This window comes from Glycine max, chromosome 19, assembly GCF_000004515.6.
Source record: "Glycine max cultivar Williams 82 chromosome 19, Glycine_max_v4.0, whole genome shotgun sequence".
NCBI classification, from domain to species: Eukaryota; Viridiplantae; Streptophyta; class Magnoliopsida; order Fabales; family Fabaceae; genus Glycine; species Glycine max.
Genome location: NC_038255.2, coordinates 32,000,576 through 32,072,664, shown reverse-complemented (window position 1 = coordinate 32,072,664; position 72,089 = coordinate 32,000,576). Strand labels below are relative to the sequence as shown.

At 39.0% G+C, this 72,089-nt stretch overlaps 1 pseudogene; it reads right to left on the bottom strand.

Annotated features, from left to right (window-relative positions):
• Positions 1 to 44,686: 44,686 nt before the first annotated feature.
• On the bottom strand, positions 44,687 to 48,924 carry LOC100816606 (pentatricopeptide repeat-containing protein At4g19440, chloroplastic-like; annotated as a pseudogene).
• Positions 48,925 to 72,089: the final 23,165 nt, after the last annotated feature.

Sequence of the window (72,089 nt, the reverse complement as noted above, 5' to 3'; positions counted from 1 at the left end):
TGAAGATATGACTGACCTGCTCGGTTTCTTGGGAGGGAGCGGGGCCACATGACCAAGGTCACCGCACTTTTTTGTTATTAACATTACTGCTTTCAGTTATTGTTTTTTTGTCATCTAACGTTACTGCTTTCAGTTATTGTTTATGTTTCTACTATAACCAGGTGTCGCAACCTACCCTTTTGCGGGCGAGCGAGGCGAGGCTCACGGGAGCGTCTTCCATGGGAGGAAAATGCGCGGAGTCGCCACCAACGTTTATTGAAAGGAAAACGTTAGAAAAACTTAAGGAAACCGGTCATAAAGAATATTCCAGATTCGGGAGTTATGTTTACGCTTGAGGAAGGTATTAGCACCTCTCACGTTTGTCCCAAAGGACAACGGCCTTAGATTAGAGTTGTGTGAAATCATGTATCCTAAATTTTTTGTCTCCTTTTTTATTTTTGAGGTCGACAAAAGCGGGGGCTTTTACTCCTACGTATCCTCCATCGAAGAGGAAATCAGACCTACGTAGTTCTCGCAAAGGCAATAAAGTGATGTGTTGATTTTTATGCTTTTGAACGGTTCGTGTTAACCGAATAAAAGCAAAGAGGACCTTTTAAGGCGTTGGACCTTAAAACGGTTTTCAGTGATTTTTGCGGACAAAGCTTGATTTGTGAGTTGATTTTAGCCTTAGTTTTACTTTGGTTATTAGTCAATTCAATCAAGGAAACTTCCAAAGAAAAAACGTCCGATCAATTTTTTGATTATTTTATTGAAAGATATTTTGATTATTTTATTATTATTATGCCTTTTTTTTGTTTAACCGAGGTTACATCGTGAACGATCGGTTAGATTTTGTTTTAATAGTGATTAAACGAGATTACAATGCAAATAATCGGTTGAAATTCATTTCATCATTTATTAGGCGAGAAAACGGCTTAAACGATCGGTTAAAGCTCGTTAAAAATGGAAGAAAAAGAAAACTGAAATTGAACGAAATAAAGATGAAAGCAAAAAAAAACAAGAAATGAATTAAAAGTCTTGGATTTGGAAACTTACCCGTTGAAGAACGAAGAACAGATGAAGAACGGACGAAGAACGGTGAAGAACGGAGGAAAACCTTCACGGATTTGCTTACGGAAACATCTCGCAAGCGTTACGGAAGCACTTCGACTTGGATTTTCTTCACGGAAACAATTTTTTTCACCCAAAACAGCTGAAATGCATAGCCAGGGGAATCAGGGACCCATATAATATCCCATTTTGCCTTTTTATAGGAAAAAGGGGGAGGAAGTTGCCGCCCGGCTCGCCCAGCCGAGCCGGGTTGCTTCCTCCAGAAGCAATCCTGCTTCGAAAAACAGTCTAGAAGGCACAATTCAAAATTTCAAAATTGCTATTTGCACCCCCTATTTTGATAAGTTCACCCCCCTTTTTTCGTAATTTATAGAAGCCTACGAAAGCCTATAGGACTTGATTTTCTTCTTTTTTTCTCTTCCTTCTCACCCATATTAAATGAAATATGTTTATTTAGGGTTATGAGAATTTTACAGAAGCATTACGGTGTCCCGAAAGCCCCAGAAGCCCATTTTTTAACAAAACGGGGGAGGTGGTTGCCACCTAGCTCGCCCAGGGGAGGTGGTTGCCACCTAGCTCGCCCAGGTGAGCTAGGTTGCTTCCACCTTAAGCAAGAAAATGCCCAGAAACCTCTAGAAGGGCCCAGATTTGAAAATGACTATTTGCACCCCCATTTACTAAATACACCCCCTTTGCCCCTTTTTTGCTGATTCTTTTTCCGTAACGTTACGGAACCTCACGAATTACGTAACGATACTCGTTTTCTTTCCGTAATGTCATGAAACTTTACGGATTACGCCACCATCCCCTCTTCGGCTTCTGGAATGTTGCGGAACTTTACGGATTGCGCAATAATGTTTCCTTTTGACTCCCGACATGTCGTGGAACTTCATGGATTGCTTAACGATGGGTGTCAAGTTCCTCGAAGCGGTCAAGCGAAGGTTGCATGTCATCAAACAATGGTCCCCGAACGAAATTAGGATATGATAGTTGCCCCTCTTTACTTACCTTTTATCAGAGATAGAAGGAAAGTAAAGATAAGACACTTATTTCGTCCGTCTTAGCCTTTTCCGTAATTAATCTATGATGATTCCCGAAGGCCATCCTTTGCCCATCATGGGGATTTAATTGATCTCAATCACAATAGTTCCAACCAAAACGATTTGAAATAATTGACTCTCGTCTCTCCTTCTTCTTTCCCTGCACAACACAAAACAAAACAAAAAAAAATAACATAATATACACGTATACACATGTTTGGCGAAGGAACCGATTGGGAAAATAACAAAAAACTGTATTTCCCCCTCACCGGAGGCTCCGTACTTGATAACGGAGGATGCATGAACAGCGCTAGGCAATCAATTCATGGGGCTCCGGACTCGATGGTGGAGGATGCATGAACGACAATCAATTCATGGGGCTCCGAATAAAATTTGATGGTGGAGGATGCATGAACAGTGCTAGGCAATCAATTCGTGGGGCTCCGGACTCGATGGTGGAGGATGCATGAATGACAATCAATTCATGGGGCTCCGAATAAGATTTGATGGTGGAGGATGCACAAACAGTGCTAGGCAATCAATTCGTGGGGCTCTGGACTCGATGGTGGAGGATGCATGAATGACAATCAATTCATAGGGCTCCAAATAAGATTTGATTTTAGGACCGAATGGTCCACCGGGTTCTTTCACCTAAAAGGCGAACATGCTTTAGCAAGGAAAAATAAATAAATCATTCGCGAGAGCACCATATTTTAGAGAAACAATATGCTTATGCCAAAATAGTTTTCCTTGTAACCGAAAACGAAGGGTAGGATGTCAACGTTTAGCTTTTAAATGAACATTCAAGGGAAACGTCGGGTCAAACTGAAACTGGGAATAAAATCACTCATGGTGTATAAAAACTCACACAGGTAAGTGTTTTACCCTAATTCCAAACCATAGCTGCACCATGACTTTATTTTGCACATGATTCCCTATCGAACCAAAAGATTACACGCGCGATCACGGGTCAATAGGATTTTCTTGAGGGTAGTGTTTTTGGAGAGGAAGTTGGGTGTTTCGGTCTTTTCCTCTTTGTTTATGTGGGACGGGACATCGCCAGTCGAGAGCGACCTTGAATGGAAATCCCAAAGGAAGAACCACTTCAAAATTGGTTTTCCCTTTGCCGGCGGTCATTTGCCTCGCCGAAAATTTATCTGGTCCGAAGATCTTCTGTTCTCTTTCTTGATTTCCTTTATTGATCAGGAATTATTCTGTTTTCCTCTGATATTTTCCTTTTTACTTTCTTCCGATCTTTGATCGGGAATCCTTCTTTTCCTTTTCTTTACTTTCTTTTCATCTCTTCCTTTTCTTTCTTTTCATTTCTTTTCCCCTCTTTTTTTTTTCTTCCGATCTTTGATTGGGAATTCGGGTTTTAGCATTCGTTATTCGCTCTCCCTTGAGGAGATTCTGTTGTCCTCTTCTTTGGGGGAAGGGTGAGGATTCTCTTCATGGGCCAAGGTTCAAAGTAGCTTAAGGTTGTGTCTCAACATGGTCTTTTCATTGTGCGTGCCCGATTTTGATATTTGGGGCAAAACAAATTCATGTGTCAGGGTGTCGGTTTCAGGTTAAACTTCCATATTATTTCCACGAGGCACGCGTAACAATGATGATTTGGAAACAACGTGCAAAATTAGTCATGCATACAGCTAGGTGGGTACTCAAGCATCCAGTTTATGGCATTGTGATACTGAGGCTTGGGATTTACGCAAGTAGACCCAACTTTTCCAAATTATGTTCTTTCATTGGTTCAACGAATCCATCCATTCTTATCTCGGTTATTTTGGAAAATAAACTCTTAGCGTCAATTTCTTGTTTCCAAAAGATATGTTTGCTCTCTACGAATGATTTGTGCTTCCTATGACCATAACATGCCGACCTTCGAGGTCTTTCTTTCTCTTTTCTTTTTGTTTCATTTTTTTCTTATGCATGTTTGCAAAAAACTATACATCCATCGCTATCTAGGAGAAAATCTTTTTCTCTGTACACCTAAGTTCCTATACACGAAAAAAACTTTTTTCTCTATATACACACACATTGAAAAACCCTTTCTCTCTATACCGACATGGTCTATATAAAATCTCTATTCCTTTTCAAAGATTTCTTTTCCCCTTTTCAATATACACTCATTGTTTCATATAAAAATTTCTTTTCACACATTGTTTATATACAAAAAAATTTCTTTTCTTTTCTTTATATACAGATATGACATTTTGTCCACAACGTCTCTTTCTTTCTCTATTCTTGGCATTATCACGACGTTTGTTTGTTTTATTTTAGGATGATGTTCCTAAATGAAAACTCTACACGGTTTCGGAATTTCAACAAACATTATCGACAATAACGAAATAAGCACTAACACAACAATCCAAACAAAATGTATGCACAAAACAAATGACAATCGAAACAACAAAAACAAACGTTAGTCCCTCAAATCATAGAAATAAAATAACATGCAAATGACAAATGATGAAACATAAAACTGAAAAGAATACGAATCTGGGAATCCCACGGTCATGTGGCTCCGCTCCCTCCCAAGAAATCGAACAGGTCAGTCATATCCTCGTCCATGCGGGGCTCATCCATCCTACCGGGGGATCCTGTAGGCTCCTCCCCTACCTGGGCATCGGACCAGTCTCCTGGCCATGCGTCCTCAGCCGCAAACTGCTCTGGGGTAGGGCACACAAAAGGGGTGGAACTTTGCCCCTGCTGACTGCGGCTGAAATGGTAGAGACACTCGTGTATCTGCACCAGTCCACGGTGGTTGGCTGCCTGCTGGCGAACCAAGTGCTGTAGATAACGCTTCATGCCTAGTGATCCAGCGGGACCGGCCTGATGAGGTGGTGGCGGTGCGGCCGTGCCCTGAGGTGCGTCACCCTGTGCCTGCCTAGGCGTGCACTAATTCTCAATGAAGGCTCGGGTGATCGGTGGTCGGATCACTTTGTTGGGGGTGACGGGAACCCTGAACGATTGGCAGAGGCCCGTGATCAATGCCGAAAACCCCAGGGCCCTGTTAGACTTATCCGGGTCTAGAAGGTGCCTGGTGGGTGGCATACCTGCAAACAAATAGATGGCGTCAGCAATCACCTAGGCCACGTGGACGCTCATCCGTGTCAGGATGACATACACCAACTAGCACTTCAACGGAGGGAGATCAGAGTTATGATTGCTAGGCAAGACATTGCTGAGCAACAATGTCATCCACGTCTGGGTCAAAGTGGTCATGCTGGTGTGCATGATTCACACCCGCATCCCTGCAGTGGTCTGGGCGAAATCCTGCCCCGGTGTGCATAACAGCTGGGCAATGACCTCCTCGTCGAACCCGTCAGCCCGGTTCCTCGTCTGGCTAAACTCGCACTGTTGGCCTTCCTCCAACACTAGCGGGTCACCCAGGAACTGGCTGAGGGCGTCTGCGTCAAAGGGAATCCACTGACCCCTTACCCATGAACTCATGTCTCGCACTCCCTCCTTTGTGGGCCAAGCATTAGCATAAAACTCCAGGACTACCTCAGGGTCAAACTTAGCCATGGGAGTCACCAGTGACGTCCAATGCCTGCGAGCTATCTCCTCCTAAAAATCTGTATACTCATCCTCCCTAAGCTGGACGCGCCTTTCTCTGTGGAACGACCATCCTTTGATGGCCTCGAAGCGCTGCTGGTGCTCGGTGCTCCGGAAACAGTGGCTATCAAACTCGGGGGCGGCACTGGACCCTTCCGCCGCGGCGTCTCTCCTAGACCTCTTCGTGGAAAGCTTTTTTGGAGCCATTTTCTGTTGGGAGCGAATCAAAATGCAAAATGGGAAGCAAAAACCCTGCAATGGAAGCTTGGGGGGCTGCCTCTCTTGCTATTTTCGTGAACAATGAAGTTCTTGAGTGAGGGGGGGGGGAGTTTTGGGTGAAGAAAACTCACCCCAACCCCCTTTTTATCTAATTCGTGCAGGGGGTGCTCACCCAGGCGAGCTAACTCCTTTTTTTTTAAATTTAGTTTTTTTTTAAAAAGGGATACTTACCTCTCTTCATGCCCTGGATTGTGTGCGCCATGCAACATTACTATAGGTCCTACAAGATAAAAAAGATGCAAATGCATGCGCATGTCCTTACTTTGGTTATTTCCTTAAATTCGCGCTCGTGGCACTCGTATGATCCAAGAAATAAACATTTTAAAGAAAACAAAGACTAACGCTATCAGTGGTGAAAAAGAACAGATACTCATTTTATTAGGCCCTTCTTGGTCAAGCGCTATCAACCTATACATGCGAATGAAATGGCTATTTTAGTGCCGCTCTAGGCATAATATCTTTTGACGACATCCGAGTTTACTGGCGAAAGCAGTTTCTCGTAGTCCATGTTAGCGAGTATCAAGGCCCCCCCGGAGAAAACCGTCTTAACAACGAAAGGCCCTTCATAATTCAGGGTCCACTTCCCTCGGTTGCCTTTAACAGTGTGGGGCACCTTTTTTAGCACAAGGTCCCCCTCGTTGAACTTGCGCAGACGCACCTTCTTGTCGAATGTGTTCTTTATCCTTTGTTGATACAAGCGTCCATGGCTCATGGCCGTCAAACACTTACCTTCAATAAGGTTGAGTTGGTCGTAGCGTGTTTGAGCCCACTCTGATTCTACTAGGCCCGATTTCGCTAGTATCCTCTGGGAAGGGACCTCTACCTCAAATGGGAGCACTGCTTCCATCCCATAAACCAAGGAGTACGGTGTTGCCCCAGTAGAAGTTCGTACCGAGGTTCGGTACCCATGTAGGGCAAAAGGCAACATCTCATGCCAATCTTTGTACGACACTGTCATTTTCTGAATAATTTTCTTAATATTTTTGTTTGCAGCCTCCACAGCCTCGTTCATCTTCGGCCGATAGGGGGTGGAGTTATGATGCTGGATTTTGAAATCCTCGCACATTTCCTGCATCATTTTTTTATTCAGATTGGTGCCATTGTTAGTAATGATCTTCCTAGGGAGTCCATACCGACAAACCAACTCCCTCTTTATGAATCTAACCACCATGCTCCTCATGACATTGGTGTAGGAAGCCGCTTCAACCCATTTGGTGAAATAATCTATCGCCACGAGAATGAAGCGATGACCGTTCGAAGCCTTGGGTTCGATGGCCCCTTTGACATCTATCCCCCACATGGAAAAAGGCCAAGGGGCGGACATGACATTCAGAGGATGTGGCGGAACATTGACATTGTCTGCGAACGCTTGACATTTATGGCATTTCCTTACTTGGGTGCAGCAATCGCTTTCCATAGTGAGCCAGTAATAACCTGCTCTGAGAATCTTCCTGGCCATAGCATGCCCATTGGCATGCGTCCCAAACGAACCCTCATGGACTTCCTCGATCATGTGGTTCGCCTCTTTGGCATCTACGCATCGCAAGAGGGTCATGTCATGGTTTCGTTTGTACAGGATGGTACCACTCACAAAGAAACCAGTAGCCAATCTCCTTAACGTTCTCTTGTCATTGTCGGAAATCCTTGGTGGATATTCTTTGTTCTCGACATACTGTTTGATGTCGAAATACCATGGTTTCCCATCTTGCTCTTCCTCTATCGCACAACAATGTGCTGGCTTGCCTCGAGATCTGAATTCAATGTACGGAAGATCCCCGTGTGGGGCAAGTTGAAACATGGATGCCAAGGTGGCCAATGCATCGGCCATCTGGTTCTCTTCCTGAGGTATGTGGTGGAAAGAAATGTCTGTGAATGTATGTATACATGATTTTGATGATGTCAAAAGAAGAATCAAACAAGGCTCATTTTGCTTCAAGATTAATACAAGATTGTTTCAACAAACAAAGCCTTGATTCAAGATTTCTTCAAGATCAAGCCTTGTCTCACAATGAAAGGTTTCAAGTCATTCAAGGCACATGTAATCGATTACCAATACATGTAATCGATTACCAATGGTTTGAAAGTGTGTAATCGATTACACATCATATGTAATCGATTACTAGAGACTCTGAACGTTGGGAATTCAAATTTTAAATGAAGGGTCACAACTGTTCAAGCAAAACAACTGTGTAATCGATTACACTAATTCTGTAATCGATTACCAGAGAGGATTTTCAAGGAATATCGCCAACAATCACATCTTTTCATTAGATTTGTGAATGGCCATCAAAGGCCTATAAATAGGTGACTTGGGCATGAATTTGATGCAGAGTGTTTTGCTTGGCAAAAATGTCTTATCCTCTCAAAAGACAATGAGAGAGATTCCAAAAGAACTTCATTGTCAAATGCTCTCTCAAAAGAAATCCTTGGCCAAACACTTGCAAAATCTATAAGGATTCCTTCATGATCTTTATTGTAATATTCTTCTCTTGAAGAGAGAATTCTTCTTATTCAATGAGATTGGTTAAGAGACTGTGAGTCTCTTGTTGTAAAGGATTCCTGAACACAAGGGATTGGTTGTCCCTGTGTGGTTCAGACTTTGTAATGGATTTTACAAAGATAGTGGAAATCTCAAGTGGGTTGCTTGAGTACTGGATGTAGGCACGGGAAGTGGCCGAACCAGTATAAAATTATGTTTGCATTCTCTCTTCCCTTATCTCATTTATGTTATTGCAATCAATTTTGCCTTACATGTTTATAGAACATTATTAAATTGATTGTTGTTGCTTCTTCTGCATTCTAAGCCTATCCCTCTTAAGATTATTGAGGCCACAAGGTCCAACAATGTCGTCAAAGAATTCAGCTAACTTCAAGATATAAGTTTGATAGAGTATTAATTTTTGATCCCTAGTTTCCCATTCCTCTCTCAACTAACGTATTACCAAAGCCGAATCTCCATACACTTTGAGTAGCTTCACGTCAAAATCAATGGCAGCTTGAATCCCAAGGGCGCACGCTTCATATTCAGCCATATTGTTGGTACAATCGAAACCCAGCCTGGCCGTGAAAGGGATACATTGATCATCTGGGGATACAAGGACTGCCCCTACTCCATTGCCCAATGCATTAAATGCCCCATCGAAACAAACAATCCATTTGTCTATATCCTCGTGTGTTCGCTTCTCTTCGAATAGGGCCATGATGTCTTCATCCGGGAACTCAGGGTGCATTGGCCGATAATCTTGGAGGGGTTGTTGGGCCAAATAATCTGCCCAGGTGCTTCCCTTTATCACCTTTTGGGTGACATACACAATATCGAATTCAGATAGTAGTACCTACCACCTAGCGATTCGTCCCGTAAGGGCCGGTTTCTCAACGATGTATTTCATGGGATCCATTTTGGAAATAAGCCAAGTGGTATGACTGAGCATGTACTGCCTAAGACGATGTGATGCCCATACTAAGGCGCAACACATCCTTTCAAACATTGAGTAATTCATCTCACAGGCGGAAAACTTCTTGCTTAAATAATAAATGGCTTGTTCCTTCTTCCCAGAGTCATCGTGCTGACCCAACACGCACCCCATAGATTCGTCTAACACAGTCATGTACAGGAAAAGAGGTCTTCCTGTTACAGGCGGCATGAGCACCGGGGGATTTGCGAGGCTCTGTTTGATTTTTTCGAAGGCTTCTTGGCAGTCGCTATTCCACAGGACCGCCTAGTTTTTACGCAAGAGTTTGAAGATGGGCTCGCATGTAGGGGTGAGTTGCGAGATAAATCTCGCGATGTAATTCAACCTGCCCAGGAAACCCTGAACCTGCTTCTCCGTGCGTGGCTCGAGAATTTCAAGAATGGCCTTCACTTTCTCGGGATCTATCTCTATCCCTTTCTGGCTCATGATAAAACCCAACAACTTCCCTGACTTTACCCCGAAGGTGCACTTGGCGGGGTTTAGTTTCAGTTGGTATTTCCGCAACCTTCCAAACAGCTTACGCAGATTGATGAGGTGTTCATCCTCGGTTCAAGATTTGACAATCATGTCATCTACATAGACTTCTATCTCTTTATGCATCATGTTGTGGAATAAGGCTACCATGGCACGTTGATAGGTTGCACCAGCATTTTTTAGCCCGAAGGCCATCACTTTGTAGCAGAATGTTCCCCATAGGGTGACGAAAGTGGTCTTCTCCACATCTTTGGGTGCCATTTTTATCTGGTTATACCCTGAGAAACCATCCATAAATGAGAAAAGGGCGAATTTAGCCGTATTATTTACTAGTATATCAATGTGTGGTAAGGGGAAATTGTCTTTAGGACTGGCTCGGTTTAAATCCCGATAGTCTACGCACATTCGCACTTTGCCATCCTTTTTTGGGACAGGGACAATGTTGGCTACCCACTCAGGGTATCGAGCCACAGCCAAGAAACCCGTATCGAACTGCTTTCTTACTTCTTCTTTAATTTTCAAAGACATTTCGGGTCTCATCCTTCGTAATTTTTCTTAACTGGGGAACATCCAGGATTCAATGGCAACCTATGCTGCACAATGTCGAGGTCCAGACCTGGCATGTCTTGGTATGACCATGCGAAGATGTCTTGATATTCTTCAAGAAGGGTTATCAAATCTTGGCGGATAGGTGCGGTCATACCGGCCCCTACTTTTACTTCTTTCTTTCCCTCTCCAATCTCTAAGTCTATCAGTTCGGTTTCCTCTTGGTAAGGCTTCATTTCACGTTCTTCCTGAGCGATCAACCTCTCCAACTCTGGTGAGAGGACATCCTCTTCCTCTTCTTTGTTTATTGTTTGACTTACTTCTCGGTCAAAATTGATTATCAAGCCCTCGTTGTTAGAATCCTCAAAGGATCGATCCTCACATCTATACCATTCAAGACAAAAAAAAAAACATGCAAAATGATATGAGAAAAGGTGGAATCGTAAGAACAGATGAAACAAGATCTCTTTGTTATTTAATAAGATAGGTTTCAACAAAACGAAAGAGAAAGGAAACTATAGCCTTCAATTACATTGAATCAGCGGTATAGACTTCCGACTGGCTCGTCACGTGCCAATTCCCCAGTTGGAAATTGGGATGGCACAGTCGCACGAAACTCGGCGGATCTTGTGGAGCTTCTCCTCCTATTGCCGCCACCTCTTCCTCGAACATTATCCTGGCACTTGTGAAACACTGGCTAACATGACCGGGCCATGCCCTATCTACCCAGAGTCTTGACGGTGCATTCCTTCTTCCAGGTTTCCCGAGCTCATACCTCAACCCACATTTGTGCGGGTTACCCCTAATGTCAACCACATCGGCATTCCCGTGGCTGTCCTTGCCAAAACCCATTCCGGGCTCATAACCGTGCCTGAGCATTACCCGTGCCACCATCAGGGCTGCATTAGAGAAACAAGGTAGCAATGGACTTGTTTCCACGAAGGCGCAACTTACCACCTCGAAGGATTGGAAAGCTGTTTCCAATTATTCCTCCGCTGCCTCTACATATGGTGTCGAGGAGGGGCAGCTTACCAACATATCCTCTTTGCTCGACACTATCACCAAGAGTCCACCAACTGCGAATTTCAGTTTCTGGTGAAGCGTCAAGGGGACCACTCCTAGTGCGTGGATCCATGGCCTTCCCAAAAGGCAACTGTAGGTGAGATTTATGTCCATCACTTGGAAAACCACAATGCAAGTGTGGGGGCCTATTTGAATGGGGATGTCAATTTCCCCCATTACCTCCCGCCGACTACCGTCGAAAGCTCGTACTACCATCGAACTCGGTTTTAGATGTGACGCATTAAAAGGAAGCTTCTCCAAGGTGGTCTTTGGCATCACATTTAAACTTGAACCATTATCGATGAGTACCTTAGCGACGACATGGTCCATGCATCTGACAGACACATGTAGGGCTTTGTTGTGCCTTCTCCCCTCAACCGGAATCTCCTCCTCTACGAACGCGAGGTAGTTATTGGTAGTTATGTGATTAACAATGCCTTCAAAGCCCTCGACTGAGATGTCGTGTGCTACATGGGCTTCGTTGAGGACCTTTATTAATAGTGCATGATGAGGCTCAAAGCTCATGAGCAGTTCGAGCAAGGAGATCCTTGCTGGAGTTTTATTCAATTGTTCAACCACTTTAAACTCACTTTGTTGGATGAGACGAAGGAACTCATGAGCCTCCTCCAAGGTCACCGCCCTCCCTTGGAGATCTTCCTTCTTTTCAACTCCCCTTACTACCGGGGGATCCACCTCTTTTGAAGGGGTGGCCACGCCTACGGACTCTTGGGTCATGGGTGCTTTCCCCTTGGAGGGCAATTCCGTCGGGTGAAGGGGAGCAAACACCCAACCACTGTGGGTTACGCCACTAAGGCCAGTAATGTTGGTCACCTTGGCTGACAAGGAGTCAACCTCGGTTGCAGCCCCTTTTCCAAAAGAAGGAGGGGTATACTTCCATGGGACGACCTTATCGCTCTTATAGGAAAAGAGCATCGGCTTGGGCACCACCGGGGGGTACTCGGACCTGAGGCTGGTCATATTTCTAGTGAAACATATCACTAGGGCTTTGGGGGTTGGGGGAGCCCTCCTTTCTGCCGACTGCGTGCAAATCTGCGGATCTTCCCTACCTTTCTCGAACACTTCGAGCTGCCCCCAGTCCCTGAGCCGTTAAAGTAGCTCTTCCACTGCTAGGCATGTTTCCATGTCGTGTAATTCCCCGAGATGAAATAGACATTCGTCGCTTTTGTCTCCGCCACGAGAGACCATGCATGCTGCTTGCAGCGACTGGTAGATGAATCTTCTGGATGTGGCCACATCTTCTAATCTCTTTGACCCTGACGGCCTATCCTTTTCGATAGCGTTTACGCTAGCTCCTCCATGACTGGCTAGCGGATTGGTCTTAACGTTGGGGCCCTCTTCTTGAAAAGATAGCCAGCCGGCATTTATTAGGTGTTGCACCTTATACTTGAATGGCAGGCAAGAATCAATGTTGTGTCCGGGGGCTCCACTATGGTATGCGCATGTGGCATTTGAGTTGTACCACTTGGGGTATGGTGGCTGGAAGACCTTTCCGGGTATGGCCACCACCAAATGGTTTTCCAACAATGAGGGCCATATCTCGGAATACGCCATGGGAATAGGAGATAATTGGTCTCTCGGGGGGCGACGCAGATTGTCATAGCTCGTGCCAGGAGTCGCATTATTGGCTGGCCGGGGTGTGGCTGGAGCCGCGTGTTGTGCAGGCACTTTTTCAGTCGTGGCAGGCCCTTCTACTTGAGTTGGGAGGGAACTTCTGGCTCGGATCGAGAAGTTCGGGTGGTTGTGTTGGTATGAGTTTTGAGCATTTTGGGGCGTTTTCATCCACGTTGGGGTGGTGGTGACCGCGTGGGTATCCCCTTCCTTTTTCCGCGTGCCCACCACTTGGGATCTTTTATTGCTGTTGGGGCTAGCGTTGGAGGCGTATTCAAACTTGCCTTTCCTCAGCCCAGACTCGATTCTTCCTCCGGCAAAGACAAGGTCTGCAAAGTTAGCCGACATATATCCTATCAGTTTCTCGTAGTAGAACGTGGGCAGTGTATCTACCATGATCGTCATCATCTCCCTCTCAGTCATGGGTGGGATGACTTGGGCTGCTAGGTCTCTCCACCTTTGAGCATATTCCTTGATGGAATCATGTTCCCGTTTGCTCATGCTCTGAAGTTGGTTCCGATCGGGAGCCATATCTGTGTTGTATTGGTACTACCTAACGAAGGCAGTTGCCAAGTTTTTCCATGACCGAACCTGAGAGGCTTCCAGATTTGTGTACCACGCCACTGCTGCTCCGGCTAAACTGTCTTGAAAGAAGTGCATTAACAGCTTTTCATCCATGGAATATGCTCCCATCTTTCGGCAATACATCCGAAGATGACTCTTTGGACATGTCGTCCCCTTGTACTTGTCGAAATCTGGTACCTTAAACTTGGGAGGAATGATGATGTCGGGTACCAGACATAGATCGGCTATATCCGAGAAAGGATAGTTGCCAAGGCCTTCCACCGCTCTCAACCTCTCTTCAAGCAGATCGATCTTTCCCTTGTCTTTTGAAATGGGAACGAGTTCCCTAATGGGTGCGGATTGAGACGGGGCATGGCAGATTATGTTTGGCTGGGGCAACTCATGGGGGGCCGGTTCCCTTGGGGGAAGTAGAGGGCCTAAATGGGCATCTCCTTCATCATCTTCCTGCAGAGGGTAGTCAACATGAGGAGGGAGTTGCCGCTCGAAGGTAGGAGCTTGGCTCAAATCGTCTGGAGCGGTACGGGAGTGAAGTCTGGAGGCAAGCCATAAGGGTAGGCTTGAGGACTATACCTTCGATTGAAACCCGTCGCGCTTCTGTCCCGGCCCGAGTTCATTGCAGGCTGTAGCACCGGTTCCGCTTCCCTAGTTGTGTTGGAAGCAGCCGCCGTAGCATTGTCTTCTATTGATTTTTGAATTTTTAGCATGGCTTCCGTCATAAAAGCCATCTGATCTTTTAAAGCCGACATGTCGGCCTTCATCTGTTCTTGCACTCCCTCTTCGTTACCCATCTTACTTTTGATTCGGGTGTTATAGGGGTGCCTTTGCGCATTTTTAGTTATGGTGAGATTCCTAAAGAAACAAACAGTGGTGAGCATGCCACCAAATCATGAATATGTTATGCTAATGAATGATCAGAGCACTTAGATCCACCTCAAGACCCTTTTTAGATAACGTGATGAGTTTCAGAACTTCTCTTTTTATAAAAAAGGAACAAAAGCTTTCATCTAGCCAAGATTTCACAAAAGTGTTACAACAGAACCTAACGGTTTCTAATTATATGGGCCATTAAATCTATCATGTGTTGACAATAATTGATTAGCCCGTGAATTTCCTTTGGGGCTGAACACACTTCGACCATGGCCCTTGCTTTGGCTAGTAGTCGTGGGAGGTCTTGACTTCCATTCAAGGTCAAGGCGAACCTATCCATCCACATGGTCGCTTCTTGATGCAATGCATCAATCACCCTCCCTCTTGCCTCCTTCTCGGCGTATGCTTGTGCGAAGTCCTCTACTAGCTTTTGCTCATGAGCCAAAGATTAGTTTAGCTCCTCTTTGTACTGCCCTATTATAGCTAGCATGCTTTGCTCCGTGGCTTCTAAGTGTTGGGCCAAACTCCTCTTGGATCTTGAGCAAGCAGCTAACTCCTCTTTTAAGACCATGCTATGTACTCGTGATTGGTCTCTCTCTTCCCTTCGAAGCTTGAGCTCCTTGTTGCTGCCCCACAAAGCTCCACAGAATTTGTCTCGGCCATGCTCTTCCTTGCGAGCCCTCTTGGTTTGTTGTTCAAGGGCTCTTGCAGTAGCTACATTTTCTTCTCGTAACTTGGCACACTCTTTTCGGACGTCTGTAGCGACTAACTTGAATTTTCCTTTGGCAAGTCTTGCCTTTCCTAGCTCTATTTTTAGAGCTCGGACTTCTTCATCCTCTTCTGGAGCTTCGAAGTTCTCCTTGTTGATAATTTTCAACTTGGAGAGTCAATCTAACCCTCGTGTATGAACTTTCAGCCATTCATGATAACCACCGATGATGCCATTACGGATGCCCCTAAGTTCTTTATCTTTTCTTAACGGGCTTTCCCACACCTTGTGGACTCTTTGTACAATCTTGAAACTTTGCGCGCCGAAATCTCTCACAAGGAAAGGCGAGAGGCTCTCTTCCGTCGATGCTCCCCTCATGGGGTACCCTAACTGTCTTATAGCAAGTGCGGGATTGTAGTTAATACAACCCCTCATCCCTATCAACGGAATGTTTGGGTAGTCCCCACATGAAAAGAGAACTCCCTCATTTCCTTCCTTCCATCGAGGAAACCAGTTGATTGTTCTGCCTCCTATCCCAGCCAAGTATTGGTCCCAATCTACTCTTCTCTTTTTGACACACGAGCGATGACTTTGGAGCGAACATGGGTGTCTTATGTCTTGTTAGAATAGGTGCGAAACCAACCATACACAAAGAGCGGGTAAGCAGCAGATGATCCGTGCGCTATTCTTCTCGCACCTTCGGTCAAATGTATCAAATAAGTCTGCCAAGATAGCTACCACCAGGCTCTCTTTGCTATGGTGATATGCAAGGAAAGCATCAATCGTGGCTAGGTCCACCAAACCGTCCACGTTTGGAAAGAGGACAACCCCAAAGATTAGCAAAGCTAATATGTCCACAAATGGGACCCACTCCTCTTGATTCGCCATATCTCTTGCCTTTCCTTCCAAGTACTTCCGCGGCAGGCCCACTATGCCGTTTCGAGTTTGCTTTACACGATCCAACTTCTTTGTCGAATCCCTAACCACAACTGCAATCTTGCTCAAGGAGGGAAGAAACCCGGAGAAAAGATACGGTCTTCTTCCCCCACGAAGACATCCTAGAATCTCCTCAAATTCTTCAACAGTCGGTAGTATTTGGAAGTCCCCAAACATGAAGCATCTCAATGGCTGGTCATAGTATTGGGTGAGGGATACAATGGCTTCCGTGGATACCTCCGCTATGGTCAAATCAAAAATCTTTTCGTACGCCTTGCGGGAGGCTTGCATCTGGAGGGGTCCCATCAACCGTCCCAACTCCTTAAGGCTGGTGACATCTAGGCCCTTAATCTTGACTTGATAGAATCTTTTTCCGGTTTGATTTGTTCCCATCAATTACCTAAAAAGGGGTGAATCAAGGCTCCGATATGAATGATGCAAGGCATATGCATGAAAAGAGAAGAAGAAAAACAAGTAGTAGTTCACATATACGAGAGTCCGAAAAAGATCCACCTTTTTAATACTACGTTTTAGGCATTGCGGCGCCCCAACGTATGCATTAAAAAGTGACGTGCTACTCTAAAGAGACAAGATATCACTAGATATATAGCAAAACTATAATTTATGTGATATTCGCAAAAGAATGCATGAAAACAAATGGTACAGAGCGTGCTTGCTCCATGCCCTTATTTGGGGACCTATAGGATAATATCTAGGGGTCTCTAATAACTACTCCCAACGATCCATATCTCACACGGCTATTCTCTAGAGCTATCATCACTCAAGATAATAATATTGCGGCGGTATGGAATACCAATGACAACACATTATAAAGAGGGAAAGCTCTAGACGAGGTTTCACTATTATCAAGCAAGTCGGAGACCTAGCATGACCATAGTGTAGAAGCAAAGCTTCATGGTGAATCAAAGGTGATTCAAAGGTGTTTTGATGATAACAATGATGATAACAAAAGATGATGACAAAGGTGATGACAAAAAGCTCAAAGATCAATCAAAGAACAACTCAAGTGAATCAAAGATCAATCAAAGAACAACTCAAGTGAATCAAGAACAAGTCAAGAGTTCAAGATAAGAATCAAGAAGAATTCAAGACTCAAGAAGAAAGTCTAGAGTCAAGAATCAAGATTCAAGGTTCAAGATCTCAAGAATCAAGATCAAGATTCAAGACTCAAGATTCAAGAATGAAGAGAAGACTCAATCAAGATAAGTATTAAAAAGTTTTTCGAAACTTTGAATAGCACATGAGTTTTTGACCAAACCTTTTACCAAAGAGTTTTTACTCTCTGGTAATCGATTACCAGATTGTTGTAATCGATTACCAGTAGCAAAATTGTTTTGAAAAAGTTTTCAAATTGAATTTACAACGTTCCAATTATTTTCAAAAAGCTGTAATCGATTACAAAGTTTTGGTAATCGATTACCAGTACCTTCGAATGTTGAAATTCAAATTCAAATGTGAAGAGTCACATCTTTTCACATAAAAGCTTTGTGTAATCGATTACACTTATTTGGCAATCGATTACCAGTGACTGTTTCTGAATAAATCAAAAGATGTAACTCTTCAAAAGGTTTTTGACTTTTTCAAATTAGTTTTAAGTTTTTCTAAAAGTTATAACTCTTCTAAATGGTCTTCTTGACCAGACATGAAGAGTCTATAAAAACAAGGCTTTGTTTTGCATTTTCAATCAATTAATTCTTTCACACATTTACTTTTCCAATCAATCCTTTACAAGCCTTGAATCTCTTTGAACTTCTTCTTCTTCTTTGTACCAAAAGCTTTCTGAAGTTTTCTGGTTTTCCAAACCTTGAAAACTTGTGCTATTCATTTTTCATTCTCTTCTCTCTTTGCCAAAAAGAATTCGCCAAGGACTAACCGCCTGAATTCTTTTTGTGTCTCTCTTCTCCCTTTTCCAAAAGAACGAAGGACTAACCGCCTGAATTCTTTTGTGTCTCCCTTCTCCCTTGTCAAAGAATTCAAAACGACACAGTCTGAGAATTCTTTAGATTCTTCCCATTCCCTAATACAAAAGTGTTCGAAGGACTAACCGCCTGAGAATTCTTTTGTATCCCCATTCATAAAGTATCAAAGGTTTAACAGCCTGAGATCTTTGTCTTAACACATTGGAGGGTACATCCTTTGTGGTACAAGTAGAAGGTACATCTACTTGGGTTTGACTGAGAACAAGAAAGGGTACATCTCTTGTGGATCATTTCTAGTAGAGGGTACATCCACTAGGTTCAAAGAGAACAAGGGAGGGTACATCCCTTGTGGATCTTTGCTTGTAAAAGGATTTTTACAAGGTTGAAAGAAATCTCAAGGACCGTAGGTCGCTTGGGGACTGGATGTAGGCACGGGTTGTTGCCGAACCAGTATAAAAACTCTTGTGTGTTTGTTTCCTTCTTCCCTACTCTTTTACTTTCCGCTGTGCATTTAATTTCCGCTTTTACTTTCTGTTAAGTTTCTCTTCTACTCCTCATTCTCTTAACAATTTAGTAAAAGCCTTAAAAGAGTAATTTTTTAATTAGTAAAGGTTTAGGAATAATTAATTCAACCCCCCCCCCCTTCTTAATTATTCTGAGGCCACTCGATCCAACACATAGATCCACCTCCACTCCTTAGATTTCCATGAACCCGGGTGTAGGGCCCCTTTTTTACTCAAACCTGTGGGTGCTTAAAATGCGGTGTAAAAATGTGAAAAAGATAACATTTATTATTTTTACACAATTCTTAAAAACGCACACACAAAGTTTCATAATTCCACTCTTTAAAAAAAAAAAGGCCTAACTCACTAAAAAAAAAGTCCCCAGTGGAGTCGCCAACTGTCGCAACCTACCCTTTTGCGGGCGAGCGAGGCGAGGCTCATGGGAGCGTCTTCCATGAGAGGAAAATGCGCGGAGTCGCCACCAACGTTTATTGAAAGGAAAACGTTAGAAAAACCAAAGGAAACTGGTCATAAAGAATATTCCAGATTCGGGAGTTATGTTTACGCTTGAGGAAGGTATTAGCACCTCTCACGTTTGTCCCAAAGGACAACAACCTTAGATTAGAGTTGTATGAAATCATGTATCCTAAATTTTTTGTCTCCTTTTTTATTTTTGAGGTCGACAAAAGCGGGGGCTTTTGCTCCTACGTATCCTCCATCGAAGAGGAAATCCGACCTACGTAGTTCTCGCAAAGGCAGCAAAGTGATGTGTTGATTTTTATGCTTTTGAATGGTCCATGTTAACCGAATAAAAGCAAAGAGGACTGTTTAAGGCGTTGGACCTTAAAACGGTTTTCAGTGATTTTTGCGGACAAAGCTTGATTTGTGAGTTGATTTTAACCTTAGTTTCACTTTGGTTATTAGTCAATTCATTCAAGAAAACTTCCAAAGAAAAAACATCCAATCGATTTTTTTTTATTAAAGATATTTTGATTATTTTATTATTATTTTGCCTTTTTTGTTTAACCGAGGTTACAGCGTGAACGATCGGTTAGATTTTGTTTTAACAGTGATTAAACGAGATTACAACGCAAATAATCGGTTGAAATTGATTTCATCATTTATTAGGCGAGAAAATGGCTTAAACGATCGGTTAAAGCTCGTTAAAAACGGAAGAAAAATAAACTGAAATTGAACGAAATAAAGATGAAAGCCAAAAAAACAAGAAATGAATTAAACGTCTTGGATCTGGACTCTTACCCGTTGAAGAACGAAGAACGGATGAAGAACGGACGAAGAACGGTGAAGAACGGAGGAAAACCTTCATGGATTTGCTTACGGAAACATCTCAGAAGCGTTACGGAAGCACTTCGGCTTTGATTTTCTTCAGGGAAACAATTTTTTTCACCCTAAACAGCTGAAATGCATAGCTAGGGGAATCAGGGACCCTTAGAATAGCCCCCTTTTGCCTTTTTATAGGAAAAAGGGGGAGGAGGTTGCCGCCCGGCTCGCCCAAGCGAGCTCAGCTCGCCCAGGCGAGTTGGGTTGCTTCCTCCAGAATCAATCCAGCTTCAAAAAATAGTCTGCAAGGCCTAATTCAAAATTTCAAAATTGCTATTTGCATCCACCCATTTTGATAAGTTCACCCCCCTTCTTTCGTAATTTACAGAAAAGTTACGCAAGCCTATAGGACTTGATTTTCTTCTTTTTTCTCTTCCTTCTCACCCATATTAAATGAAATATGCTTATTTAGGGTTATGGGAATTTTACAGAAGCATTACGGGTGTCCCGGAAGCCCCGAAAGCCCATTTTCTAACAAAATGGGGGATGTGGTTGCCACCAAGCTCGCCCAGGCGAGCTAGGTTGCTTCCACCTTAAGCAAGAAAATGCCCAGAAAACTCTAGAAGGGCCCAGATTTGAAAATTACTATTTGCACCCCCCATTTTACTAAATACACCCCCTTTGCCCCTTTTTTGCTGATTCTTTTTTCCGTAACGTTGCGGAACCTCACGAATTACGTAACAATACTTGTTTTCTTTCCGTAATGTCACAAAACTTTACGGATTACGCAACCATCCCCTCTTCAGCTTGTGAAATGTTACGGAACTTTACGGATTGCGCAATAATGTTTCCTTTCGACTCCCGACATGTCGCAGAACTTCACGGATTGCTTAACGATGGGTGTCAAGTTCCTCGAAGTGGTCAAGCGAAAGTTGCATGCCATCAAACAATGGTCCCTGGACGAAATTAGGGTTTGATACCTGGCATTACGGCTCTCAGTTATTTTGTCATTGCTTTTGTTGTGACTTACCATTGCAATCTTCTCCGTTTGCTTTGTGGTTTGACATGGGTAGGCCGTGTGTGCCCTCATCCGCACGACCTTTTCAGAAAAAGGAAATAAACAAATAATAATAACTTAATAGATGAAGAAAATAAAATTGGTTAGCTAAAAAGCCAACATGTTGTTGAAAAGAAAATAACCTCCCGCTTTTCTTTGGACAAAAAATTCATCGATCAAAACAAAGGGTTTTTTTGTTGGAAAATGTGTATACACCTGAAGGGTGAATGCTGTGAAAATTTTCCCGAACACCCATAATGATGAATGCCTGAATTGATAAAAGAACATGTTTTGGAAACACTGGGTTGACTAAAATAGGAAAAATAAATCCTGGGCCCTAGTGTCACATGACCATAAAAACTTGATGCTTGAATGTCCACATGGGTGCATGCATGACCAGTTTTGCATAAAATTCATAATCATCATTGTTGCATGTGTGTCATGGAAATAATGTGGGACATCCCCTTTATCCCTGAACCGTTGGCCAAACCAACACTCTGACATATATCATGTCCAGCCATTCTACAAGTCTTGAGCCAAAATCCCAACTCACCATAAACCTTGACCTAGGGTGAAAATGCCCATCCTCGCCTTCAGAAGAAAACATAACAAAAAAGAAGTTTCCCGATCAAAGGTCGGAAGAAAGCAAAAGAAGAAAATTTCTGATCAAACGTCGGAAGAAAACAAAAGAAATATGCAGGAAGGTCTTTGAACCAGACAATATCTGAACAATACAGAATTGTCACCACCAAATAAGGAAGGAAAGGAAACCACGACCTGAAGTGGTCCTCTCCCTTTGATTGCCAACCAAAATCCTGTGCGTCGGTGACTTTTTTGCCTCGCACTAAACAAAAACAGAAAAGGAAAAGGCCAAAACACTCAGAGCCAAATTCCTCATCGAAACACCATCCCCGAAAAAGTCCTATTGATCCATGGTTACACATGTAATCTTTGATTTGATAGGAAGTGATTTGCAAAATCAAATCATGACATATCTATGGTTCGAAATTAGGATAAAACACTTACTTGTGTGAGATTGATACACTTTGAGTGATTTTCTTCTATTTTGTTGGACCTAGTGTTTCCTCTAAATGGTTGTTTAGAAACGAAACGCTAACATCCAAAATCTCATTTATGGTTATGAGAAAATTTCATCAGCATACTCTCCTTCCCCCAATAGACACATTGTTTTTCATCAAAAATATATGGCTCTGATCAGTTGGAGGTTTTGTTTCTTTACTAAATCATGTTTGCATTTCAGTGAAAAAACACTGAGACTAGTTTAGTCTCACAAATTCGAGAACTATGTAGGTCTGAATTCTTCATCACAAATTGAGAATACGTAGGAGCAAAAGCCCCGCTTTTGTCGACCACCCCACCTTTTGTTACCGTGACCCAAGAGTCCGTTGGCACGCGGAGACGCCCTATACGGTAACCCATACACATTTTTTTGCTATCCGTTAGACTCAGAGTCCGGTGGCACGCAGAGACTAACATCGTCTCCTGCACCTTTCGTCAATCAGGGGAAACGAGCCTGTTGACGTGCAGAGACTAACGTCGTCTTCTGCACCTTTTGTCATCCTGAGACAGCATGTCCGATGACATGCGGGGGTACCGTATGGTTATCCGCACCTTTTGTCATCCTAAGACAACAAGTCTGATGACATGCGGGGGTGCCATATGGTTATCCACACCTTTTGTCATCCTGAGATAGCAAGTCCGATGACATGCGGGGGTACCGTATGGTTATCCGCATCTTTCATCAACCAGGGGCAAACGAGCCCGTTGACGCACAGAGACTAACGTCGTCTCCTGCACCTTTCGTCAACTAGGGGAAACGAGCCCGTTGACGCGTAGAGACTAACATCGTCTTCTGCATCTTTTGCCATCCCGAGGCGGCAAGTCCGATGACATGCAGGGGTACCGTATAGTTATCCGCACCTTTTGTCATCTTGAGTTAGCAAGTCCGATGACATGCGGGGGTACCGTATGGTTATCCACACCTTTTATCATCCTGAGACAGCAAGTCCGATGACATGCGAGGGTACCGTATAGTTATCCGCATCTTTCATCAACAAAGGGCAAACGAGCCCGTTGACGCACAGAGACTAACGTCGTCTCTTGCACCTTTCGTCAACCAGGGGAAACGAGCCTGTTGACGCGTAGATACTAACGTCGTCTTCTGCACCTTTTGTCATCCTGAGACAGCAAGTCCAATGACATGCGGGGGTACCGTATGGTTATCCGCACCTTTTGTCATCCTGAGACAGCAAGTTCGATGACATGCGGGGGTACCGTATGGTTATCCGCATCTTTCGTCAACCAGGGGCAAATGATCCCTTTGACGCGCAGAGACTAACGTCGTCTTCTGCATCTTTTGTCATCCCAAGGTGGCGAGCCCGATGACATACGGGGGTACCGTATGGTTATCCGCACCTTTTGTCAATCAGGGCCAACGAACCCGTTGACACGCGGAGATTTACGTCATCTTCCGTGCTTTCTGTCATCCTGACCCATGAAGTCAGGTGACGTACGGAGATACCCAAGTGATTATCCGCACAAACGATTTCTGTTGATCCTAACCCGTGAAGTTAGGTGGCAGGCGGAGACACCCAAGCGGTTATCCGTACAAACGGTTTCTGTCATCCTGACCCATGAAGTCAGGTGACATGCGGGGGTACCGTATGGTTATCCGCATCTTTCATCAACCAGGGGCAAACAAGCCCGTTGACACGCAGAGACTAACATCGTTTTCTACACCTTTTGTCATCCTGACCTATGGAGTCAGGTGACAGGCGGGGATACCTTATGGTCATTCGCACCTTTCGTCAACCGAGACAAATGAATTCGACGGTATCACGATGATGTTGATCATCTGATTCTGATTATTTTCAATTTTTTGTAGATTTTACTCTAGTCGTCCGAAGACATACGAGCCCGACGACGCACGAGATTCTTCTCTGCTAGGCGGAGGGCGATCAAGTTCAATGGCGTGGGGAAGTGTCGTGGTTGTCCCACTTTATCGCTTTCAAGACACTGAAGTTTTGTTGACGCTTCTGATACCTTTTCTTTCTTTCGGAATGACAAGTTCCGTTGGTCGGGATATTAACCGGCCGAATGATGATGTTCTGCTTGAACGAAATTAGTGTCTTATCTTTACTTCGCTTTTATCTCCAATAAGAGATAAGTAAAGAGGAGCAACTGTCATACCCTAATTTCGTTCGGGGACCATTGTTTGGTAGCGTGAAACCTTCGCTTGACCGCCTCGAGGTACTTAACACCCATCGTTAGGCAATCCGTGAAGTTTCGCAACATGTCGGAAGTCGAAAGGAAGCATTGTTGCACGATCTGTAAAGTTCCGCAACATTCCGGAAGTCAAAAAGGACATTGTTGCGTAATCCGTAAAGTTTCGCAACATTCCGGAAAGAAAATAGGTGGCGTTACATAATCCGTAAAGTTCCGTAACATTTTGAAAAAGGAATCAGCAAAAAAGCACAAAGGGGGGTGTATTTAGTAAAAAAGGGTGTCATTTCGTTTGTTTTTCGTATCCCTTTTTGACGTGCTTTAACCATTTATTTAAGTCTTTATCTCACCTAATAAATAATATAATGAATTTTCACCGATCATTTGAGTTGTAATATCGTTTAATCACTGTTAAAATAAAATCCAACTGATCATTCACGCTGTAACCACATTTAAACCAAAAAGGGTAAAATAATAATAAAATAATCGAAATATCTTCAAATAAAATAATAATAAAAAAACAATCGGACATTTTTCTTTGGAAGTTTCCTTGAATGAATTGACTAATAACCAAAGTGAAATTAAGGCTAAAATCAACTGACAAATCAAGCTTTGTCCGCAAAAGTCACTAAAAACCGTTTTAAGGTCCAACGCCTTAAACGATCCTCTTTGCTTTTATTGGTTAACATGGACCATTCAAAAGCATAAAATAAATATGTAACTTTACCACTTTTGTAAAAAAAAAAACCAAAGAGATCGTTAATGGTCCAACGCCTTAACGTTTCTCTCCTTTCAAAATCAAAAGGTTGTTTAAACGGTCCAACGCCTTAAACGACCTTTGTTCAATTAAAATTTATCTTTCGAAAAAAGATAAAAACAACTTAACCAACGTTTAGTTCTAAAAGAACAACGTAGGTCTGATTTCCTCATCGCAATTGAGGATATGTAGGAGCGAGGGAAACACCCTTGTCGACCACAAAAAGATAAAAATACAAAAAGACCCATAAAAAGCAAAAAAAAAACATAAAAATACATTTTGAAGTCATATTTGCACACTTGATTAAAGGTTGTCGTCCCTTGTGATGGACGCGTGAGGTGCTAATACCTTCCCCGTGCGTAAATACAACTCTCGAACCTTTCACACTTAAAATTCGTAAACTACACCTTTCCGATTTTTCCGACGTTTTTCTCAAATAAACGTTGGTGGCGACTCCGCGCATTTTCCTTTCTTGGAAAACGCACCCGTGAGTCTTGTGTCGCCCTCCTGCCAAAGGGTAGGTTGCGACAGATAGGTAGGCAAAAAATTAGGAATCCCCTCTCCTAATCTTTCTCTCCCTGGAGGACTCCTAGGCCTCAAATGCTAGGAAATTATGAGCTGTTTTTCAGCTCATAACAACTTGGTGCTTTCATTGAGCACTACCACCATGACTGAAGCAACTCGATCCAAAACCAGAATGGAATGCATAGAAGAAGCCATAGCCAAGCTAGCCTCTAACCAACTTCATGTCACCACCAAGCTAGATGAACTCATTCAACGCATTACTGTGTTGGAAACTAGTCAACACCACTCACTCGCACCTCCATCTTCTTCCTCTGCGAAGGCACTCCTCACACACACATCCATGCCAACTCCACCTCCCGTGCCAACTCCGTCGCCCATGCCAACTCCGCCACCACGCCCCACACTCATGCCGCAACACCCCGCACCCTTGATGGCTCCGCTTACCATTGCTGCCGCCCACCTCCCCGATAATAGCAAGCCCCAGGCGTTCTTCCCCAGGCGCCGCTAGGCCGCCATCCACCAGATCCGTACGAAGTTCCCTAGCCACCGCATCCTCCTCTCCGACCTCGGCTTTTCCCCTCCTATCACATTCATCGCCAAGGTCAAGCACACGGAGCTCGACCACCCCTTCCTCCTTCCCTTCTACGCCACTATCGACACCCCCAAATGGCTCCGCTTCAGCAACACGAACCTTCATTCACACACGAGCTATTTTCCTTCACCCATTTTAATTTGGGATCCTAGTTCGACTTTTGAGGCCATGGTTTGAAGCCCAAAACCTTGAGGACAAGGTGTTTTTGATGGGCCAGGGAATGTTATGTACAGGGACCAGAGCACAACAAACACAGAACAAAATGCAAAAGTAAATGAAGAACAAGAAACAGAGCAAAATGCAGAACCAAACAAAGGAGAAGAAAAAGGACAAAAAAGGGAAATTAGCAGACCTCGATACCTTAAGGATTATGCAACTTAGTTTGGATGAGCTGGAAACGACCTTCTACAAACAGAATCACAAGTCCTTGGTGCCGTTAGGTGATTGTCTCCTGGTAGCGTTTTGAATTTCCTCCAAGGCATATGATGCCAAATTCTGTTAGAATTTTCATCCACCATTTGTAAACGAAAATCTATAAATAGGGAAGGATGTAATTCTGATAGGTAGGCAAAAAATTAGAAATCCCCTCTCCTAATCTTTCTCTCTCTAGAGGACTCCTAGGCCTCAAATGCTAGGAAATTATGAGTTGTTTTTCAGCTCATAACATGGACCCACATTTCTAATCCTTAACCTACTTCTTTAACAAAAAAAAAGATGATGTTTGCCCCTTAATCATTTTTTTCTCTTTTGCTTTTTTGATTTCTAATATGTGGCAAGTATGCTCTGCAAGGAGAAGAAAATAAGGGTTGCTAAGGAAAGATTAATCAATGAGGATATACCTAGAGTTGCTGATGAGTTTGAGAAGCTGATTAGAAGCTCTCCTAATAGCAATTTCATCGTTGAATCAAATCCATGGATTTCACGATTTCTATGGGTGATGTTGAGAAAGTCCGTTATATCATATAACTAAGTAATTTTTAGTGCTTGTGCTCATATCCAATTACTATGTTTAGCTTAGGTTCATTTCACTAATTGATATTCAAGTTGAAGTAATGATTTTGTAGGTACTTGGTTCATGGTATTTTGTAAAACTTTCTCTAATGTGATCATTCCGCTTTTGTACTACCGAATGTGTTTTTTCCTTTTCTTTTTGTAAGTGGTTTTTTCTATTGCTGCAACACTACTAGATTGAAGATGTTGCTATTCAAGTAAAAGGCTTTTGAAGAATCTCAGCAATATCTATTGTTGTTGGATTTGGTTTATCTTTATAGTAAACCTAAAAACACCATGACGTACATACGTACATTACTAGATCCCCCCCCCCCCCCCCCCCCCCCCCCCCCACACACAAAGTAAACCTTCTATTTACACTTCACTCAGATCCAAAGTCCTACAAGCTATTTCTCGAAATTGTCCATATATATAGAAGCTAGCATTTCCACGAGTTGGTCCAAAGTGAACCTTTTTCCTTTTTCCCTTGTCACAAAGAAGAACAACTATTTAAATGAGTATTCCTCACAATTCAATCATGAGAAAATCAATCTTGAAAGCAATGTAACACACATAAAAATTAAGTTTGACAAGTATCACACAAGCATTCTAAAATTCTAGTACTGGTAGATAGGCAAAGAAGTTCAAATTTTTGTCCATAGTAACTTTAAGGAATCCCTCATTCCCTTGTGTTAAGCAAAGATTTATTCCAACATGTGTTTAGCATGGTGGGGCTAGTAAAAGTGACAAAATATCATTCTGTTGCTTAATGTGTATATAGAAGCAAAGAAATCATGCCAATGCTATTTCTGCAGCTTTCTTTCAAAAACAGAAAATAGATACCTGCCTTGAAACCTTTATTCATCTCTAGAGATGCATTAATTTTCATTGTTACGCATTTGGGTTTTTGGAAATTAAATAAATACTAGTAGCATGCATATTTGTTAACATATATGCGGTTTATGCATAATTTGTCCCTCAATAGTTTTCACCAACTATGGAGAAACTAGGTACATTCAACAAATATGGACAAAAAAACCAATGACTCAAAAAAATAGAACTTTGTTGGGGGTGACAGAATTTGTCCCACAAAGTTCAGGGAAACAAAAATTTACAACACAAACTCCAGAAAGTTTCTAGCTTTTGCTTCACAATGCAACTGTGTTGCAAGCTCTGAGCCTCAATGTCTAAACTTAGACCAATTAAAGCACTAAGGAAACTACTAACTCTGTTGTGCAACGAAGCATGAACTTTGTTCCTTGTATACAAAAAAAAAAAAGAACTATTCAATTAAGAAAATAAAACCACCTAGTCTTCGAAAACCACATCTTGGACTTCAACTATATCAGTTATTGAGCAACTTTGGATTATTTATCAGGGTAGTCAAATTGTTCATCACTTCTCTTAAAGCCACTTAGACAGTTACATAATATTTTCCCGTCGCAATTTTATTTACTCTCTCTAATGTTGTTCAAACCCTTTTGTCACCCACCCACTGACAAACACAATAACACAAATATGTATATATGAATCACGAAGAAGAACATAATCAAATCTATCATACTTTCATATATGTAAACATTCATTCAGCGTTTGAGGAAGAGAGCGCTTGAAGAGTTACCTGTACGACGACCTAACATGCGCTTTTGATTGGAAAAGGGGTTTAAGGGAGAGAGTGGTTCACCTTCGATGGAAAAAAGGGTTTCAGGGAGAGAGTACGTGATGCAATCCTACTCCCAAGGGCATTGGATAGAAGACTCCAAGAAGATTGGGTCAAAGATGCAAGAGAAGGCCCTAGAGTTCTCATGAGCCTTAGGGTAGATTTTGGGCCCATGGGCTAAGTATGAGCCCACTTATCTTTGCACATATTAGATTAAGGTTTCATTAAATTTGGGCCTTTTATTTAGGGCTCCATAATGTAGGTAGGGTACCCTAGAAATGTAGGATTTTCCAGCCCTTGTATTTTAGGGCACCTAGACTAGTTTTTGTATTAGGGGTAGTTTTGTAATTTCACATGCATTAAGTGAATATTTGATGTGTGTGTTGAGAAATAAATTTAAATGAATTGGGAGAAGCCCAATCCAATTAAATTTTAGAGGGGGAGGTGAGCATTTTCTTGCTACACCCCATTGTCACATCATATAGTCACACTTTGTGCATGTCCTTCATGCTTTACATGTCTTATGACACCTAAGCACACTTAGCGGAGAATGTTGGACTTGATCTTGAATTAGTGGGCTGAACCATATATGAAATTCACTAATCATAATTAGTGAAATTTTGGCTCCAAAATTTGGCTCCACAAATTCAATTTCAAATTCAAGTGAAATTTGAATAGAAATTCAAATTTCCCTCCAATTTTGTGTGACACTTAGGCTATAAATAGAGGTTATGTGTGTGCATTTTTACAACTTTGATCATTTGAATATTAAACTTCAGATTTCAGAGCTCTTTTAGAGCACAAAATTTCGTGCTCTTCTTTTCCTCTCCCTTCATTCATCTCCTTCTTCCTCCAAGCTCTTATCCATGGCCTCCTATGATGGTGAGCTTCTTCTAGACTCATCTTCTCCTTGAAGTGGCGTCTCCTCTCTCTTTTGCTTCTCCATTCCGCTGCCATTCATCTTCCAAGAAGCAAAGGAATACATTGATGAAGAAGATTCTAGGCCTACTAGCTCCAATGGAGCTTACATCAGTACGTGGTTGACTTTAGATGGGAAAAGGGGTTTTAGGGAGAGTGGTTCACGGCAGCTATAGAGGTTCAGGGAGAGATGGTCGGGTTTCAGCTAGAGTGGTTCACGGCTACCTCGAGCTCACGTGGAGGGAGACAGTACTAACGTCGTAAGCTAGCTAGGGCACAAGACGGAGGAGCGGCTAGGTAGAGTGTTTGAATATGGCCGTTGGATAGTAGTTCATTGTAGGGGCCAGAGGGGACGCAATTAAATGGGTCTACAAAGACGGGCATACCTCATAACCATCATTGTGTTATTTTATGCTAATTACAATATTGCCACCAAGTTACATTCTAAGACAGTTCATTGTGACCGACTTAGAATGTACGACGTAGAATACATTTTTTCTCCCCAAATTACAAAATTGTCACCGCCTCCTATATTAAGACGGTTCTTCAGAACTGTCTTAGAAAACGCGTCGTAAATAACCGCTTTTGTAGTACTGCAACAAGGTTTCATTTGACTCAAACTTATATTTATGTCTTATGCTATAATATGTTGGTGTTTCAAATACCAAAAATTCATTTGTTTCAAAATAAACAGAAAAGTAATTAGACATGGCAATGGGGCGGGGTGGGGACGGGTATTGTCTCCCCAATCCCCGACCCCGACTCCCCGAACATGTCCCCATACCCGTACCCGATACCCGACGGGTTAAAATTTATTATCTCATCCTCGTACCCGTTGGGTATCGGGTATCGGGTATCCTCGACCCCGTCCCGTACCTAATTCAAATTAGAAAAATATTTTTTTTTTTGTAAAGAAAATATTAAAAATTTGATTTTAGAAAAAAATAATTTGATTGTTAAACATTTATTTTTTAACTACTTATACATCAATAAATTTATTATAGCGCATGTGTCTACAAAAATCGTTAAGAAAAGAATATAAAATTATGTAAAAAATTTAAAATAAAATTAACTAGTAATAAAAATTCTAAGTCTTTTGATTAAATTATACAAAAATTTTAAAAATTTTAAGTGGCGGGGCGGGTCTGGGTTCGGGGTCAGGGTGGATGTAGAAATCTCATACCCGACTTTTGGTTATCGGGAAAAACCCAAACCCGAACCCGTACCCGGTCAACTCAAGTATTACCCATCAAAGTCGAGATGGTTTCGGACGGATACCCACCGATACGGGTTTTCTTGTCATGTCTAAAAGTAATATAATAGATATTAAGTATTTTCTTATTTCCTATTTAGCACTTGACTTTTTTTTTTGCATTTAATACCATTTTTTATAAAGTATTATTTTCCATGTTTAAAATGCAGATAATTTATATAAAATTTTCGCTTTCTTTAAAATATGTAATGTTACCCAGGTTTAAAATATTTAACTTTAAAATTTTATTTTATTTTGTAGCAAGATAATTTTTTCTTTATATTAAATATAAAGATAAAATGACCTTAAAAAATTGTATTTATCTTTATACGCATAGAGATAACATGGAATATAAAATACTAATCAAAATCCTAACAATTATGCAGATTTGCACACTACAACAACAATTGAGTGTTTTTTGAATCAACATGGAATATATTCTGATAAGTTCTTTTAGGAAATGATGTTCTCAGACTCAATACTCTTTGCTTCCCATTTACAAATTCAATAATTATTGACAATACACTTTCTAATATAAAAATCTAAAAAAGGATAATACCAACTATTATACTACAAATTATGCTGATAAATATTTTTAGAAATATGCATTTATGCTAACACTAATCAATCAATCCAAATTTCTGATTACATAAAACATTAATTTGTTAATATAATTTGTCTCTAAGTATCACTTTACCACAACAGATTCAACCACAACTATACGTGCAACAGACTATACATTGATCAACTTTTGTCAATTTGGGTTATAAGTTTCTTTTGAAAAAAGACTATTCATTGATCAACTTTTGTCAATTTGGGTTATAAGTTTCATTTGAAAAAGGTTTGTAACAACTGTAGTAGGACATTCAAATACAATTATGTTATTTTGCTAATTCATTGTAATAGACATAGTTATATTTAAGATAGAAGATTTGATTAAACTTATTTCTTAATATTATAACTTTGTCTTTTTTCTATGTAGTTTACTGACAATCATGGTTGTGTTACATACATTCATTCAAAAAGGCAATCACTAACAATAATTTTCTTTTTAAAAAGTCAATCAATAATATATATTTCTCTTAAATATAGTTTTAATTAATAGTTCATTTCACATATGTATCATTTGTCAATTGATATAAAATTTGCAAGGAATTACAGAATGTAAGATTATTTATAATCACTCGATAAAGAGTGCAAATATTGGTTCTGGATGAAAGTCTTTTGCAAATTACCATAATTTGGAGGCTGACCAGGAAATTATATTTGAGTGTAAAATGAACAAATATACCCTCTAATTTATTATAATACATGACAAACATTTTGTTTAGGAAATTATAGTTGAGTGTTTAATATATGCATGTTCAAATAACAATCTAACTTTGTTCTATTGTGGATTGGTTAATTGTAATTTAAGTACATTATATTTTACCAATCTCTCTAAACTTTGTTTAAAACTTTTTCTAGTGTATTTTAGCAGAAATGATAGTGTTCTGATTTTGTGAACTTATGAATTAAATAGATCCCGCTATTTTATAAATTATATTACATATTTTAATATTATTAGTTTTAGTTCTCATTTACTAAATTTTACAAAATTACAACTAAATATATACAATTATATTATAAATTTAATTTCACGACTAACATGTGCATCCACCCGGGTATTATACTAGTAGTCATAGTAAAAAATAGTAACAAGACAAGTGCAAGCAATTTAATATCTCATGTGCACAATGTTAATTGTCACTCTAAATTTAATACTTCATTAAATAAATTTGATATGTATCATTGTTGAATTAAAATCAAAATATTTAATGGTTATATATAGAGAGTGGGATAACTCTCTTTGAACAACATTTCGATAACCTTAGTATATAAAATTTTGTTAATCTAACTTTTAATATTTTGATAGTAATTAACAATCATCCACACCAAACTTTAGATAAATTGAATATTTGTAGATATAATCTTATAGTTAAAATTTAGAGTTTAATGGTGATGCACTAATCGTGTAAAACAATTTTACATTATTATTTAATCATAAATAACTATTTGTATAACTTTTAAGATAATTTTTACTAAAGTCAACAAACTTATCATACATGATGATTTATGATTAGATGACAATGTAAAAATAATGCATCATTTTTTTCTCTAAAAGTTATTTGTATTTTTAAAAATTATATTATAATTAAATTTAATTTTTTAATGAAGTATTAATATTTTTTTAAAATTGTATAAGTTTGTGTAGACCAAATTTACTCAATAGCAATTTTAATTTGATAGCTAGATTATTAAAATTTAAAATATAGAGAGAATTATTGAATAAAATAATTTTACCTAGAGTTACTCTTGGAGTAAAATACACATTTTAGAAGAAAAAATTTGAATCACTGCGACATTAGTGGAAGTATCAATCAATTTTATTGATGATTAATCTTTATCGAAAAATCTAATTGATCACTTTTAATGAGATTTGTTCTTCCAATTACATTTTTCATCTACAAACGAAAGAATTTTTAGAATATAATAAGTAAATGTTAATTATAAGATTGCAAATGTTAGATTTGTTTAAAATTTAATATATGTGATTGTTGAGTTACTATCCAAATATTTAATAGTTAAATTAATGAAATTTCAAATGTACAAAAATGAACTATCAAACACATTGATCAAGTGAGTGAGATTGTTCTCACTTATCTAGTGATCTCGAATTCAAATCATAAATATATAATTACATTTAATATTTGAAGAGAGAATAGTTATTGAAATAGTTATGTTCTAATACATTAGAGTTTATATAATGTAATTTTTTTATACACTACAAGAACTAGTTTTGTAATATAAAAATTTATATTACAAAAACTAATTTCCTTCATGTAAAATTATTATAAAAATTAGCTTTTGTAATATATAAAAAATAGAATATTACAGAAAATAATCCCATTATATTAATTTTTTCACAGAAATTATTTTTCATATTATATTAGAACATGACGACTTTGCAAAAATTAGTTTATGTAAAAGGATATTTATATAAAAAAAATACAAAAAATAGATAGGCAGTGCAAAAAGCAATAAAAGACTGTAAATAGCATCCACTGCATAGCCTATAAAGGACCATATTTTTGGTAAAATCACAATGGGCCAAATGGAAGCAGAATCAACAAATTATACTCAGCTGTTCCTACAATTCAAAATTGAACACATTTGATACGGAGGAGAAGGGTTATCTATGTTTTTAAAACTTGAACTTTTTTAAGTTTTTTACTTTTAATTTTTAAACCAAAAAATTAAGCAGTTTTAGTCTCTAATTGTTTAGGGAACCAAGACCGGTCAAATTTTAGTTTAGAGACTAAAACCAAAAGCCCTTAAAGTTCAAGGACTAAAAAGCCTTAATTGAAAGAGCCTCATTAGGTTGGGTAAGTCACAGACCTAGCCAAGAAATGAAAGAGTGTTGCTAGGTGCACCCAGCAAAGCTTTTAAATGCCAAAATTGCCCCTACCTCCTTTCTTCCTTAAAAATGTAACTTTTTTTCGGAAAAGCTTCTTACCTCCATTTTCAGAAAGCTGTGCTTCTCGTTTTCTCTTTTTCGTGCGGCATTGCCTCTGGTTCGTGTGGGTAGCAGCGTTGAGCGCAACGGCGAAGGTGAAGGTACCGGCGTCAAGCTTTGCGGTGGTCGGTGGCGACAAACGAGGTACGCATATGGTGGTTTGTGGGTCGCGGACGTACGAATGAGTTCTGGATCAACTTGATCCGGAAGGATGTTACAGATCAACTTACGGATCAAGTTGATCTGTAGCATCCTTCCGGATCAAGTTGATTCGTAAGTGTATTATTTTTTGTATTTGTTGTTTTTGCATTTATTTTCCTTTTTTCTTTTAAATTACTAATTTTTTTGTATGACCATTTTTTGTTTGATTTGGTTAGATGGACGAAGATGAGTGGATGTATGAAATAATGTCTGAACGAGCGGATATGGATTATGAAAATGCATAATCATGTGGTGCGAATGAACCACATGTTGATTGTTTGGATGCGTTCAAGACTTCTCAGGTTATAATGTTAATGTTTGTCACATATTTAATAAAATGAATACTGGTAGAAAACTTAAATTATGTGGATTTTGTAGGTGTTTGAGTGCCGAGAGGATGTTTTGCGGTGGGCTCGATCCGTGGCTCATGAAAACGGATTTGTGGCGGTGATTTTAAGGTCAAACACAAACACAGGTAGTAGAGGAAGGACTACGTTTGTGTTAATTGGCTGTGAAAGAAGTGGCGAGTATAAGTGTAGGAAAAAAGAATTTATCAAAAGAGACACTGGGACTAGGAAATGTGGGTGTCCCTTCAAGCTTCGTTGCAAGCCAGTGGTTGGAGGAGAAGGCTGGATGGTGAAGTTGATTTGTGGAGTGCATAATCATGAATTGGCCAAGTCATTAGTTGGACATCCATATGCGGGGCGATTGACTAAAGCTGAAAAAACACTTATTGCTGATATGGCGAAGTCCATGGTGAAGCCAAGAAACATTCTGCTAACTCTGAAGGAACACAATGCCAATAGTTGTACAACTATTAAACAGATATACAATGCAAGAAGTGCATTCCGTTCTTCCATAAGAGGAAGCGATCTTGAAATGCAACATCTGATGAAGCTTCTTGAACGTGATCAATATATTTATTGGCACAGAATAAAGGATGAAGATGTGGTTCGTGATATCTTTTGGTGTCACCCTGATTCAGTGAAGTTAGTCAACGCATGTAATTTGGTGTTTTTGATAGACAGCACCTACAAAACAAACCGGTATAGACTCCCATTGCTCGATTTTGTTGGGGTGACACCGACTGGGATGACATTCTCTGCCGGTTTTGCATATGTGGAGGGTGAACGCGTTAATAATTTTGTATGGGCTTTACAACGCTTCTGAGGCCTTTTTTTAAAGCGTGATGCCCTCCCTGGAGTTATTGTCACTGATAGAGACCAAGCATTGATGAATGTAGTGAAAGATGTATTCCCTGAATGCACAAATTTGTTGTGCATCTTTCACATAAACAAGAATGTGAAGGCCAAATGTAAATCACTAATTGCGCAAAAAAATGCTTGGGATTATGTCATGGATTGCTGGGGATCTCTGACTGATTGTCCTTCAGAACAGCAGTTTGATGAATGCCTGAAGAAGTTCGAAATAGCTTGCGCACCTTGGCCAATGTTTGTTGACTATGTCAAGGAAACATGGATAATACCACACAAGGAAAAATTTGTTTCCGCCTGGACTAATAAGGTGATGCACTTAGGAAACACAACAACAAACAAGTATGAAACTTTTCAACTATTTCTATTAACGTTGAAAAATTTATGGAATTGTATTATTGTATATGTTTATTTTTATTTGTGTATTTGAAATGTAGGGTTGAATCTGCTCACTCGTCTTTAAAAAGACTGTTACAAAATAGCATTGGAGACTTATGCAGTGTGTGGGATGCCATGAACAACATGATTATGTTGCAGCACACACAGATTAAAGCATCATTTGAAACAAGTACACATGTCGTTGGACATGTGTTCCAAAAAACCTTATACATGAGGCTACTTGGAATGGTTTCAAGGTATGCTTTAAATCAGATTGCTGCTGAATTAGAGTGTGTTGACTATGTTGGCAAGAATCCCTTAAGTTGTGGTTGCGTGGTGAGAACCACGCTTGGTCTTCTTTGTGCTTGTGAGCTATCCAAATATGTTGGTGGTTGCATCCCACTAGATTCAATCCATATGTTCTAGAGGAGACTCAGTTTTTCAGACCAAGGGTTATCTGAGCCCGAGGTGGGCATCAAGGACGTAATGGAAACAATATACCAAAAATTCGAAGAACTTGATGTTTGTGGCAAGTTTACTCTAAGAAGTAAACTTTGGGAAATTGCACACCTTGATCAGAATTCGATGTGTCCTCCTCCAGCAAAGGTTAACACAAAGGGGGCACCGAAGAAAACTACGAGCAGGAACCCAAGGTCAACAAAGCGCGATCCATCTTATTGGGAGTATGTAGATGCCTTTGAATCACACCAAAATAGAAATTTGTCGGTGAGGCATACTGCATCATCCTCTGAGCAACCGAATTGAAGAATGATGATGCCCATGTTGGACCAGTTTCAGCCATTTATGCACGACTTCATTAATAAGATTGTTGATGTCAAAGGTGATGATAACTGTGGATATCGGTCGGTTGCCGGTTTATTAGGTATGGGTCAAGACTCTTGGTCGGTGGTCCGTAACTTCTGCTTAAAGAACTTGCCAATTTCTCAGAAGATTATATCAAGCTCTTTGGTGGCACGGAGAGATTTGACAAATTAAGGATGTCACTACTTGTTGATGGGTTAACCAAGGTATGTAATTTATGTATTTGATTTTTAAGACTTTAGTTTGAAATTAAGTTTGACGTGTATATTTGTTTTATTCAGGTGACAACGGATAATTGGATGGATATAACGGACATGGGACATGTCATTGCATCAAGGTATAACGTAATCGTTGTATCCTTGTCTAAACAACAAAGCATGACATTCTTTCCCCTTAGAAGTCAACCGCTGGCAAATTCTTCATTGCATCGTATAATTTGTATCGGTCATGTGTATGACAATCATTTTGTTGAGGTACATTGTAGATATGAAGTGTTTTTTTTTATGATTATGCAATGAGTTTTGTAGGATTGAGTTAACATTTTTTTTTGCATACACAACAGGTTTATTTAAAAGAACGTTGTCCTTTACCGCCTGTATCATTGTTATGGTCTAGCAATTGTCATCCGCAGGCGAAGTCGTGGCCAAATCCATATATTAGCAGAATGCAGCATTACAAGAGCTTCGTGATGTTCAAGAGAGACTATGTTGACATAAATGATGATTGAACATGTAATTTATAAATGTCTGATCGTTTTGAACATGTAATTTATTTGTTACGTCCACAACAAAATTATTACTTAATTCTAAAAAAGCATGTATGATATATCGTTGTTTGACTTGACTACACATTGTGGAAAACCGTGTATGATAAATTGTTGTCTGCATTAACATAAAGCGCGTGAAAAGACCCTGCACGGCATGACTACACATGCAGATCTGATGCAAGCTAAAGCATGTCATGTCATTTGTGTAGTTGACAACACATACAGAAAGCATGTGCATGCGTATTTTCAATCTTTAAAAAATGCAGCATTGATATTAAAACTCATCTATATATATGGCACAACCTAACCTTGTAAGAAAGCACAAGTTTCAGTATCAACCCAAGTCTTACAAAAAACTATGGCATTCTTGGGAGAGACAAGCAGTCAGGCAGTTGTGAACTCCACATTAGGTTTTATTTTTCCAAATGGATCCATTGTTCACAATGACAGTGGTGTTTCCTTCCAAGCTTCCCCTCCAGTTCCCATTCGAGTACCTAACGGGTGTGATTTTCAAACGTTAAAAACCAGAATACACAATACCCTTAAGCTAACCGACAAACAATTTTTGGATGAAATTTACTACCGACAGCCTTTCACGTATGCAGGTAATCAATTTCGGTTTCAATGTATGCAACTGAAAGATGATGCTGATGTTAACACAATGTTATTGTGTAATCATGAATTTTCGTTTGTTGGTCCGATTGAGTTATTATGTAGCATTGTTAGAACCCCAGATGGTATTTTAAACTTACTTGAAACTACTATGACCCCTACTCATGATGCCCTGTTATATTACAATGGGAGGTGGAACATGTCACGCCAAAATGAGTTTGTTGGTTACTCGTTCACAGGAAAAAATCCCAAAAACTTTGACATTCCCATCGGATGTACCATGGATGAACTAAAGGATTTGATCAAGCAAGTTGCGCCTCGTGGGATTCCCCCTTATGGTGTTGATGAAACACAAATGGTAAGGCGATTGTTTTTTCGGAAACCAAGTCACCATGAGTATTCAGAAAAAGTTATAAAATTTGAAATAATTGAACTCAAAACCAACGAGGACGTGATGAAGGTGCTCATTGAGTCTAACTACTGGAAAAATATTGGGCCAATAGAAATTTTAGCTGTTTTCAGTATTCTTGCACCGCAAATGGAAGACGACTTGTCCTTGTCGCAAAATTAGCATGAGTTAGTTGTAGTATTTGATGCAAATTTAATTTCGTTTGACTATGTTGAAGTTAATGTACTGTTTGAATTCATGTATTGCATAATGTTTTCAATTACAAGAATCTCAACTAAAAAAATAGATTACTATATATAACAAATTAATTAATGTAACAACGACATTACCAACGATAACGGTGAGAAGCACTGGCAGCAAAGAATAAACAATTCCAAATACCTGCCAATGTTTATACCTCAACAACTAAAAACTAAGACGAAGAACACAAGTCTGAAGCACAAAAAACAAATGGGGGATAGTAGAAATGAAAATAAAAAATTAATTATTTATAATAAATCAATATTTATAAATATAATATAATTAATAAAATAAATATATGTATAAATTATATTATAAAATAAATATCTTTAAATGTATAATTAATAAATTATTGTTTTTCCTCTTACGGATCACCATGATCCGTAAGAGGAAAAACAAGCAAGGGCAATTTTGCCATTTTGTTAGAATGTTGGGTGCACCAGCAATAATGCTGGGTGCACCTAGCAACACTCGAAATGAAAAGGAAGAGTTGCATCCAATAACTATATAATTAGGCCCATGGTTTTATCAACAAGAATGACTTCTCTAAGAAATTATTTCAGCCTTCTTTCATATTTCTGTTAGTTCTTTCTGTTTGTCTTCTTCAAGAATTGTTCCAGCCTTATTCAAAAATGCCTCGGATGGGGGAACCAAAAGGTCATTGGCCAAGACATATGATAAATTTAGGAATTTAACATTTCATAGCTCTATCCAGAGCCTGTATTATCACTTCCAATTGTAAATTTGTTAGCTACCAATCATCAAAATCACATGTTCCTTAAATGTACGGGGTCTTGAAGCTTCGAAATCAACCAAGTTATCATACCAACAACACATACCTGAAGAAATTGATATGAATTTATAAATACATAAGATCAAATACATCAACATTGCATAAATAGAACAAAAAATTCCAAGGGAAAGAAAGAAAAAGCCCACATTCAAGCTAGTTGTGTCCACTTGTCTTGTATATACTTCAAACAATCTATGCATTATTCCTGTAACCTTTTCTAAATCATGTTCCCCCACCTGCCCTAAATAGTAAGATAAAAACCTTTCGTGTAGATGCATCCCGGTTTGTTGAATTTCTTCTTATTATTTTTTCTGTAATTTTTGGGATTGGCAAAAACAACAAAGCATATAAATTACAATTAAAATTAAAGAGTGAATAAAAACATAGTTACCGTTTCACAAATTGAACATTTTGTTTTATTTTGCTTTAGCCATAACGTTATATCTGAAAAGTGATCCTCTTCCTTGCTCTGTTGAGGCTCTAATAAATGTACCATGTTTGCTATCAAAGATCCCCTAGTAGTCTTTTTTCAAATCTTTAATGCTAGTCCAATACCCCCAGGGTCTGCCATCCTATCAATGCCCTGAGATCAAATAAGTCTTATTATGTAAAATTGAATAAATATTATGTAATATCAATATACAGTATGTTAACATTTTATTTTGGATAGTAAAACAAATTATATTACAGAATAAGGGAAGAAAGCACACCTGAAGGACGATAAGATATCCTCCAAAACTTAAAAGCATGATACCTATAGTCTATTGAACCAGAAAAGATCAAGAATGCCGTAAAGCTCATGAAATTGTAACCCCTTTGAAACAACCATTAAGAGAAAATAACAACTCATAAAGACAACGTATCCTATAGCAAATTCAGTAGCAGAGGTCTACCACCTTTAAATGTACGAGCATTCTGCCTTAGTGCCTTAATATCTAATAATCAAGAAATTCTACTCCAAAGTAGGGCACACCCACTGCATGCAAAATTCCCAAACATTGTTCCAAAGAAAGAAGTCAAATTACAATGCAAGATCTAGGGTCCAAATTTTTCTGAACTAGAGTTTAAAATTGGAAGAAAAATGTGAAAATAAAACACAATACAACATGAGTCCAAAGTTGAAATCCTTCCACTAGGCCTCACAGAACTATGCAGAATCATGTAAAATAATCAAAACAGTACTGCAAAAATAGATATATTTTGAAATAATTATCAATGCACCAATAGATCTTTAATATTTAGAAAACGATGCAAGATGGAATCTATGTAGTCAATAGCGGCGGAGCGGAGTGGCCCCCATCCGCAATGGGCACCTCTGTAGTGGAGCGGTTTCGTGTCGCGGTTGGAGTGCCTGCTATCACGGTGGTGCGGGGCGGAGCGACGCAGGTTCTGGAGCGGTTTTTTGCACTGCTACTTCGAAGCACTGGAATTCCTGAAAATACCTTCACTTAATAAGGGTAAGTGAGGGTATTTTAGGTTTTTTGAATTTTTCCTATAAGATTCTACGAAGACTCTCACGATCGAGGCTCCATCATCTTCAACCCTAGCACCGTTGCTGCTCTGCACACTTGCGATGCCTGCATCCCCCGTTCCAACGACCGTTCCGTTTCGGCGATGTCGTTCCGACTCTGTTCCGTTCTGATAACGGCTTCTGTTCCGGTGACCCTAGTTAAGGACTTCAGGTTTTGAATAATTTGTGCTTACTGCTTACTGCCTAGCAAAAGCAAAACCATGGCATCCTCTGATCAACAAAAGAATACCAATTTAGAGGGGTCTTCAACTGGAATGTTCAAGCCTAACGGGTGATAAGGTATATGTCTTTTGAAATTGGAACAACTTAAAGGATAAAAATAACAGGAAGAGTGTGACATGTGATTTTTGTCAAAAAAACTTCTACTGGAGGAATTTCTAGAGCCAGAAGACATCAACTTCAAATAAAAGGAGATGTGGGTTATTGTAAGAAAGTACCGGAGGATGTTAAATTAGAAATGATTTATGCTTATGAGAAGAAAATAGCTGAAACTGCAGCATACATGGAGGCAACGCAAGAAGAAGACGACGAAGAGGAAGATGGGATCCAAGAGATTACAAGACTTAAAAGTGGAAAAAGGCCTCCAACAACATCAAATGAAGCCTCCTCAACTGCTTCTAAGAAAAGGACCACAAATAAAAAAGGCCCTCTTGATTTTTTGTTCTCCAAACAACCTGAAGAAAGTATCAAATTGGGAAAAACCATGAGACAAACAAGTGTAAATGAATCTTATAACAAGGCATCAAGAGACAAGGCAGTTCAGTACATTGCTCATTTCTTTTTTAGGAATGGAATAACATTCAATGTTGCTAAATCAAAAAGTTTCAAGTTGATGATTCAGACGATTGGAACCTATGGTCCTCATTTAAAGCCTCCTAGCTATCATGAATTGAGAGTTCCACTCCTTAAAAAAGAGTTGGAATACACAAAGGGTTTATTGACGGGTCATGAGGAGGAGCGAATCAAATATGGATGTTCAATTATGTTAGATGGTTGGACGGATAGGAAGAATAGAACTTTGATTAACTTTTTGGCAAATTGTTCATTGGGAACACAGTTTGTGAGGAGTGTGGATGGTTTTGAATACATGAAGACTGGTCAGAAGATCTTTGAGCTTTTGGATAGCTTTGTTGAGGAGATTGGAGAAAAGAATGTTATTCAAGTGGTGACGGACAATGGAAGTAATTATGTGTTGATGGTGAGAATTCAATCATGCTTAATGAAGTTTTTTTATTTTATAGTTATAACTTTTAATTGTTACACTACTCATACAAGTTTATTGATTTTGGTCTTTTAGGTAAAATTTTACAAGTCACAGGACCAAAAATATTTTGGACTCCATGTGCTGCACATTGTCTTGACTTGATGCTAGAAGATATTGGAAAGATCCCAAAAGTAAAAAGGGTTATACAAAGAGGCATCAAGCTTGTAGGTTACATTTACAACCATACATTGGCTTTGAACACCATGAGGAAATTCACAAAAAAACTGAATTGGTGAGACACGGAGTTACAAGATTTGCTACCACTTTCTTAACTTTGCAAAGATTGCATAAGAAAAAGGCCAATCTTTGAAGGATGTTTACTTCGGATGAATGGTTGAAGTCTAAGGCAGCTAAAGATCCCAACGGGAGGAAAGCAATAGATGTTGTTCTTATGCCATCATTTTGGAATGATGTTGTCTACATTTTAAAGGCTATGGAGCCTATTGTAAGTGTGTTGAGGTTGGTGGATAATGAAAAAAAACCTGCAATGGGTTTCATTTATGAAGCAATGGATAGGGCCAAAGAGCAATTCAAAGAGCTTTCAATAACAATGAAGAGAAGTATAAGGATATCCTTGCAATCATTGATAAAAGATGGGATTGCCAACTTCACCACCCTTTGCATGCAGTGGGTTGTTATCTAAATCCGAAGTTCTTTTACACCAATCCAAACATTGAAAATGATAATAAAGTGGTGGATGGCCTCTACAAATGTATTGATAGGCTTAGTGAAGATGATAATTTTGTAGTTGAAGTTCACAAACAATTGCTAGAATATAAAAGGGTTGGAGAAAGGTTTGGTATGACTGTAGCAATGAAAGCAAGGACTGAAATATCTCCTGGTAAGTGGGAAAGTTCACTTATAAATTTGAATGATTAATTAATAATCTAGGTAAATGCTAATGCATATGAATTGCATTTTACAACTGAGTGGTGGAAATTGTATGGAGGGAAAACACCACACTTGCAAACCATTGCCATTAAAGTTCTAAGTTTGACTTGTAGCTCATTGGTGTGAGCGTAATTGGAGTACCTTTGAGCATGTAAGTTAATCACTTAATCTATTGAGTATTATATGAAAGTGAACATTTTTAATTTGATTATGAAACATTAGAAGCTGAAATTGAAACTAAGTAACTAACATTCATGTTTTTTAAATTATTATAGATTCACTCAAAGAAGAGAAGTAGGATTGAGCACCAAAAGCTTCAAGACTTGGTTTATGTTAAGTATAACCAAGCTCTTCTAGATCGCTTTGAGTGTCATGATGTGATTGATCCTATTGCTTTAAATGATATTGATGATAGTAATAAGTGGTTATTGGGAGAATTGGAAGGAGAAGAAGCTGGTAATGATTTGGTTTTTGATGATGATGATGATGATTTGAATTGATTAGATGTTGCTGAGGCAACTGGGGCTGGTGAACCTTTAAAAAACACAATGAGTCAAACACAGATAAACAAGGCAGCAGCTGCACCTGCACCTACAAATGAAAAAGGAAAAAAAAAGTGATGGAAGTGGAAGAAGAGAATAAAGATGAGGGGGAAGAAGAGTACAATTCTAATGCTAGTGAGAGTGGTGGATTTCAAGATGATAATGACTTGGATCTTGAAGAGGATGAAGATTCTGATTCTCATTCTGATTCTGATTAGTAATTTAGTATTAAGAAACTTGCATTTGTCTATTTGAATTTTAATGTCTACTTGTCTATTATTATAGTTACTTTAGGCTTTAGCTTAGAGGGATTAAGGCTTTAAGCCCTTTATTTGCTTGACTTTCTACTTTATGTTTCATAACTTTTTTTTAAGTAACTATGTTTTGAGTTATTTTTCTGTTTTTGAACTTATATATATATATATATATATATATATATATATATATATATATATATATATATATATATTATTTAACATATATAAAAAACATTAGAATAGCGGTAATCCCGCTATCCCACTTTTGGGGGGTCGGCCGCTACGCCGGTATTGACAACTATGGATGGAATACGGATCTAACATCCAGACAACATGATGGAGAACATAATTAAAACCTTTAAAATTAAAAGAGAATGACATGGAACCAAGAATGTTTGGGTTTAACAGAAAATCACACAATAATTGCTCTAACTAATCAACATTGAAAGCATGAAGAACATAAGCCATCTAAATAAGTATTTATAATCAAGGATGGTCAAAACCCTAGTCCAATCCTAAATAAACACTAATTTCCTAAAATAAATAATGTTTTCAAAATAATATACTAACCCCAAAATTACCCTAACACAATAAAAATAACATAACCAACCCTACAGTAACACATAAATCCTATTCATTCTGCACCAAAAACACCAAATAAAAATATTTGCCAATGGAACTAATGCATAAAACGACCATCTTCTTATAATGCCATTATCAATTAAATTAACAAATGTAATGAAAAAAAAAAACAAAAAAAAAATCTTAATGACTAACCTCTGAAAACCAATGCACATTTTTTTAACTTTGAAGCCAAGTCAAGAGTATGCCACTTTAGTTGATGCTAGTCATCCACACATCTAGAGATCAAGCACGTGATCAAAGCTTCATCTTCCAAATAACAAGCCTTTTGGAATCAAGCTAAACAATAGCAGTCTCAACCATATAAACCCTGGTATCAACTAAGCATCAAAAGTTTGAGAAGTTTCCTCATCATTCTTTGTTGCTAATTGTTGTATGTCGATGTAACCTGTGAACCAATGTGTTATAAGTAATTTCTTCTCCCAAGGTTAGTCTTGTGTTAGACATATGATCACTTTGTAAAGTAACTTGTAGCTCCCTTTCCTTGCAATATCCTTTTTGCAATGTATTATAAGTGATGGTATCTGGAGCTATTTCATTTCTCACCATCTCATTTAAAAGTTCCCTAGCTTCTTTCATATTTCCCATTTACAATACCCATCAATCATAATAGTGTAGGCAATTTTATTAGGTCATATACTGTTTGAAGACATTTCCAGTAAGATACTCCCCACTTTGTCCATCTAACCTAACTTACAGTAACTACCGATTAGAGCAGTGTAACAAAATACATTTGGAAACAAGCCTTCACTTCTCATTTCTTCAAAAAATTCCTTTGCTTCATAACACAGCCAATACAACACATTCCAAGTATTAGAGAAGAATATGTAGCACAGGTAGGTAGAATGCCCCCACTTTTCGTAGCATCACGCAGTTTGAAGGCTTCCATTACATTCCCAATTCTACAGTAGGCTGCAATAAGTATGTTATATACAACAAAATTTAGCTCTACTTTCTCATAATCTAACTTCTTAAACAATTTCACAGCATCTTCAATGCGATCAGCCTTACAATATCCTTCTAATAAAAGTGCATATGTATAGACATTTGGAACCATGCCATATTCTTTGGCTTCATACAAAAGCCTATGAACATAATTTATTTTACCCATATCAGCCAACCCTTTCATGAGAAAATTGTAGGTATACGTATCTGGTTGGAATTCTTGCTGAACCATCTCTTTCTTGTGTTTGAAAGCTACCTCAATCTTAGCCCATTTACAACAGCCAAAAATAAGTGTGTTGTATGAGATCCTATCCAGCAGCAAACCTTTCTCAAGCATTTGCTTGAGTACTTTGAAAACCTCCTCCATGTTCCCTCTGATGTGCCATCATTTTCTTCTATTTTCTAAACCCTTTTTGCACCATTTTAATTACTAATTGGTCTTAATTGTCAATTAATTAGGCAGTTTTATTATTTGGTCTCATTTAGCTAATTTGATGTTTTTAATCTAATTTCAGGAATTAATGAAACATTGGGCTTAATCCGGATTTTGGTTGTGGACTTCAAGAGGGCAAATAAAGCAGCGCTTACCTTAGTTAATTTTTAATTAGGAAATTTCGCAATTTTATTTTATGTGGTTTAGTGTTTATTTCATTTTGGGCCAGAGTATTGTAATAGGGCCCAATGACTTTGAGTGACTCTTTTTAAATAGAAGCCTTGGGATTCGTGCAAGGCATTCTGTTATGCCATTCATTATTCAAAGCTTTGTTTAGGGTTTTAAGTTCTTTCTGTTCTAATGATACTGTTTTCGTTCTTAATGCAATTTCCCATTTCCTGCTTCTAATTACAATTTCGTTCTTGTTTCTTCTTCTACTTTCATTTACGTTTCTGTTTTCATTTTCGTTTCTGTTTCATTTACGTTTTTGTTATTTACGTTTTTGCTTCATGTTTCATTTACGTTTTCTGTTTGAATCTATGGAAGGCTAATCATTCTGGTGTTGTTTCCTTCTGAGGAAGAAGCCCAACTCTCTTTGAGGTTTCATTTATAATGTGGTTCCCTGGCAGTTTTCCCTTCACCAGTTAACCCAAATTCGTGAACATTAATCAGTGCACGCTTCGTGTTCGATTAATTGCCTCTGAGCCTAACTTGCGTTCATGCTTAATGGACGAAGGGCTAACTGGTGTATGTGGTGCCTAATCACGTATTGACAACCCTAGGTTGATTTTCGCTTAGTAAATTGAAATAGGGTTGGATTAAGTGGTTACTATTAGGGACGAATTCTCCATAACCCAGGATAAGAGAATGGCTTCTGAATCAGAGGAAACAACCCATTTTTAATATTATTAGTTTCGTATTCCAATTTACTTGTTCTGCTCCTTAAATCACAAAACAAACAAACCCCCCCCAATCGTTACTGTTACTGCAAGTACGTTATGAACATTTGGTTTATCATTGTTCGTTGGGAAACGACCTAGGATCACTTCCTAGTTACTACATTATCATGTTTATTTGATTCGGGTACGGCCTCGATCACCCTCATTCACAAAGTCCATGGAGAAGCGCATTTAAGGTCACTGTATTGGTTGCAAGCCCTTTACCTGCTGCCAGCTTAAACCAAAGCTCAATTGCCTCTGAATGTCTTTCACATTTACAAAGTCCACCAACCAATTGGGTTAACAAGCTATCACTAACCTTGATGTTCCTCAACACCAACTTTGTAACAATTTTTAAAGCCAAATCAAACCCAGAACTCTCCAATAACCGATGAATCACATACGAACACACATCCATGTTCATAGACAACCTACTTGACAATATATACCCCAGTACCTGCTCAGCCAGCTCCATTTGATTGCTCCTACAAAAACCCTGCAAAAGAGTATTAAAAGTAACAACATTAGGCTTCCTTCCCTTCATTGCCATCTCATCCCTAACCCTCAATGCCCTATCCATATCCCTCTTCCTGCAGTACCCATCAATCAGCACATTAAAATCAACCTCATTGGGTGTTTGTCCCATGCTATACATCTCCACCAACACCTTGTTCGCCTCCTTGAACTTCTCCATCTTCATCAAACCATTGATCAGCACACCATACGTCACAGACACTCGGATTCACCTTGCTCCTAATCATCCTATCCTTAAACTTCAACGCCTCCTCCAACCTCCCACCCTTGCACAACCCATCAATCACATTGTTGTAAGCAACAACATTTGGCGAAACCCCAATCCCCTCCATCTTGCAGAACAAATCCACAGCATCCCCCACCCTCCCTCCCTTGCAAAACACGTTAATCATGGTGGTGAACGTGAAAACATCCAACATCACACCCTAGCAAGCTACACTAAACACCTCGTAGCTCTTGTGGAGCTCATTGGCCTTCACCAGAAAACTTAGCAAGAAATTGTAGGTTTTCAAACAAGGGAAAATGCCTCTCTTGGAGAACATAACGAAGATGCCAAAAGCAATCGAAGCCCTTGAATTGGGAGCAGAGAACGTGGAGCAGCAAGTCCAATTCGTTGTTGTTGATCCGAACCCTGATCCAGCTCGAGCATTGAGGAGGCTATTTCGCGGAGGCGGCTCTCGTTGTCACGAAATGACAACGAAGTCGATGTAGGAACGTTGTCATCGATAAGGCAGGCGAGCAGGAACCTTGCCCGTGGCACAAAACTCGAGGCGAGGAGTGAACGAAGGAGGAGGCAGTAGGAGCGGACAGTGAAGCAGAAGTTGCAGTGGCGGGTGGAAAAATGGAAGAACTCGTGTGTCGTTTTGGGGTTGGTGGTGTGGTGGAGGGAGAGGAACAAGCGATCAAAGTGGTGAGGGGTTAGGTGGGAGAGAATGGATTTACATTTGGAAGAGTCTAAAGTCTTGATGGTGAGAATGGAAGGTAGAGAGGAAAGTGTGGGGTGAGGCGGAGGAGGGCAGCCGAGGCGGAGAGAGGTGGTGGCGGAGGTGACCCAGGTGAGGGGGCAAGTGAAGATGGGCGAAGGTTTGGGAATGTTGAGTGATCGAGGCCGTACCCGAATCAAATAAACATGAAAATGCAGTAACTAGGAAGTGATCCTAGATCGTTTCCCAACGAGCAGTGACAAGCCAAATGTTCATAATATACTTGCAGTAACAGTAACGATGGGGGGGGGGGGTTTGGTTGTTTGGTAATTAAAGAACAGACAAATAAAATGGAATACGAAACTACTAATATTAAAAACGGGTTGTTTCCTCTGATTCAGAAGCCACTCTCTTATCCTGGGTTATGGAGAATTCGTCCCTAACAGTCAACCACTTAATCCAACCCTATTTCAATTTACTAAGCAAAAATCAACTTAGGGTTTTCAATACGTGATTAGGTACCACATACACCAGTTAGCCCTTCGTCCATTAAGCATGAACGCAAGTTAGGCTCAGAGGCAATTAATCGAACACGAAGCGTGCACTGATTAAATATTCACGAAATTGGGATAACTGGTGAAGGGAAAACTGCCAGGAAACCACATTACAAACGAAACCTCAAAGAGAGTTGGGCTTCGTCCTCAAAAGGAAACAACACCAGAAAATCTAGCTTTCCATGGATTCAAACAAAAAAACGCAAATGAAACATGAAGCAGAAACGTAAATGAACAAGAACGTAAATGAACAGAAACGTAAATGAACAGAAACGTAAATGAAAGTAGAAGAAGAAGTAAGAATGAACTCGTAATTAGAAGCAGAAAACGGAAATTTGCATTAAGAACGAAAACTGTAACAAGGGCACAGAAAAACGTGAAAACCTAAAACCAAAGCTCTTGGATAATGAAAATAGTATAGCAGAATAGAATGCCCTGCACGAATCCCAAGGCAGCTATTTAAAAAGAGTCACTCAGAGTCACTGGGCCCTATTACAATACTCTGGCCCAAAACGAAATAAACACTGAACAACATAAAATAAAATTGCGAAATTTCCTAATTAGAAATTAACTAAGGTAAGCGCTGCTTTATTTGCCCTCTTCAAGTCCACAACCAAAATCCGGATTAAGCCCAATGTTTCATTAATTCCTGAAATTAGATTAAAAACATCAAATTAGCTAAATGAGCCCAAATAATAAAACTGCCTAATTAATTGACAATTAAGACCAATCAATAATTAAAATGGTGCAAAAAGGGTTTAGAAAATAGAAGAAAATGATGGCACATCATTGAGCCTTGTGAAGTGCAGTGCGGAGTGCATGGATTTATGGGGAATGAGATGGGATTGGTGTTTTTTTTTGTGCATTTGGGGAATAGAGGCCAAAGCCATGGATGAGAAAGTGAGAGAGAAGTTGAAGGGTTGTGTTTTTGTTTCCCTGAGGTTTGGAATTGGTATTGAGGTGTTGCGATGGAGGGGAATTGAAAATTTGAGAAGACTCTCCTACCCGGGCCAATATTAGAAGAGATGGAGTCTAACACTCTAAGGTGAAGTTGTTTAAGATTGGGTACAACACTGAAGTACCATTGGATATATTAATAAAAAAAATGAAGGGTCAAGATATTTTACTTGTTACCGGTTACTAATTAATAAAAGGTTAGTTTAGTCCATGTATGAACACCAAGATTAGGGTGGAAAAGGCAAACCTGTTGTTGCCTTAAGTGTGTGAGTTTGATTTTTTTTTGTTTTCCCACTTTACCCCTGTCCACCATTCCACCCTCCCTCATTCTTTGGCTCTCTACCCACCCACCACCTACAACTCCAAACTAGTGACCCCACAACCCCAAACACAACCCTCTGCAACATTTATTTTCTCCTCGAAAACCTCCATTGTCTCATGCGAGGTACCACCATTGTTTTTCCTCTTCTCTTTCTTCCTTACTCCCTTCTTTATCAAATATTTGTTAGATTTTCTCATATCTGGGTTTGGTAGTCATATCTACGATTTTAAAGAGTTGTTGTCGTAGCGAAGACGAACAACAACAACCGTTGCGCATCCAAGAGTCGTTGTAGTCAGATTTGTGAGGCAACAAAACCCCTAGGAAACAACAATAATGGTTATGCATCGAAGAGGCTCTAATAGCTTTGATGGCAAGTGAAGACGAAGCATCAATCTGTGATTGTTCTGTTGTAGCACAAGCGTTTTGTTATTGACATTTATTTTCAATATGGGTTTTCCTTGCATATTTATCCTTGCATTTGGAGAAGAAAAATAAGCACTAGTAATGGGTCTTCGATTCTAGGGTTGGCATGGTCTTTGGTTCGATTCCAATTTTGTGTCTGTAATGTGCATCAGAGTCGATGCAGCATGCAACATGATGGCATGGAAATTAATGTGGCATGGTAGGTACTCCCGCGACGACATCACGAAGTAAGAACGAAGAAGAATAAAGGGCAAACGAGGAAAGGAAAAATAATAGGAAAAACAAAAAACAAAAAATAGCAAAACAATCTGAATCGTCTCCTTTTTTAATAAGTAATTTGATAACCCATAACATTCTAACTACATTTTTCCAAACTCACACACATTGGGGGGCAACGAGTTTGCTTTTCCCACCTTAGTCTTCATCATGAAAATTTGCAGAAAATATGTCAAGTAGCAACCCCCATGGCTATGCGAAAGAGAGATAGGGGGAAGGGAATCATCATGGCGATGCTTCATAGAGGTTTTTGGGATTTTGATATGATAACTTCCTTGTTCTTTGCTAGCCTTCTTATGCTTATATGTTTTAGTGGAAATCGACGACAAGCTTTAGAAAAGGGATTTTGGTCAAGGAGATGCAATTGCAGATAACAAGTTATGAGCTTGAGTGCGTTTGAGAGTATGGAAGAGAAACAACACTATCATTGTCTTATCAAAGCTCTGATTCAGTTTGGGTAGGGTTAAACAATCCAATACTCCTTTGCATGTTCATCCTAAATTCATACCTCTTTAATCCAATGCTAGTTGCAGAATAAATCAACAAACTTGTTGAAACCTAGAATATAAATAATGGCTTTCTAGTGTCAATCTCTGCAAAACATGGCATGTCCCTTGTAATACCTTGAAAATTAAAACTCATATTGTAGAAAGTTATGTGTTGTGTGAATTATAGAAATATAATTAACATTGAAAATTAATTTCAATGAAAGTTTAAGTCAAGTAGTTAATTTAAAATTCAATTATATGCATGCTATCTCATGTGATAATTTTAGTAGAAATTAGAATTTCTTTAAAACATGTTTTTTACATGGTGTAAAACTACATTGTGCAAGTTTAGATAATATAAATGCACACTGAGTAGACTTACTTTGTGCATGATTAATTGGGATTATCCTTGATTTGTGTAATTAGCACCATAACTTATGTTCGTTAGCTAGAGATTTACTTCAATTGGTAAAAGTAAAATTTTCTTTTATGTCTAAGTCATACTTTAATCCTTTATAGCAAAAATTTCAAAAGAGAAATTACCCATATATGGCCTAGAGCTGCACAACCAACACTTACTTTAATCCTTCGTAGTGTCATGGCGCTTAAGCGAGATGACTTGCAGGGGGAAATAGGTTACTGGTTTTTAGGCTTAAGTGTGGTTTGAATCAGGCTTAAGCAAGACTATGCCTAAGCGTAGGCTAAGGCAGGCTTAAGTGCCAGGAGGAAAATATGCAAAACATGTTATGAATGACTTCCAAATGAATTTCAATTGGAATTATCTTATGGTATAATCATTATGAAATGACATAAACAAGTTTTAATGTTATATTAGGAGAAATTACTTTTACGAAGCATTGATAAGTTAGGAATTAAATCAAATTGAGTATGCATTATTTACAGTTTAACCGCTATTATTAAATTGTTTTTGAAATGAGTCTTGAGATCATTATACTTTACCATGATTGAATGAGTCTACCCCAAAGAGAGACCATTATACTTTAACATGATTTATTGATTATTGTGAATGGTGTTCTTTTAAATTGCTTCTACTAAATTGATATTGATTGAATTGGGAATTGGGAAAAATTGTGTTCCTCGGGAAAATGTGTGTTGTAAACCTTGATTGGGTGTGTGCTTGTATATTGGTGTGGTGTTGTTTGGTGTAATTAAGGATTATAGGATCCTTGAGGTGGGGCAAATGAACTCAATCCATTAATGAGTGAATTTGTAGAAAATAAAATTTAATTCTAGTGATAATTAAGATTCATTGTGACAAACAATGAATAAAGACTTTATAGGAGTGTGAACCTAATAAATAGCTGGACATAGTAAATCTTAGCTACCTTTGCACATTGGAGTACATTTGTAAGGATTGGACTTAAAGTAAACCTTAGGACCCTTGATTGGAGAATATGAGTCATGATAAACTCCGCATAATATTGAGAAAAGGAAGGATAACATAACATGCAATAAAACATGGGGTGGGGCATGAATCCAATTCGTGGAATAGGTGAGAATGCTTCAAGGCATTGTTGTGGATTGTGATGTGCTGTTGTGGTGCATGATGCACATGTTTTCATAAGTTGAGTTTGATGCTTGTAAAATCATGTTTGTTTGTGAGTATGGAAGGAGAAGAAATAACCATTTCCCTTTTTATTCATGGTGAGACCGTGTAGAATGTGATGTGGATAACACGTCAATTGAAAAATATGATCTTCTTGTGATGGCTAGCTATAGAGGCAAGCTTTGGAGAGGTTGTGTGGGGAGCTCCGTTTTTGTTGTGTGTTATGTTTGGAAAAGACGGGATAACAATGGATTGATCCCATAAGATAGTGGTGGAAATGTTGATCTTTGTATGGTGTGTTGATGAGCTCATGTGTTTAGTTGACTGTCGTCCGGTACCATTGGCAGGAGCCCACACAGACCTACAAAAGACAATCTCGATGGGGAACGTCGTTGAGGATTCCACCCTTAAAAGTGGTGGATGACTGCAGATTGATATCCGAGGTATGCTTGTTGGCTTATTGTTCCTTTGGGGTGTGGTGTTGAGTTTGTGGTCATGTATCCACAAGGTTGGTAAGAGTTTGTCATTGTACCATGACGATGGTGTAATCTCAATTGTCATCCAACTTAAAATGTGTAAGACCACTAAGTTATGAAAGTTCCAGTGGCAACGGGCCCATGATGTGATAAATTAAGAATTAGTTGGAAACATGAAGAGGATTGCGAGTGAGACCATGAGAGGACCACCTTGCAGTGGTTAGAATGTATATTTGAGACCGTAAGGTCGTTTGTTTGTAGTTTTAGAGGAGATGGGTGACTCACTCCATACACCCTTTGTTTTTTAGAGAAGGATGAATGACTTGACGTCATTGACGAGGATTGGATGGAAAAACTGTGACGAGCACTAAGGAGGTGGTTATACTTATTCGAGAAGAAGAAGGATCCGATGAGGATTCCATGAAAGTTTGAAGTGAGTATACAAGAGTTGGTTTTCTTTGAGCCAATGCTCCGAGTCTCAGTCTTTTCTTATGCGTAAAAGGGTATATTAGGCTTTAATCTTATGATGTTAACATTCTTTTGTATGTGACTCAGATGTATTAAGTACCTAATTTTAGGAATGTAAACATGTATTATAATTGCATAATGTAATTGTTTAACAAGGTATTATCGAGAATGTACAAATGAGATTTTATTGTTTTGTATGGGTTTAATGGAAATAAATTATTTTATAAATTAAATCATTTCTTATTGAAATTCATAATGTTGATGGATGCCATATGTTACGTATAACAAGAATTATTTAAATATGGCTTATCGTTTTAAAAATATTTCAAGTAATGTCGTTTTAAAGGAAACAAAGTTATTCCCAATCATGATTTTCTAAAAAAAACGTTGAACAATTTTTCTTAAGTTAATTCTTTTATTCCATAATTTTAAAAATAAATTAAGAAAAATTACAATCATAACTAGGGGTGTTACACCCCCTTGATTCTTCATTGTGTGTAGATTACAAATGAATATTTGTGTGAATATATTTGGTTATTTAAAGCTTTTGCATTGGTGTTCAACTGTCCTTTTTTGTAACATGACCATTGCAACGATGAGGTTCAAGTATATTTATGTAGAACAACCATTTTGTGTATATTATAAGGAAACAAGCTAAATATGAGGAAAGGTGGGTTCAAATGGTATATTATGTTCATTGGGTTGTTAATTTGTTATTGAACAGGCATGAAGTTTTTCTTTTGTTTCGCCTGGGTTTTGAATTTGTAAAGTGTAGAATTCATTTATGCTTAGATGCTTCAACACTAGAAACTATAGGGTTGGCTTGTGTGGCTCTGTTATTACTAGATGGGTACATCTTATACTAATTTTATTTGAATGAAATCCTTTATTGGCTGATAAAATAAAATTATGCAAGTCAATGTAAGATGAGTGGTTGGTTGTCCTAATCCTTATTTGGCCCTTATTATCCAACATGAGAACTAGCCTATAAAGTGTTACACTTATTGAATAAGATTTTATGGTCAATCCACTGCCTTTTAGCATCCTTAATGAATTTGTCAGTTCTAGATGAGTAAAATTATGTATGTTATCTACATAAGTTTCTTTCTCCTAATATGTGTATTGCTAATGATCCTCCTTTTTCAAAACTAGTGGTTTTTATTTACTTTAATTTGAAACATAAATTTATTGATATCTTCATGTCTCTACTTTCTTGCTTTTAAATTGTTGTTCTCATATACTAAAATGGTTATAGTTGCACTAGAGTAATTCAAATTCATTACTCTTAATAAAGTAAAGTCCAAGATGATACATGTGTCAATCTTATTTTCAATGTCTTGGCTTTTCTCCTTGAAAAAAAGTCCCTTCACTTCTAACATCATTATATTAATAGTATATTATTATATTCTACTAAAAGCCACACATATGGTTCTACCACCCTGCTTCTCTGCAATGAAGCCCTCTGCTATACCATATCGACCATGTAAAATAAAACACAACTTCATTTTCAAATTTTCAATTTCAATCCTTGTTTCTACTTTCTCTTGGTGTCTTTACATTTTTCTCCCATTTTTCCTTGATGCACATATGAGAAGACTCTGGTGTGGTAACTTTCATTTGGATTCTTTCTCCATTCTCATCTTCTCATTTTTTCCATTTTCATCTTCTCTTTTCCACAACACGGTAGACTTTGTTGTGGGCAAGTTTCGTTGCCCTCCTTTCCATATTATATATCTAAAGCATTTGCATGTTCTTTATTTCAATAATTGGAACCATCTTTTGTGGGTATGTTTTTTCCATTTGTCTTTTTTAGCTCTTAGAAGCACGTTGGCTTCATGTTATTTTCATATAAAGGTTCTAACTTTCATTTCTTCTTTGTTATTTTCATGTTCTATTTTACTCAACTCACAACACTGTTGTGTGGTTGTGTGGGTAAGTTTCATTTATCTTTCCTTTGGTATTTTCATGTTCTCCTTTGCATAATATATTTTAAAAGGATTTCATTTTTTTTTTCAGAACTTAGAATCGCTAGGTGTAGGTAAGTTATTTGTTTCCAAATTTTAATTGGCAAATACAAAATCCATATGGTTGGTTATTCGTGTGTTATGCACTATGAAGTTTGGTTTTGAATTTTCATTTACTTTGTTTCAGAGCTCAACAACATTTGGTATGGATAAGTTCTTTGCTTTCCTAATTTGCTTTATTAAAATGTGTTATATTATGTTCGATTATTCATGTGTTTTGCATTGTGAAGTTTGGTTTTAGATACTACAGTATTTTATTTTATCAAATGTCTTATTCGTGAGTTTTATGTTGTTATTCATCTTCGACATGATATATTTCTTTTACTAGTCTAGGGGAAAAAGAAGTAAGTATGGCATGTTTGGGAAGGGGACACTGATTGATTTCATAAACAAATGTTTGGTGCTTTGTGTGATTGCTAAGAACATCCATAAGGGAGCAACCTTCTTTAGTTGTGTCCAATGGGACCTGCTTGTACACATCACTTATTTTTACTCTTTCTAACATAAGTACCTCTAATTATTGAATCTCTATAATAGAGCAACTCTCTTTGAGTGCTTCCAATGGGTCTAAAAAAACTTACATCATTACATTTTATTAATTCATAATTATATTATTTATAAATTATTTAAACCTTAAAAATTAAGAAATTTGTAGACTTTTATTATGTAAAATATTTTTTTTTTCACAATAAAAGATAAAAAAAATAATTAAATTATATTTTATTTAAAATTATGAAAATAACTAACCTCACGCAAATAGCACCATATAGAAGACATTGATTAAAATAATAAAAGTTGCGTAATTAAAATTTAAGTTCCAACGTATACAATACAATTAAGTTGAGAAATTTGATAAAAAAAATTAACTCAATAAATCAAAATATGATAATAACTTTTTTTCTTTAATTTAATAAGCTAAAGTACCCGTGCTTCACCAAACAAATGATACTTCTTTAAAGCATCCGCATGAGTAAAACGAGGAAGCAACTTCTCAAAGGAAGCATCCTGCTTGCATATCAACTCTCACTGCAACAACGTACAAAATATTGCTTTGGAGGCAATTGTTGCTACATAAAGCAATGATGTTTACCAATAAAAAATTAAAGAAAAAACAAAAAATTGTTATTATAATGTGTACATGTGATAAAAGCATAAAATTCTAGTAGTTGGAGAAATTTTTAGTCGTTAGAATTTTAGAAAAATATAAATAGAGTACAATATAATTTTTTTTACACAACCAAAACCTCTGAAATTTGTCTCATTTCATTCTCAAAAAATTCACAACTTCTACTTTAATTTGTTTTCATTCAATGAATCCAAACCAAAATTCTTGCAACATGAATTTGTGGTTTAATTTCATGCTAAATTCTCAAGTTCCCACAAATTCCAATTTGTAAAATTTCTCAAATTTACCAAAACCACAAAATAATCCAAATTCAAATATGGTAGATTTTCAATATCCTACACTCCCATTTCATCCATATCAATTTTTTATGTACCAATCACCAACAATTAACCATTACATGGATCAAGAGTCTTCAATAGGTACTAGTAATGGGTAACATAATGAAAGAGAATATGGCACACCATCTAACTTCGTGTCAAAATCCCAAACTCCACCATTTTTCACCCAAGTTGAATTGAAAAATATTGAGGTCAATGAAAGAGGAGGAGAAAAAGAGGAAACATCTGAAACACAACAAAGATCATGCTTCTCCTTAAAGAAAGATGAATGTCTTGTCGACTCATGGCTAAATGTTCTAAAGAACACAATTGTGGGGGTAAACAAAAAAGGAAACTTCTTGGTCAAGAATTACGGAAAATTACAATAATTGTCATGAGCAACATTGGTAGCCAAAATATACATCATGACTAAAACATTGATGGCAAAAGGTCCATCGAATCTATAAAAATATTTCAATGTGCTACAAACAAGTATGTCAAAGAAATAAGAGTGGTAGCTCCAAGATTGACATCATGCGAGATGCACATGCAATTTATTTGCAAGATATAAAGACAAGTTTCAAATTATAAACTATATGACTTATCGTGAGGAAGGAACCGAAATGGTTGACACAATTTGAAGATCCAGTAAAAAATAAAGGTTTATGCTTCTAGAGATTATTCATCTTTTTCTAATATGGACACACCTTCAAGTTATGAGCCAACATCACCTACCATGGAGCATCCAATGGAGGCAAAAACAACAAAAAGATAAAGAAAAAGAAAAATCTTTTAATGTTGTTGATCTCACAGTTATGGGAGACATAATCAAGACCAAAGCAAAAGTTGTAGAAGATCTTACACATGTTAGGCATGACCACAACAAGTTGAACGACAAAGAGATGTGGCAAATTTCTCACTTTAGGTTTCTTTTAGAAACTATTTCCCAGAGTAGAGCTGTTTCTAAACAATTTCCATAGGGGTGCTGTTTTTTACGTAAGTCTGCTTGGAAATTTCATGCAAAGCGCCTCACTCAGGCACGCGACACGTGGCTGTGTCGCCTCTGCCAATGGCGACAGCACTGGTATCGCCACCTGCAATGGCGCTTTGGCCATGCAGGGTGGAGTCGCTGGTCAAACCAGCGCTTTACCCCTAGCCTGTAGCAGCAGCTTTTTGCAGAAAGTGAAAGCGCCATTAGTGTTGGCGAGGTCACCTGAAAACGCCAGATCCTTTGGCGATTTAGGGTCTTTAAATACCCTATAATTTCCCCCTTTTGTTGCACCTGCTTCATCTACTTCATTTCCCTTTTCTTGCAACTGCTTCAGAGCTTCATTCTTTTGCAATTGCCCATGCCTTTGAGCTTGTCTTTGTTTTGTTTTCGTGGCTTTAGCTGTGAAAAAAATTGTGTGGTATGAAATATTTTTTAAAAGTTATTTTGTTAGGTTGTAACTTATTTTTCATATAAAGTATTTATTTATTTTAAAATTAAATTAACTTTTATATTTGATAGGCTTGTTTAAATGTGTGTTTAAATGTCAAAAATAAAAGAAAAATTGTGTAACAATATTAATTTGAAGATAATATTTTGAGTGAAAATAAAAATATTTTGAATATGAAATTTGTAATAATTTTTTAATTAGATTAGGTTGGTGTTGATAATTTATTAGTGTGTTAAAAATTGATGAATGTTTGAACTTTGAATAAAAAAAAATGAGATTATATTTATTTAAAGTAAGTATTTTGAGTATGAATTTTTTTTAAGATGAAGTTGTAGTATTTTTTTAATTAGATTAGGTTGGTTTTTGGTGTGTTAAAAATTTATAAGCGTTCAACTTGAAAGTGTTAAATATTTTATTATATTTGTAGTAATTTTGTAATTACCTTTTTCCATTTTAAAGCTATTAATGTTAAGAGTAATTTTTTATAATACTAACTTCGTTCATGAATTATTTAATTTTGTGTTAAAAATGACTATCTTGAAATTGTTCATTTTTTTTAAGTGTGTCTCATGAAATTAATTTGAAGTTAATTAAAATTTTTTAAAAGAGAAATTGAATGTAAAGTTCCAATAAAGAGATCTTTTGGGATTACACTTTATTAGTTTGGATTTAAAGTTTTATAAAATTGTTTGTGTTATTTAAGTGTGTTGATGTGAAATTTATTTAAAGTTAATAATTTTAATTGCATGTTGATTAGTTTAAAATTACTACATTGAAATCGTTAATTTTTTTAAAGTGTGTGAATGTGAAATTGATTTGAAATTGATCTGAAACTATTTTTTTTATTAAATAAAGTTTTATTTTGAAGTTCCAGTAATGAGTTTTTGTGATACCCATTTTGTAATTTATTTGACGTGTTAAAATATTTTTTTTGTAGGTACAGGATGAATTCGGTTATAACAATGTTGTATTTCAATGGAAGGGTATATGAAGATAATGATGGTATAATATTTGAAGGAAGTAAAAAAGCGATTCAGATTAAACGTGGAATTAGTTTCAATGCTTTGAAGAAAAAAATTGGAGATAAGGTAAAGTTACAAAATAATGAAATTATTTCTGCTATCAGCTGTAGATTTTTAGTGTCAGGAAAATATATTGCCTTGCAAATTTGTGATGACGAAGATATTGAAACGATGTTGGAAAGTTTTAAACAACAAGACCAAATGTCAGTTCTAGAATTGTACATAGAAAAGGATGTCGCTGGTGGTTCAATGTTTCATTCTGCAAATTCACTTACATCATGTGGAAATTATTTATCTAATGATGAGACACAACCGGCAACAAATATGAGCAATTTACATATTGATGAAGACGATGATGATTATCTTGTGTCTAACTCATACGTTGAAGAGTCTGTAGACGAAGATGACAGTGTTGACGGTATATCTGAAACAAACGATGAAGTCACCGACATTCCTCAACCAGTAAGAATTGTTCACCCAGCAAAAGGTATAATTTGTTGTATAAAAAAATTAGACAATACATTTATTATTTGATGACAATTCTATTTAATGCTAAATAAGTATGATTTGATTTTTTATTTGGAATTGTTAGGTGCACAACGAATTGAAAATCCATTTTGGAATGATGCTTTACATTATAACAATATCAACTGGAGTTATCCTGATGAGGAGGACATTTGCGGTTTGGAGATGTCGTCGACCTTTAATGTTGGCCAAGAATTATATGTTGGCATGGAATTTGATAGTAAAGATGCGGTCAAAAATGCAGTCAAACAATATGTTATGAAGGTGCATCAAAGTTTCAAAGTTGTTGAAAGAAAATCGAACAAGTATGTGGTTTGTTGCTTGAATAAAAATGCAGAGTGTCCTTGCCCTTTCTATATGAGGGCAATTTTATCTAAAAAAACAGATACGTGGAAAGTCACACAATGGGGTGGACCACACACATGTCTGAATATGACCATGACACAAGATCACGAGAAACTTGATTCAGATTTAATTGCCACTTGTGTAGTAGGTACGTATTTTATGTTCATATTATGTTCATTTTTTGTTAATTGTCATTTAAATTTTGTTATGTTATTGACAGGTGTAAGGCATAATAAATGACATGCGATAGATTAATTGACATGCGATAATAAATGATACTTTTATGCGCCACATAATAAATGACATGCGATAGATTAATTGTCAAAATAAAATGTCTTACATACAACAAGAAATTTACACAGAGACATAAAAATCAGTCATTATGGTGTCCGCGATGTCGTGAGGATGTGCCAAATGGTCGATCCCATCTTCGCGCTTGACGATCAGGATTTCTTCTGCCGCGTTGTCTCCCCGCTTCTGCTTGCTCAGCCTCAACAGAAAACTCCTGACGCAAATCAACACCTAATAAGTCGCCCATATCAGGTATTGCTCCGGGTACATTCCATTGCGGAGCAAATGGGGCGTTAGGTGTTGCCATGGGGGCATCGTGCTGCTGCGAAGGAGTCATAGTGGGCCATGAAAAATGAGCTTGTGTTTCCGCAACACCACCGAATGAATGTTCGCTCGCAGAAGTATCAGTGTGATGACCTTCAAAAGGATACTGATACATCTGTGAAGGATATTCGGAAAATGTTGCTGGCGTGTAATACATTCCATGACCACGCTCCATCATTTGTTGAGAATATTGCTCCACTTCAATAGGCTCCCTTCGTCTGCCTAAGCCCCGAGTTTCAACACTTGACTGAAGAATGTGAAACTCTTGTGCTGGGAATTCACGCTCTGATGCTGAACCATGTGACACTGGCTCAGTGACTCTCTCTTGCTCTTCTGATATAATCGCCAACTTATCCACGTAAGGCACGAGATCATCAACTGTCCATGTGTTCCTCCCTTGTGGTGACACCATATACTGTAAAGTCTCCACAACTTCACCCTGCAATTATTAGCGTCAACAAATTAATGCTCACACTTAAGAAAATAATTAGAAGTTAAACATTGAAAAACAGATAAATACCAATGCAGCTGTGTTTGCATTGTTTGGGTCGACAAACATCTTTGTTTTACGCCTATACCACACCATGTAGTCCGAGTTAAAACCCAGTAGGCCCTCCTGTCGAGGATAAACGTCGACCCTAAACTGAGCTGCATTGTTCCACTGACTAATGATTGGGGCCAACAGGTGGAACCAATTCTTATCTTGTTTGCCTTTGAGCGTTATGCCATGGAGATTCTGCGATTGCGAAGGACACCCGGAAATAGGTTGTTGCAATCCATATTGTCGTAAAACCCTATCGGGATGGTGCCACTCAACAACATGGAAACAAATCAGTGGCACCACCGCGAACTAGGCTACACTTCCAACCACACAAATTGGAGGCAACGCTGCCATCACAGTTGGTGTGTATGGCTCCCAGACAAACTGCATATAACAACACACTTGTCAATTTTCAGTCAAACATAACATATTAAAATATAATTTAACCATAACATTACGATCTTCTTACCTCATGTTGTTTCATCAGATCCAATTTGTGACGGAAAACTCTAAGATCATCATTGCCGATATGTTGATTTCCACGTCGCAGCCACCTACAATAAAAATGAAATCATCATTCTCAACATGTTCCATCATTAAATATTTTCAATTCAAATGTAATTTTTTTAACGACAAACCTGTGTCCAAGTGGTTTATTTTCTATGACGGGAGGTGTCCTCTTTGGAGCTAAAGTCGTGCATCGTTCTCATGCCCACATTTGGATTAAGATGCACATACCTCCGATTGATTTAACTTTGTAATTGGTGGCGCTGCACATCTCTCTATATAAATACGCAAGCACGGCAAGTCCCCACGCATACGTGCTGCATTGTTCAAAGTCACGTAAAAATTGTAGGTACCTTAAGGAAACTCTGCTACTACTTTTGTTAACAAAGAGGACACCTCCTATGAATCGAAGAATCCACGCACGGGTAAACCTTTGTAATTGTTCAACGTTACCCTCATCAATATTTATGTGAGAAAAATGGTGAGCCAGCCAACTTAATTTGACCATATTGCTTTCAATTTCGCCTTCCTGTGGTCTGACTCCTAATAATTCTTCACACAAATCGGCCCAATCAAGATTTGTCGAACCAATTAATGGTGCTCCGTCAGTACGCAGACCTAATAAAATTGACACATCTTGGAGAGTAATGGTAGCCTCTCCGCATCTCAGGTGAAACGTGTGGGTTTCGGGCCTCCATCTTTCAATGAACACACTAATTAAGGCCGCATTTATCTTTAGGTATCCCGTCTTCATGATCCAATAAAACCCACATTGTCGAAGTAGAGGAACAATTTCCTCTGGTATTTGTTCTTCATCTTGATATGTCGGGACTGCTCGTCTGATGTGTAATTTTCTATCTGGTTCCCCATTCCAAACATGTTCTGAAACATGCTTGGGTTGCATCCACAAGACGTCACCATCAACTGGACCAGACCTAGTTTGTATGCTCGATGAGCATGACGACGAAGATGTCATTGATCCTACAAAATAAAATATAAAACAATTCATTAACGATAAAATTTATACATTAATTATACATACACAAATTAAGTATATTTACAAAAAAATTAATTAAAATAAGGGAAATTTAAATGTATTATACAATCACGGAAATTTAAATGTATTATACAAAATAAATTAAATCACATCCAAAGACAATTTTACATAAATAATAAATTATATATTTTTAATTTCAATAAAAAAATATATTATACAAATAACCTAATTCATATATATTCTATAAATAAATTAAATTACATACAAATATAAATTTCAATATATAAAATAATATTTATATTTTCGACTAAAAATTAAAATAATATATATACAAAATTAATAATTAAATTTTCGACTATAAACTAACGTAATATAAAAAACTAAAAATTAAAATCTAAAACTAACGTAATATAAAAAATTAAATTCTAACCTAATTTAAAATTAATAATTTATACTACATAAAATTATTCTTAATCTATGAATAATTTACCATATACAAAATTAATGACTTTAAATAATTATGAGTAATATAATTTAATATACAAAATCAATAATTTTAAATACGTAAAACTATTATAATTTAAACATAACATATTTTGTCTAATAATAACTAAAACTAACGTAATATAAAATATTTCATTCTAACCTAATTTAAAATTAATAATTTCCAGTACATACAATTTTTCTTAATCTATGATATTAAATATTTAAATTAAATGTAATCTACCATATACAACATTTAAACTAAAGCTAATCTAAAATTAATAAGTTACGCTACTTCAAATTATTTCTAATCTATTTTACAAAAAATTTCAACTAAACTTAATCTATCATATCAAAATTTAAAATATTCCTAATCTATCATATAAAATTAATAACTTAGAGTATGTAAAACTATTCCTAATTGTCATACCCTAATTTCGTCCGGGGACCTTTGCTTGGTGGCATGCAACTTTCATTTAACCATTTTGAGGTACTTGGCACCCATCGTCAGGCAATTTGTGAAGTTTCGTGACATGCCGGAACTCAAAAGGAAGCATCGTTGCACAATTCGTGAAGTTCCGTGACATGCCGGAACTTAAAAGGAAGCATCGTTGCACAATTCGTGGGGTTCCGTAACATTCTGTAAGTCAAAAAGGGGATGATTATGTAATCTGCAAGGTTCCGTAACATTACGGAAAGACAACAGGTATCGTTACAAAATTCGTAAGTTTTCGTAACTTTACGAAAAAAGAATCACCAAAAAAAAGGCAGGGGGTGTATTTAGCAGAAATGGGGGTGCAAATAGCAACCAGGCCCACTTGGGCCCTCCAGAAGATTCCTCCAGAAGGCGGTTGCTTCTGGAGGAAGTCACCTTGCTCGCTTGGGTGAGCTGAGCTCACCCAGGTGAGCTGGGTGGCAAGCATCTCCCCCATTTTCCTATAAATAGGGGGATAAATGAAGAAGAATTTCGTTCAACCCTCCTGGTAATTCAAGAATCACTTAAAATTAGTGAGAAAAATTGGTTCCGTGAAAAAAATCCGAGCCGAGGCACTTCCGTAAGGTTTCCGTAACGTTTCCGTGGGGATTTTCACGAAGATCTTCAGCCGTTCTTCGACGTTCTTCGTTCGTTCGTCATCGTTCTTCGGTCTTCAACGGGTAAGTTTCCGAATCGAGCTTTTCAATACATTCTATGTACCCGTGGTGGTCCCCATTTGTTCTTACGTGCTTTTTATTTTCATTTTATTTACTTTCCGTACCCCCTTTTGACGTGCTTTAGTCATTTGCTTAAGTCATTTTCTCATCTAATAAAAAAATAAAATAAATTTCCACCGGTCATTTGAATTATAATATCCGTTAGTTTCTGTTAAAATGAAATCCGACCGTTCGGTCATGCCGTAACTACGTTGGAAACCAAAAAAGGGGTAAAATAATAATATAATAATCAAGAATATCTTTTAGTAAAATAAATCAAAAAGAATCAATCGGAAATTTTCCTTTGGGATTTCTCTTTCTTAATCGAATCGATTAATAACCAAAGTGAAACTAAGGCTAAAATCAATTCATAAACCAAACTTTTGACGTTGCCTAAAAAAGGCCATTTTCAAAGGTCCAAAGCCTTGAAATGGTCTTTTCTGCTTTTATCGATTAAATGTAAATTTCAAAAGGGCTAAAATCAACATGTAGCTTTATTACCTCTTTCAAAAATAAAGAGAACATTAAATGGTCCAATGCCTTAATGTCTTCTCTCTTTTTTTCAAAAGAATCGAAAGTTTGTTTAATGGTCCGACGCCTTAAATAACCTTTCACTCAACAAAAACATATCTTGCAAAAAAGGGATAAAAACAACTTAAACAAACATTTTGTTCACAAAGAACTACGTAGGTCTGATTTCCTTATCGCAATTAAGGAATATGTAGGAGCAAGGGAAACCCCCTCGTCGACTGCAAAAAAATAAAAAGTATAAAAAGTACAAAAAGAAATAAAGACGTAAAAGGGAACCTGAAATTGAAGTCATGTTTGCACATTTAATTAAAGGCTGTCGTCTCTTGTGACGGACGCGAGGGGTGCTAATACCTTCCCCGCGCGTAAATACAACTCCCGAACCTTTCACTTAAAGTTCGTAGATCACGTCTTTTCCGGTTTTTCCGACGTTTTCATCAAATAAACGTTGGTGGCGACTCCGCGCGTATTCCTTTCTTGGAACACACATCCCGCGAGTCACGCGCCGCCCTCCCGCCGAAGGGTAGGTTGCGACAGTTGGTGACTCCGTTGGGGACTACTCTTTGAGAGTTAGGCCATTTAATCTTGTGCGATGTTTATCATGACTTTCTCCTTTGTTGGTTTCCCTTTATTTGTTTTATGTTCTTGTGTATATAAACTCTTTGTTGCTTTTAGTACATTTTAAAATGTATGCATGAGGTAAATATTTTTTCATTTGATGCACACAAACACCAACACTATTTGCACACACTGTGAGTTGAAAAAGGGCCCTATACCCGGGTTCATGGGAATATAAGGAGTGGAGGTGAATCTGTGATCATGCTAGGTCTCCGACTTGCTTGATTACAGTGAACCCTCATCTAGAGTTTTCCTCTTTGAAAATGTATTGTTGCTAGTAGTCCCTACTGGTACGATATGTTCTTCGAAGGGGATGATACCTCTAGAGACCTTCAAGAGAGATATGACCACCTTGGGAATTATCACTAAAAAACCTTGTTAGCTTCCTCCCATATAGGTCCCTTGAATAGGGGCACGAAGCAAACACGCTGCGTGCCATTTTTCACACTGCCATGCATAAATGTCACGTACCCTTTTGCTTATATTTTGTGAATAGTCATACTGTACATTCCCGTGTTGCGCCTTCCGCATATGCATCACGCACATTGGAAAACCAACGGACGGTCTGTGTCACCTTCTTTAATACATACGTCGGGCACTTTGCTACCCCAAGATGTTGTATCTAAGAAGGAGACAATTTCCCGGGCTCCCGTGTTTATAAATTGCATTTGTGTCATGCACTCATCCATTCCACCCATGATAGATGTTGGAGTTTTGATTCGCGCCGATTTTTGTTCACTTCAGTAAAACATGGGATCAAGTCAAATGCCTTCGCTTAAAAAGAGGTTCTATCAAGTCAAGGTCAAGAGTCTAGGGATCACCAATCTAAAGGAGTTAGGGCAGTTGATGGGTCAGCTCCAGCGGCAAGCTTTTCGCAAAGCTTACGGTAAAATCTGGGACCTAGCCATGGTAGATGTCTCTACAGAGGCCATTGCCTCCCTCGCCCAGTATTATGATCAGCCGTTGAGGTGCTTCACCTTTGGGGACTTCCAGCTATCACCCATGGTGGAAGAATTTGAAGAGATCCTAAGATGCCCTCTAGGGGGGAGGAAACCATACCTCTTCACAGGGTTCTATCCCTCATTAGCTAGAATTTCCAAGATAGTCCAAATCTCGACGCAGGAATTAGACCACAGGAAGCAAGTCGAAAATGGGGTGGTCGGAATACCGAGAAAATGTTTGGAGGTAAAAGCAAGAATCTTGGCAGATAAAGGCGAGTGGGTCCTGCTCATAGATATTCTCGCACTGTTGATTTTCGGGGGAGTCCTCTTTCCGAACATGGATGGGTTGGTGGACCTGGCAGCGATCGACGCTTTTCTCGCCTATCATAACCACAAGGAAAGCCCGGTTGTCACTATACTAGCCGATCTATACGACACCTTTGACCGAAGATGTGAAAAAAGCAATACAAGGATTGTTTGCTGTACTCCAGCTCTTTATGTATGGTTAGTCTCGCACCTTTTTCGCCAAGAAGTGAGGCATGCTTGCCCGTTAGAAAGCCACTGTTCATGCACAGAGAAAGGAAGGGCGAATTGGGATCAACTCTTAGCAAGCAAAGAAGGAGCATCTATCAACTGGTTCCCTCGATGGAAGGAAGGAAGAACCGGAGTTCTTATTTCATGCGGAGGATTTCCAAATGTTCCCTTGATGGGGACAAGGGGTTGCATCAGCTACAATCCCGTTCTTGCTATAAGACAACTTGGCTATCCTATGAGAGGAGCACCACTAGAGGAAGAGATCGTGCCTGTCGTTTCACGAGGTTTCAATAAGACCAATGTGGAGACACTTTAGAAGGTCCGCAAGGCATGGGAGGTGTTGCAAAAGAAAGACAAGGAACTCAGAGGCAGTAACAATGGGCCCATCGGTGGCTACCGTGAGTGGTTGAAGGCCCACGTGCAAGGTTTGGATTGGCTCCCAAGTTTGAGAACCACTAAAAGGGAGGAAGATGAGGCACCGGAGGAAGACGAAGAGGTGCAGGCCCTTAGGACAGAACTCAAGCAAGCTCAAACAACCAAAGAAAGGTTCAAATCTGCAGCTCTTAAAATCCGAAAGGAGAATGACGAACTGAGAGATGTAAATATGGCTACCACCAAGGCTTTGGAACAAGAGACCAAAAGGGCCCGTAGGGAAGAACATGGCCGGAACAAGTTCCGAGGGGCTCTGTGGGGCAGTAACAGCAAACTTAAACTCCAAAGAGAAGAAAGGGACCAATTGCGAGTAGACGGTTTGATCTTGAAAGATGAATTGAAGGCTTGCTTGAGGTCCAAGAGAAGTTTGTCTCAGCGGTTGTGCGAGACAGAGACCAACATGTTAGCTATCATCACCAAGTATCAAGAAGAACTAAGCCTAGCCACAGCCCACGAGCATAGGGTGGCAGATGAGTATGCCCAAGTGTACGCAGAGAAAGAGGCTAGAGGAAGGGTGATCGACTCGTTACACCAAGATTCAACCATATGGATGGACCGATTTGCTTTTACCTTGAACGGGAGTCAAGAACTTCCCCGATTGCTAGCCAAGGCCAAAGCAATGGCGGACATCTACTCCGCCCCCGAGGAAATCCATGGACTTCTCAGCTATTGTCAGCATATGATAGACTTAATGGCCCATATAATTAGGAACCGCTAGGGAATTTGTATTGTCACTCAAATCTTGACTAGACATAACCTTTTTGAATGAAATGAGTTTATCCCATGTTTCTACTCCAAAAAGTTGATACGAATCAAATCACTCCTGCATTTTATCTCTAAACATGCATTCATAATTTTTTGCCTACTCCTCACGTTTGGTTTTTCTAGGAAGAACACCATAACTAAACGCGCCACAAGGCATCCCTATCGCACCAGATCCAAATCTAGAACGATGGGTGATCAAGAGGAGACACATGAATAGATGAAAGCCGACATGTCGGCTCTGAAAGAACAAATGGCTTCCATGATGGAGGCCATGTTAGGAATGAGGCAACTCATGGAGAAGAACGTGGCCATCGCTGCCGCTGTCAGTTCGGCTGCCGAAGCAGATCCGACTCTCCTAGCCACCGTGCACCATCCTCCCCCAAATACGCTAGGACGAGGAAGGAACACACTGGGGCACAACAACAACCCCCATTTGGGATACAACCGAGCGGCTTACCCTTATGGATTGCCGCCTAATTACTCGCCACCAGTCATGCAAGATGATGCGGGTCATATCTCTTCTCCCATCCTTGAAGGGGAGCCTCCTCAACAGCCCGAAGAGGTCCACGAAGATCCTCAAGACTATGCCCGAAGGGATGTCGAGTTCTATCCCCCGATCCCCGAGGGGCCGGCACCCAACACGTTGCCTCAGCCCAACCTCACGGCACAGCCAATAGTTTTGTCCATGGAAGGACCGCCCCCGGTAACTGAAGAAAGGAGGAAACTCAATCTCCTTGAGGAGAGATTGAGGGCCGTGGAAGGATTTAGTGACTATCCGTTCGCAGACATGACGGATCTCTGTTTGGTACCCGATGTTGTTATCCCTCCGAAATTCAAAGTACCGGACTTCGACAAGTATAAAGGGACGACTTGTCCCAAGAACCATCTCAAAATGTACTGTCGCAAGATGGGCGCACACTCTAAGGATGAGAAGCTATTAATACACTTTTTTCAAGATAGCTTGGCCGGAGCCGCGGTAGTTTGGTACACTAATCTGGAAGCTTCCCGTATCCGTACTTGGAAGGACCTGATTACTGCCTTCCTAAGGCAATATCAGTATAATTCGGATATGGCTCCCGATCGCACTCAGTTGCAGAATATGTTCAAGAAAGAAGGGGAAACCTTTAAAGAATACGCACAGCGGTGGAGAGACCTGGCAGCACAAGTAGCCCCTCCCATGGTCGAAAGAGAGATGATCACTATGATGGTAGATACCTTGCCAGTGTTCTACTATGAGAAGTTGGTAGGTTACATGCCATCCAGCTTCGCGGACCTAGTGTTCGCCGGGGAGAGAATTGAAGTAGGGTTGAAGAGAGGAAAATTCGATTATGTTTCCTCTACAAATGCAAAAAGGGTCGGAACAACAGGGGCAAAAAGGAAGGAGGGAGATGCCCACGCCGTCACTTCGGCGCCCGCGTGGGTTAAACCCCCGCAGACATCTCATGGTACGCATCAGTATGCTCAGCATCATCCGAGCTTCTCGGCTCACGCCGGGAATTCCTCTAATTCAGCACCCATGCAGCCTAAGGCACCCGTTCAGAGGGAGGCCCCCCAAGTTCCAACTCCAACCATGACTCGCCCGGCCGGCAATTCCAACGCAATGAGGAACTTTCCCCCGAGGCCAATTCAAGAATTCACCCCACTCCCAATGACGTATGAAGACCTTCTGCCATCCCTCATCGCCAACCAGCTGGCCGTAATAACTCCCGGGAAGGTCTTCCAACCCCCTTTCCCAAAGTGGTATGATCCTAACGCAACTTGCAAGTACCATGGGAATACCCCGGGGCATTTCATCGAAAAATGCTTGGCCCTTAAATACAAGGTCCAACATTTGATAGATGTTGGATGGCTGACGTTCCAAGAGGATCGGCCCAACATGAAAACCAACCCGCTCGCCAATCATGGAGGGGGGGTGGTTAACGCCATTGGGTCAGATAGGCCCCGTCGGTCTAAACCTTTAAAGGATGTGGCAACCCCTAGGAGGTTTATCTTCGAGGCCCTACAAAAGGGAGGTGTGATTCCCCATGGTGGGCATAAGGAGGATTCTTGTTTGCTGCATTCCGGCGAGCTGCATAACATGGAAAAGTGTTTGGAAGTGGAGGAGTTGTTACAGCGGATGATAGATCAAGGTCGACTGGAAGTCGGCAGTGAGGGAAGAGAAGAGCAGCATATATGCATGCAGTCCACGGAGGAGAGCAGTCTTGTGAAGCCCAAACCTTTGGTAATATATTTCACCAAGGGTGCAGCTTCGCAAAAACCCCGACACCCTTTGGCACCTAAGCTTGTCCCTTTCCCATACCAAAATAGCCACGCAATCCCATGGAAGTACACACCTCCGAACAAAGAGGAAGAAGAAACCACCGACATCAGTTCATTGTCGGCCAAAGTAACCAATATCACGGGGCTGAGCAGTGTGACCCGCAGCGGTCATGTATTTGCGCCCCCCGACCTACCAATTCAGCCCACGAACATCAAGGGGAAGGCAAAAGTGGTGGAAGAACAAGATGATAAAACCCCCCACACTCCGAACGAGGATATTCCAGCGAAAAGTCCTCCGGAGAAAAGGGATGGTTATGGCAAGAAGGAGGTGTCACTAGAGGAAGCCAGCGAGTTTCTCCGGATAATTCAGCAGAGCGAGTTCAAGGTTATTGAGCAGCTCAACAAAACCCCGGCCAGGGTCTCGCTGTTGGAATTACTCATGAGCTCGGAACCTCATCGGGCTTTGCTCGTAAAGGTTTTGAACGAGGCCCACGTGGCCCAAGATATCTCGGTGGAAGGCTTCGGAGGGCTT